Genomic DNA, 62,731 nt, shown 5'->3' on the forward strand with positions numbered 1-62,731 from the left:
ACTCAGTATTTGGGAAATTTTGGGGTCGCTGATTACGAATCTGAACGTAAAATTGTGAAATTCAAAATGGCGGATCCAATATTGCGGATGCAAATATGAGAAACGGACGAAAATTCCAGTAAATGATCTGAAAACTCTTACTGGAAGGTTTTTTGGGTCGATGATCACGAATTTGTAGCTAATTTGTTAAAAAACAACAGACAAACCGTGTTAATTGAAATTCTGCTTTTAGCGTTACCCAGAGATGACGGCGTGGACGTGGTAGAAATTCATCTCCTTTGGAGTGCTTTATTTTCGTGAGTTCCCCTTGCCTCTCACGCTTCGGGGTGCTTTATTTTCGTGAGTTCCCCTGGCCTTTCACGCTTCGGGGTGCTTTATTTTCGTGAGTTCCCCTGGAAAACAAGCCATTTGACGACTATCGAAAGGAGTGGAGAACGTTCCTTCCGCATATGTATTTCTTGCAAATCTTACCATACGTTATATTTCACGAGTTTCACGAATACGTTAAACGTTATAGCACAAGTACAGAGCGAATAATAAAGAAATATAACGCAACGCAAAATAGGTTGTCAACATGTCAAAAAAGACAGAATTCTCCATTGGAGAGAGTTCTTATTTCTGCCGCGACGGTACGTCGCCACCGTCAACGCAGAATTCTCGGCTTAGGGACCAGGAGCCTTAATAACAAGAAGTGTTATGAAAAAGAGCTTGAGGAAATGCTGGATGGACTAAAAGTAATTTGGGTAACGCTAAGAGTAGAATTTCAATTAACACGGTTTGTCTGTTGTTTTTTAACAAATTAGCTACAAATTCGTGATCAGCGACCCAAAAAACCTTCCAGTAAGAGTTTTCAGATCATTTACTGGAATTTTCGTCCGTTTCTCATATTTGCATCCGCAATATTGGATCCGCCATTTTGAATTTCACAATTTTACGTTCAGATTCGTAATCAGCGACCCCAAAATTTCCCAAATACTGAGTTTCACATGAATTTAGTTACTTTTCACCGTTTTATCTGCCCATGTTGAATCTGAAATTTTGAATTTATCCCTTTAAGCAGCCATAATTATGACGCCATGTTGAATTGCGCATATATGCCACACGCCTTTCGAAAGCTCTTTTCAAGACAAACATTTTCCGCCCTTGGTAATTAAAATCCGTCCATACCAATTTTGGACAGATGGGGGGTAAAAGTGACGTGGATCGTCCCATATATATATATGGGTGTTTCTACGTAAATAGCGTTTTTTCAGATTGCAAATCTCTCAATTTCAAACATACCTAAAAAATTTTTTTTTCCTGTTTTTGAGTGAATATAGAAGCAGAAACATACCCTGAAAGCCAGCGTACTACAACATCAAAAACCTGAAAGTAATGGCTTATTCATCAGTGATCTGGTAAAGTGCGGTAATGAGTCAACTTTGCATGTCTAGTAAAATATTGAATTACCTCAACAATGAGTGATTTTGAGAGGAAATGTCAAAAAAATTCCTAAAATTACTTTACTTTTTTACCGTATTTGATTTTATTTCACCGTATTTTACCGTATTTGATTTTATTTCGCCGTATTTTACCGTATTTGATTTTATTTCGCCGTATTTTACCGTATTTGATTTTATTTCGCCGTATTTTACCGTGTTTGATTTTATTTCAACGTTTTTTACCGTGTTTGATTTTATTTCAACGTCAAACCCATGAATGGCCAGGTGAATGACATGCCAGTAGACTGACATTTCATGGTTGAATTAATCTCACTTTCTCCTGAATTGACGTAAACCAATTTCCATTAAAAATCAAGTTCAGCCTACCGAATATCATCAGAATTTTACCACTAGAAGGAAAAATTTACTGCGATATAATAAAAAAAGATGTGCCAGGCAAATGACGCGTAATTTTATGACATACCTTTTCTCAAGTGAAATACACGATTACGATTGTATCACGCTCAAAACAACCAACCACCAACAATGTAAACAACACACCTGATGTCCAATTCTTGAAATCTCCACACCAGACTCCCATTGAATCGATGCAACATGGCGGAACCGCAGTAAAATTCAAAATGTGCAATTTTACTCCATATGTCCGGACCAAGTTTGAAGCCGGTTTTTTCGGTTCCAAAGGGAGATTTATGTTTAATAATGATGTTAAAATCTTAGTTCTATATTATGATTGAATGAACATGGGGAATTTTCAATTGAGTTTGCAATTGGAGGGAGTAAGTGTAACTGGAATAGAGAATTTTCGACAATGGACAGGCCAGGTAACTGACATTTTTAGGAGTTTCTGCATGTTTCCATTGGATAAGCCACTCCCCAATTAACAGATTATTGTGCGATACTTCAAATACGATGCAGTAGTGAACTTTCACAACGCTTGCTTACCCTCCTCTCAATCATGAACATATAACAAGCTTGGACAGTAAAAAACGCTATTTACGTAGAAACACCCATATAAGTAATATGTTACTTCTAAAAATATATGAAATCTTTAAATTACGCCAATTACAAAGAGAATATATATATTGCTTTGAAAAATAATTGTTGTGCAACTACTTTAAAAAAAATGAAACTCAAGTGGTACGTATCTTTGTATTCCCATTCAAGTGTCTTCCCATTCCAATCCAAGCTTTAATTCTTTTTAACAAAATTATAATATTACAAAGAATCATTTTAATCACAAAGAATTAAAGAGATAACAGTACGAAGTAAAAATATTTAATTAAAATAAAATAAATAAATTTTTCTTGTAAAAAAACTTGGCGCTGCTTTTTTACTCCCGCCGCATATTTCCATATGTTTGAGATCGTGATCAGTCGCGATCATTCGCATCTCGAAAACCGCGTTCGGTTGTTTGTTAGCGCATGCACGCCTGCGATAATTAATATTCGCTTAAATTATCGCATGAGATTTGTCACGGGAATATTCAGTATAACATGGATCTTTCGTGATTAACATTCTGGCAACTTTGACTTTGTCATCAATAATAAGGTCAGGCCTTGTTCGACGGCCCGAACGACTTATTTGTGCTCACGCAAAGGGAAGGATCCATGCTATAAACAAAGCAGTCGAAAACAAGTAACGATCGCTTCGGATCGATGCTTGAAAACCGTGACGTAAGCACGGTGACGTGGGCCGCCGGTGGCCAATCACCCTCGCGAAATCATCGGTAACGAGCTTGGAGGGAGCCTCATCTCGGAGGTAATAAAAGACCGCCGCTGCGCCGCGGAAGGTCTTGTCCGCCCTTCCGGCACTTCGCTCGCAGATCACCCGCCAAGCATATTCACACGCTCTTCTTTGTCGAAGTTCACCCGCTTAGAATCACCGCTCGTGCAAATCGCTTGAACGCTACTTGCAAACCGCTTAAACGCTACTCGCAATCCGCTCTCGACCCCGAATTAGCTCGTGCAGCTAAATTCTCTGCTTTTCGCTGTGATAGATTCAGTGCGCGCTATCACTCACGGCTCTGAACTCTGTAAATAATTGTACACATTAGACTTTGAATATACTTTGTTTTATTTTCGTGTACTTCTGGACTTGCTGTTTTATTTGTGGTCGTCTTCTACCTCGCGCTATCATACGCTAGCGCGTGCTCTCGAACATTTCTGGTCCTTCGAGTCGGATTCGACCGGCAACCGCTAATTCGGGAGTGCTTCCTCAACGGACGACTGCAACCATGAGCCTGGATCAGAGCGCCATGCTGAGCAGTCAGCACGAAATCCACAGGCGCATCGCCCACGCAATGACCAATCTACGGAAGCAGGATGCAGACAACATCACCCTCGACGCTGTGAGCACTCGCATCCGCATTCTCGACGACCTGTGGGCCAAATTTGAGTCAAACCACGATCTCATTCGGGCATGCTACGGAGATCGCTACACCGAGATTGAGTACAATAAAACCGACCTTTTTGACACCGTCGAGAATGCGTACGTGCATCAGCACAGCTTGCTCACCTCCGTCGCAAACTACTTGAAATCCGCGTCGCCCAGAGTGCCAGCCGGGCCGGAGCAAAGTGGCGAACACGCTCCCAAGACATCGCTGCCGCGTATTTCGTTGCCGCACTTCTCGGGCGCGTACGAGGAATGGCCGTTGTTTCGGGATCTCTTCCTGGCGGTCATCGGTGAGAACTCGTCGATCTCGAATACGGAGCGGTTCCATTATCTCCAATCGTGTCTGCGAGGGCCCGCTGAAAAGTTAGTGCGTTCGTTAACAGTGACCGGAACCAATTACGACCGCGCGTGGGCCATTCTAAGCAGACATTTCGAGAATAAAAGAGAGTTGATACGCTCCAACTTTGCCACGTTTACCGCCGTGGCGAAGATGAAGGGAGAAACCGCTGACGAGCTGAGCCGCATCTTCAACGCCGTCACAGCCGCAGTCAATGCTCAGGAGAGCATCGGGAGGCCCATCGAGTCTCATGGAATGGACCTCTTCAACCACCTGGTTGTCGAGCTCTTTGACCAGCGCACGTGACTCGAGTGGGAATCATTCATCTCCGACTCCGTCGAGCCGCCGGAGCATGAGAAGCTCACGGACTTTATTGCGAAGCGTATCCTTACGCTAAACGCCGCGAAGCCAAAAAACCGCCGCGAAAGCCTCCGACTCCACTTGGTCCGCGAAGACCCACGTTGCGAAACAAGGGTCAAAGGACAGTGCCAATCCGCAGTGCGCCCTATGCAAGGGAAAACACTCGTTGATGACGTGCAGCGAATTCAAATCCAAGTCCGCCACAGACCGAAAGACGGTTGTCGAGACCAGCCGATTGTGTTACAATTGCCTCGGCAATCACTCCGTCGCGAAGTGTCAATCCGCGAAGAATTGCTTCACGTGCAAGGCTCGGCATCACACGATGCTTCATGAAGCCTACGTCCCCGCGTCGCCATCCGCCGAGGTCAGCGTGCTGTCCGCCGTGCGTTCCGCTGACGACCGCAAGGCAATCCTCCTCGCAACCGCGTGAGTGACCGTCGCCGACCGCCATGGAGACCCTCACCCTGTGCGAGTCCTCATCGACCAAGGGTCTGAGGTCTCAATCGTCGCCGAATCTCTCGTGCAGCGCCTGCGCCTGCAACGATCTCGCTCCGCCGTGTCGATTTTCGGAATCGGGGGGTCGAAATCCGGGTCAACCCGCGGGAAGGTGACGGTGAGCCTTACGTCCGTGACAACCGGACCCACGATTACCGCCGTCGCGTTTGTGCTGCCCCGCCTCTCTCTTTACCAAGGCTCGGAAACGAAGAGCCCCGCTACATGGCCCCATCTTAAAGGGCTGCCTCTGGCCGATGCGCGGTTTTCGGCTGGAGACCCGGTCGAGCTACTTCTCGGAGCAGAAGTGTGCTCCACCATCCTCGAAGAGGGCATTCGCAAGGGCGGACCGCTCGCCCCGATCGCGCAGAAGACAGCCTTCGGGTGGATCCTGTCCGGTGGCCGCGGCGCTTCAGCCCTCCACACGCGCGGCAGCTTTCAAGCGACGGCCGACAACGAGTTGGCCGATCTCGTGCGCCGCTTCTGGGAGCAAGAGGCAGAGCCTTCCGCTCCCGCCGCCCTCACGCCAGAAGAACAGAAGTGCGAGGACTTCTACGTGCAAACGCACGCCCGCACGGAGACGGGACGGTACGTGGTCCGACTGCCATTCTCCAAGGAGCCAACGACGTTGGCTGAGACGCGCCGACCGGCCGAACGCCTGCTGACCGCAATGGAGCGGAAATGCCGGAGGGACCCCCGGTTCGGCGAGCTCTACCGCCAATTCATGCAGGAGTACGAGGAGCTGAAACACATGGAGTTAGCTTCCGTTTCTCCAGACCGCGAAGTTAAACCTGAGTGCTACCTACCTCATCACGGAGTGCTCCGAGAGTCGAGCACCTCCACCAAGCTCAGGGTAGTATTCAACGGGTCACAACTGACGCCGTCCGGCGAGTCGCTGAACCACCACCTCCTCGTAGGCGCCAATCTGCTGCCCGCTCTAGCAGACGTCTTGATGCGCTGGCGCTGGCACCGCTACGCCTTCGTTACGGACATCGAGAAGATGTACCGGCAGATCCTCATCCACCCGGACGACAGGAAGTACCAGTGCATCCTTTGGCGTTGCACCCTCCTCGCCCTCGTGTGCGTGTACTTGCTCCTCACGGTAACGTACGGTCTCGCGTGCGCGCCCTTTTTGGCCATTCGGACGTTGCGACAGTTGGCCCGCGACGAACAATCGCGATATCCACTGGGAGCGATCACGCTGCGCGAGGACACGTACGTGGACGACGTTGTTTCGGGCGCGAACACTTTGTCCGACGCGATCGCCAAACAAACCGAACTCCGCGGGCTGTGCACGGCGGGCGGGTTCCCGCTTCGGAAATGGGCCGCGAATTGCGACGAAGTGCTGTCGGGAATTCCTCCCGAGCACCGACTCCACCACGAACCGCACTCATGGGAGGACAAAAGTTTTTCCACTCTCGGGCTATTGTGGCACCCGAGCGAGGACACGTTCGCGTTCGCGATTCACCCGCGCTCGGTCACAGAGCTCACCAAACGACGCGTCCTCGCGGAAACCGCTCGACTCTTCGATCCGTTGGGATGGCTCGCTCCCGTGGTGATTCGCGCGAAGATCCTCATTCAGTCCGCGTGGCTCCAGAGACTCGATTGGGACGACCCGCTTCCCGCCGCCGACGCGCACTGTTGGAGGAGCTTCCTCGAGGAGCTGCCTCTCCTCTCCCGCTTGCGCGTGAACCGCTGGCTGGGCAGCGGAAACGAGGACGCGAACGTGGAGCTGCACGGCTTTGCCGACGCGTCCGAGCAAGGGTACGCCGCGGCCGTGTACCTCCGCATCACCCGGAACGGCACCGTGGCCGTGCATCTGCTGGTCGCGAAGAGCAAGGTGGCCCCGGTCAAGCAGGTGACTCTGCCACGGCTCGAGCTCACTGCCGCCGACTTGCTCACTTCTCTCACAGATCACTCTCGCTCCACCTTGCAATTGTTTACAGCACCCACTTTTCTTTAGACAGACTCGCAAGTAACACTGCACTGGATACGCGGGCACGCCTCCCGCTGGAAAACCTACGTGGCGAACTGCGTGGCCCGCATCCAGCAGAAGCTTCCGGACGCTCAATGGCGACATGTCCCCGGGCGAGACAACCCGGCTGACTGCGCCTCCAGAGGAATCGCTTCAGGCGACCTGATGGACCATCCCCTGTGGTGGACTGGACCCGCCTGGCTCCGCGAGGACCGAGCCCAGTGGCCGAGCGAGGGTCGGGAAATGCCCGACGGCGAGCTGCCGGAACGACGAGTCGTGGCGCACGTTGTCACCGAGGAAATCGAGGCCGAGCCCGAGATGCTTCTCCGATTTTCCTCGCTGCACCGGCTTCTACGTGTAACAGCTTGGTGCTCTCGCTGGCGACGCGCCACTTCCCGCACCACCGCACTCACGTTGCAATCGGAGGAGATCGACAACGCACTATTTCTCTGGCTCCGCGTGGTGCAAGCACTGCACTTCGCCGCCGAGATCACTTCAATTTCCGCAAACCGCACTGTTTCACCTCGAAGTCCTCTGGCGAGCCTGAGTCCATTCCTGGACGACCACGGCGTTCTGAGAGTTGGAGGCCGGCTCAAGCATGCCCTGCTCTCCACCGATGAGCGACACCCGATGATCGCACCGCCTTCCTCGTGGCTCACTCGGTTACTCATCGAGTCGTGCCACCGTCGGACTCTGCACGGAGGAGTGCAGCTCACCCTTGGCCTGCTTCGTCTCCGGTTCTGGATTCCTCGAGGCCGCTCCATTGTCAAGCAGCGGTTGCATCGCTGTGTCAGATGCACCCGCTGGCGAGCCACGACTCCTCAGCCGCCGATGGGCAATCTTCCGAAGGGACGAGTCACTCCAGCACGCCCATTCCTCCGAACCGGCCTGGACTACGCCGGCCCGATCCTCATCCGCACGAGCAAGGGCCGCGGACATCGAGCGCACAAGGCCATTATCGCCGTATTCGTGTGCCTCTGCACCAAGGCTGTGCATCTGGACGTCGTCTCGGATTACACGACGGAGGCCTTTCTCGCCGCTTTCCGGCGCTTCATCTCTCGGCGAGGCTTTTGCGAGGAACTGTTCTCGGATTGCGGCACCAATTTCGTGGGGGCCGACCGAGCTCTAAGAGAGCTTCTCCGAGCTTCTTCCGCCGACGGCCGTCGCCTTGCTCACGCCGCCGCCACGGAGGGCATTAAATGGCACTTCAACCCGCCAGCTGCACCGCACTTCGGAGGACTGTGGGAAGCCGCCGTGAAATCGACGAAGTTCCACCTTCGTCGGGTCATCGGCGAGACCACGCTCACGTTCGAGGAGATGAGCACCTTCCTCGCTCAGGTCGAAGCCTGCCTAAATTCCAGACCGCTGCGAGCTTTGTCCGACGATCCGGACGACCTATCCGCTCTCACACCAGGACACTTCCTGATCGGTGCTCCTCTCCTAGCTGTTCCCGAGCCCTCCTTGACTGACACGGCTGAGAGCTCACTTTCCCGGTGGCAACACCTCCAACGGATGCGCGATCACTTCTGGTCTCGATGGTCGCGCGAATATGTCAACGGGATGACCGCACGCCCGAAGTGGCTTAAACGCGAGGATGCGCCCGCCGTCGGATCTCTGTGCCTGGTGCGAACCGAAAGCACACCGCCGAGCCGATGGCCACTAGCCCGCATCACACGATTGCACCCCGGAGACGATGGCATCGTTCGAGTGGCGACGATTCGCACCGCCACATCAGAACTCGTTCGACCACTATGCAAACTCGTGCTTCTTCCCGGAGCTGAGGACCAGCCGACGCCGGAGGATGCGTGAGCCCATCGACACTCTCCGTCGCTTACTTAATTTTGTAGGCCTTCCGCCTGCATTTTCTCTCGTTCACTTCGCGTAATCGTCCTTGTCGGCCTTCTGCCAATGTTGAAGATCAATTCAACCACTCATTTCGGCCCTCCGCTTCAACTTTACTTTCTGTGCGACACACAAATTCACTTTCACGTATCACTTCGCTTCTCACGTGTCACCGAATTCACGTTGCGTATATCGCGAATGTTTATGTGTCTCGCTCGAGATCACCGCGCATTGTGACACTGCGCAGCCGCGCCGCGCCGCCATTGCTCGCCAGCACCACGCGCCGGAATCGCGATCACGGTGAATTGATCGAAAAATCGATATTCCACCGCGACTTCCGTCGCACGATCGAGTGCACCGTTTTGTTTCGTCACGCCTGACGAGGCGGGCGGGAATGTTTGAGATCGTGATCAGTCGCGATCATTCGCATCTCGAAAACCGCGTTCGGTTGTTTGTTAGCGCATGCACGCCTGCGATAATTAATATTCGCTTAAATTATCGCATGAGATTTGTCACGGGAATATTCAGTATAGCATGGATCTTTCGTGATTAACATTCTGGCAACTTTGACTTTGTCATCAATAATAAGGTCAGGCCTTGTTCGACGGCCCGAACGACTTATTTGTGCTCACGCAAAGGGAAGGATCCATGCTATAAACAAAGCAGTCGAAAACAAGTAACGATCGCTTCGGATCGATGCTTGAAAACCGTGACGTAAGCACGGTGACGTGGGCCGCCGGTGGCCAATCACCCTCGCGAAATCATCGGTAACGAGCTTGGAGGGAGCCTCATCTCGGAGGTAATAAAAGACCGCCGCTGCGCCGCGGAAGGTCTTGTCCGCCCTTCCGGCACTTCGCTCGCAGATCACCCGCCAAGCATATTCACACGCTCTTCTTTGTCGAAGTTCACCCGCTTAGAATCACCGCTCGTGCAAATCGCTTGAACGCTACTTGCAAACCGCTTAAACGCTACTCGCAATCCGCTCTCGACCCCGAATTAGCTCGTGCAGCTAAATTCTCTGCTTTTCGCTGTGATAGATTCAGTGCGCGCTATCACTCACGGCTCTGAACTCTGTAAATAATTGTACACATTAGACTTTGAATATACTTTGTTTTATTTTCGTGTACTTCTGGACTTGCTGTTTTATTTGTGGTCGTCTTCTACCTCGCGCTATCTCGCGCTACCGCGTGCTCTCGAACACCATAAATTATGTTTATTGCTTTTTTATTCAATCAAAAATTTGGTACTTTATTAAATTCAATCAAAATTTTAGTACTTTATTAAATTTTGAGGTATCGAGTTTTTTTACAAGAAAAATTTATTTATTTTATTTTAATTAAATATTTTTATTTTGTACTGTTATCTCTTTAATTCTTTGTGATTAAATAATTCTTTGTAATATTATAATTTTGTTAAAAAGAATTAAAGCTTGGATTGGAATGGAAAGACACTTGAATGGGAATACAAAGATACGTACCACTTGATTTTTTTTTTAAAGTAGTTGCACAACAATTATTTTTCAAAGCAATATTATATTCTCTTCGTAATTGGCGCAATTTAAAGATTTTATATATTTTTTGAAATACATATCACTTAGGTTGAGTTAGGTAACGCAATTTTGTGATATAATTTTGTTAAGGAGAAATAAAGCTACTACCACTTAGGTTGGATTTTTGGATTTTAAAATACATTGCGTGTACTTGGCGCCTTTTTTTACCTTTTTTGAAATGTAACTACCTAGCACATAACACTAAAAGATAACAAAAAAGATGTCTTTATTAAGTTATCTTTTCGACAAAGCGAAAAGATGTGTGATGTGAAAGACACCTTTTAATGTTACTGAAAAAGACATCATAAAAAAGTTGACAAAAATATATCTTTTTTGTGATGTCTTTTTCAATAACATCAAAAGATGTTATAAGACATCTTTTGATCATATCGAAAAAGATGACATAACCCTTAGGAAAATTTACTTAAAAAAACTTAAAAAAAACTAGAAAGTTTACCAAAGAAATACTATTGATAAACTATTGATAAACTATTGATAAACTAGAAGTGATTTCGAACCAAACTTTAAGTATTTCTATAATATACTTTAAAGTTTACTTTAAGTTAACTCATGCAATTCAAATAAAACTTAAAGTATTTTGGTAGTATACTTTAAAAATTACTTTAAGTAACCTAACAGTTATTCTTAGTAAACTGGACTATTTGGCTGCGGTCCACTTAACGCAACCAATGGTTTGAACCATTTTTCTTTTTCTTCATTTTAATAAAGATAGAAAGAGAAAAATGCTTTGAAGCACTTGTAGCATTAAGGGTGTGTGTTCCATTTAACGCTCGCAATTCGCTCGTGGAATCATTTCATCCTTGTTGTTCATCAAATATTAAACAAGGACCAACAATGCTCGCGAGCATTGCGAGCGTTAAGTAGAACGCGTACCCTAAAGTGGGCTGGAGCCCACTTCATTACTTGTAGACTGGACCTTGATAACCCATGAGAAACAAATTAACGTTATTTTAACGTCATTTTGACATCAAAATAAAGACAAAAACGTCAGTTTATTTCCTGGACTTTTGGTTATTCCTAAAATAATCTTTATTTTTAAGAAAATTTAAAAAATATTTATTCCTAGTTTAAATAAACTTTAAACTACGAATAAATATTTTTTATATTTTTTAATAAACTTTACAGTTTATTTAAAGATTTAAAAAACACATTTAGGAGCAATAACACACTGAGCTAAAAAAGAAATATAATCTAAGGACAAATTACCGTATATGTATAGCTGGTAGTAAAAGGACCTTAGTAATATTATTCAAAGGTAAATATCATAAAAAACTTATCAGAATAAAAATGTTTTATTGAGTACTCATTGAAAAATATTACAGTAAGAAACATTTTTGTAACTTTGAAGATTACTGTACTGTATCATTATTTATATTTTCTTCTAAAGATTTTTTATCGAGTGTAAGAGATTAATTACTTGTAGACTGACTTGGTAAGTCTATGGATAGTCCAAGGCTTATTAACTTATGTTTGTTAATAATTTTCTTGCCCTCTTCAGTTTTTGTGAAATTATTCAGTTTGAATCTTATTGATTTAATCACTTCAGAACTCACTTCTGACATTTGTTTATTAAAATGTTTAGCACAATACTCTGCAATAACAAACAAATCATAAATTTTAAAACTGAATAAATTACAATATGATATAAAATATATATTTGTTTAGCCAGATTTGCTTTTGAATGTTTTGTAACATACTTTTAAGATTATTAGGAAAGTTAAGAAATAATTTTAAAATTATTATTTAAAATATTGTATCAAACTTTTTTTTGTTTCTAAATGTTTTAAAACAAAGATGTTTTAATTAATAAATTACTAATTTTAAAAAGTAAACAATTAAATTACAACATATAAAGAAATTTGACAAACAAAACTAATATAAACTAACTTAAACTAACAACTCACCTATAATAGCTTGCACAAGACTTTGATCTAAACATTTCTTTTGAAACACACCCTTATGCGCATTTGTTTTACCACCTTTGATAGTCCCTAGTGCCATTTCTTCAGGTGTAAAAACAGCCTCTGCTAAACCATTGGCTAATAAGCCTATTTTTCCATGTCTCACTTTGTTTATAATGGAATTTGAGACAATTCTTGATCCGAAACGTACTCCCTAAAAATAAATGTAGCATCAGCTGCTAATTAAACAATAAATAAGTACAAAGATTTGAGATAACAAATAAAATATAGCACATTACCTGATCTTCGGAGATAGATGTGTTATCAGTATCACTAATAGTAATAGTAGTAGATAAAGCTGCATTACAGTTATTTATCGGCAGAATATTAAGGGGGTCCTTCAATTGTTCCGTATTTTCCTTTAAATTTATAATATTCACGTGAAAAACATTTAAAAAAAATCAAAGCTGAAAATATACCTTACAAGATTCAAATAAAGTCTGATATTAAAAAATTTATAATGTGATGGAAATACAAAATATTTACAGCTTTAATTTCATAACAGAATATCTAAAAATTTTAAGTGATTTTGAAAGCTTATAGTGATCTTTACATTCTAAATGTATCAAGTATGTTTCACAACTTTAAGCTGCTCGTGGAGAATCTTTTATTGGATGTATATGCTACAAACAACTTGCACAAACAGCAGATACATAATACTAACAATACAACGAAAATTAGTGAGAAGTTTTTAAAACGAAATTTAAAACTTACTTCTGGTATGCTGGAAATATTGATATCAGTTTTTACGGAGGATATCAACAAAGGTTTTGATCGTTTTGATATATCCATCAAATGAGAATTATCTAAATTAAAAGTTGGTTTCTTCGATTCCTATAAACAAATATCTAGAATAAGAAATCATTGAAAAACAAATATTTCAGAGGTCATACATATATTTTTTAGTTATTAAGTGGTTATTCACATTATTAAAAGAAATAAAGCCAAATAAAATCAATTTATGGAATGTAACAACTTAATATATAGAAATTAACTAATAGTAATAGCTAAGTACCATAAATTTAGAATTTATCACAACAGTTGCTAAACTTTATATAGTGCTAAATTTTTAATATAATATTTATATAATTTTTTTATATATTTTATATAATTTTATATTTTTTTATATATGTTTTATATAATATAATATTAAATTAACTTTTTATATATTATTAAATTTTTATTGTATACATATAGTGCTATTTACAATACTCACACTGATGGGTACAGAAACGATTACTTCTTTTGAACTGGATCCTGGATTGTCTTCAAGATGTTTCTGAAGCTTTTCACATATATTTTTAACCTGATGTGGCAAATGAGTAAATTCTACAAATAAGAAAAGCAAAAGTAATAGACTTTAGTTCATAACAAGAGGCTAAGCAATAGTATAAAATAATTCAGAATTTTAGAGAGAAAACCTAAATTTATTACCTTCAACCATAACTTTCATCGCTTTATATGCCCCTAGTTCAATTTTTAGAGATTTAATTTCTTTCTTTAATCGCTTATTTTGGGAGTAAACGTCTTCACTCCTTGAAGAGATACTTTCTTTGGATTCATTACTATTTAATTCCGAAGATAAACTCTGAAAAAAACAATTATAACATTTACAGTTAAAATATTTATCAAAACAATTCTGGAAAAGAATTGACTTCAGACTTAGGTTGAAAGTCCTTACATATTTCATGTCTTTTCTTTGAAAATTTGCTCTTTCTTTTCTTATTCTTGGTTCTTATTTTCAATTTTTCTTTTTCGTTTTCTTCTGATTCTGATGTATCTTTAAAGGTGGAAAACTATATAGAATATAAAACACAAATGTTACAAGTTAAACATATTGCGAAAATATATCATAATTTGTAAAATAAGAACAGCAAAGATCAAGACATCAAGAATTATTCTTACAGGGCGTTTTTTAAATGTTTTTGTTAGAGATGTTTGAATGCGTTCAGATTTCTGGCTTTCTTTAGAAGTGAAAGAGGATGAGTTTCTGCTATCTGTAGAAGTTGAGTCATCGTTCTGAAAAAAATAGCAGTGTACAGCTCTTTATTACATGCAATGATATAAATAAAAATTATGATAATCCTTACTACATTCACATTTTGCTGCTTCATTTTTGTTAAAATAGATGAAATTTGGGTACTTCCAGTCATTGCAGACTTTTGAGTTCCTTTTTTCTTTGCCTGTGGCTTCAGAAGCAAATAAATAAATATGATTAATATTCAGCAATGTGATTAGAACTGATATGTTTACAACTTGGTACAAAGACCATTCTATGTCAGCTATACCTGGAACTTTGTTGATTGATGAGTAGAAAATAAATATTGATCATCTGCCTCTTCTTTCTTTAATTTAGCAAACTCTTTCCTTTCCTTGCGCGTTGGAAAACATACACCGGTATCAATAAAATTCTTACTGCCTTGTATAGCATCTTCCCATTCTACAATTATTTAATTGCACAAAGTACAATTCAAAATTCAAGTCTTAAGAATTGAATAGTCGTATTATACGCATTATAAAAAAGCTTAATAAATCTTAGTTTAAAAATTTAAAGCAAACAAAAAATTTTATAGAAAACTCGGCTTTTCTGTATTGTATTTTCTGTAACGTACAATTAATACTGCTCAGAGAAAGTCCATAAAGAAATTTTTATACTTACTGTTTGCGTGACCTCTAACATAAGCCACAACTTCCTTCCACATCACTTCTTTCATCTTTGACATTGTTTTTCTAGGCTGAACATCGTAATTACTTGGCCATTTCGACCGAACTAACCTCTCGGAATAGATAAGATCTTCTATTGATATTTTTGGGCATTTATCATCGAAAATTAACCATTCACTAAATCCTACTTGAACGGGAATTGTTTTATCTTCCCCATCCAAGACATTTTCGTTCGCAAACTCTAATATTACATATACATTTCTTGCCATTTTCCCAGCAATCGTTTTTCACTTATACTAATGACTTATACAAACTACTTCTTTAAAACGTTTTGAACAAATGAAGAAGACAAAAGAAAATCGAATAAACCGGTGAAACACGGACACGTCGACGTTATGAGTGTGCGTTTAGTAGTGGCTGCGTTCCGTACACGCATATGCGTGCATATATCTACAGTATACGTAACGCTTACTATAGAAACATGCGCATCATGAGTGACTAACAGTTTGATGTAATTGGTTGGATCTAAAAGTAAGAACCAATCACATTCTATTGCTCAGTGAGCGATTGGATTGGGTTTTACTGTTAGATCCCTAAATCTAGACCAATTACGTTGACGAATTATTCAACTGTTGTGCAACCGTTATATGTCTCCTGAATGTGCCAAAAGTCGCGTTCAACGGAAAAAGCTTGGCTATTGCCTTCTTTTCGTTTGCGATCGAGGGCACAGTGCATGTCAGTAAACATACGTTAACTAAAAAGAAGGAAAAGAAGAAGCGGGAAAAGCTGTTCAGCAACTCAGTAAAGGTCAGTGATTCCAATTGTTTCTATCTTAAATTGAAATAAAAACTAAAGGTAAAAACCAATCATATTAAATAATTAACAACTTGTATAATGTCGGCAGATTTTTTTCGATAAGTTTAATTTAATTTAAATTTCTAAAAACTTTGCAAATATACATATTAAATTATTTTTTTGCAAAGTAATGTCTGTAATTTTTTTTGACTGAATTTGAAGAATCTAATAAGTTGCAGAGTTTAAAATGCCTCCCATCAAAAAAAGAGGACCATACAGAAAATATTTACATAATTTAAATCATTTAAATATTTTACTGCCCAAAACAACTGCATGGGAAAGGTTGAGGGAACAACAGCTCCAACAACTCCACCAGGATGAAAGAGAGGTAGGTTATGTCTATCAAGCAATTTGTTCTTTCTTTTTAAGAGATAGAATTATAATCGTTCTATTAATTAAATTTTTTTTTTAGATTTTAAACTCAAAAATAATATTCAGAACATTACTTGTTTCAGAATGTAATCAACAATGAGCCTGAACCTCTAGTAAATGAGGATGATCAATTTCAAATTATTCCATCACAGGTGATCTAATTAAAATGTTTTGTTTTCAAGACAAACAATAAATGTTTCTTAACATATCTAATCTTAGTTCCTTAATTTTACATTATAATATAAAAATGATATATAGTTTGGCTACAATATAATTTAATTTTTGCTAAGTAACTTATTGCATTTATATATCCAGTATTTGTCAAAGTTAGGGTGCTTATCCTTGATGTCATTTTGTATATTGTCTTTATATATGTTAAAGTAAAAAAGTAATTATTGTTGATAGATGGTATCTATGAATGAACCTAATAAGTCATCTACTTCAAGTTTATCTAGCAGCTCTAATTCAAATAATTCCAGCGAAGTAGATGACGAGTCACTATCTTTTTCAGACGGAAATTCTGTGAGTAATTATGTGAAGCAACTTAATGTAGCTATAAATTTTTTTAGCAACTATTTTTTATTTTCTTAATCACATTTGGATGCAGGATATTTTTGAAAACGAAGATGATGTGTTCTCACATTCAGACAGTGACGTTTTAAATCCACAGAATGAGAGAGATGAACATCTTGTTGTCAATGAGCATGATAATTTAAATTTAAATCTGCAACAACAGGTTTGTAATAAAGGAAATCAATTTTATAAACAATCAAAACAGTGTGTAAGTGTTGATTTAGTAATCAGCTCGCTTCATATATGTTTCTGAATAACTGTTTTCTTTTTTAATACAATTAAAATATATACTTTAGTACTTAATAATTACTTTAAATATTTTAGTACTTTATACTTCATTTTTTTCAAACGTTTTATTTCACATATTTCTAACTCAATGATTATTTGTTTAGACCATCAATTTTATTTTATTTGGAAAAGGTTTTGGCCTAGAAAAGAATTTTAGTTCATAGAAGATCTTTTAGCAGGAAATTTAGCTTAATTGTTTTCCATTTTGGGAGTAAAAAAATATTATTTTTCTTTCAATATGGAAAAGATTGCATGTAGAAAAGCATTTTTATGAATTACTCTGAACTTACAAAATTATTTATCAACTTACAAAATGTTGGAAAACTGACTTCTTTGTTTATTCTTTTTTAATTATTTAATTATTTAATCTTATTTAATTTTATGTTTTGACAAATAACTGTCATGATTAAAATTTTTTGTCAGTATATTTAAATCATTTATGTTTAAATCAACTTGGAATAAATCATTAAATTTATAAAAATTTATTTATACATATAATTTCTCTCTATCTCTTTCTTTCTCTCTCTTTCCAGGAGAGGCAGCTTTTATACATTGGAGCTCGATTATCTATAGATGAAAGTTTGCTGCTCATTATGGCTTTCATTATCCGATGGGGATTAGACGAGAAATGTATTGAACATCTTTTGCGCCTTATTGATATTCATCTTCCTGTTTCAATCCTAGGTTCTAAATATTTGTTTTTGAAAAACTTTGGATTTTCTCCAGCAATGAATGTGATGTACACATGTCCTAAATGTAATGATCTTTTGCCATCTAATGTTATTGAAGTTGATTGTACATGTGGACATCACTGTATTATTAACAAGATCAAGGAAGATGGTAATTTTTTCATTCAACTCTGTATAAGAGATCAGATTCAAGAAATAATGAAAAATCATCATTTAGTAAAGTTAATGAGGAAAGAATGTCGCGAGAATGATGTTGTAAATGGTAAGGTTTACAAACACCTGAAGAATATAAGTGTCATTGGCGATAATGATATTACACTACAGTGGAATACTGATGGTGTTAGCCCATTCAAATCATCTAAAGCATCCTTTTGGCCTATCCAAGCTTGCATTAATGAATTACCATTTCATGCTCGGAGAGAAAACATGTTGCTTTGTGGTCTATACTATGGAAAGCAAAAACCTCATATAAATTCTTTTCTGAAACCATTTGTAAATGAATTAAAAAATTTGCATACAGAAGGTATGGACTGTTTTGTCGCAGGTATAGATAAAGCTCAGAAAATTAAAGTTCATACATTGCTGTCATCTGTAGATTCTGTTGCAAGACCAATGCTTCAAGGAATCAATCAGTTTAATGGACGATATGGTTGCTCATTTTGTTTACGTAGAGGAAGGAGAATAGCTAGAGGTAATGGGAAAGCTCGTGTCTATGTTGGTGGAGTTGCCCAGTTAAGAACATTTCAACAGCACATACAAGCCCTGGAGAGACTAGAAGAATACAATCAATCGCATAAAAAGAAAAAAAAGCAAATCCAAGGAGTGAAATTTGCTACCGTTTTACTTCTTCCTAAATTTGATATAATAAAATCTTTTGTCCCTGATTATTTACATGCTGGCTTAGAGGGAACTGTTAAAACATTCTTAAATCACTGGATTGGCAAGTACAGCAAAGGGAAAGAATGGCATTTAAACAAAGGAAAAAGGAAGATTTTAAGTGACAGATTGTTATCTATCAAACCACCAGTAGAAATAACTAGAGCACCGCAAGGAATAGACAAATTGCGTATTTGGAAGGCTTCAGAGTTTCGAAGTTTCTTACTTTATTATTCCTTAATTTGTTTGAAAGGTCTCTTACCAAATAAACACTTGAAGCATTGGTTTCTTTTTGTTTATAGTATGACAGTGTTTCTCTGAAGGAGACAATTACTCGTGAGGAATTCTTGAAAGCAAAGGTCGCTCTCAATAAGTTTGTAGCTGAAATTTCTATTTTATATCCAAATTGCTCAATGCTCTACACTTTTAATGTCCATTTAATGCTCCATATTCCAAAAGCTGTTAAAGATTTTGGAGGACTATGGGCTTCTTCAACATTTCCTTACGAGCATTTTAATGGTGTTTTAACAAAGTTTATAAAAGGTACCAGAAGCGTTCCTCACCAGATATGTCGCTCATATTTTAGATTACGACAGTTATCCTGTATGAAAAATGAGGTTTTTTCTAGGGAAAATGCATCTGAAATCGGTAAGAAAATATTTGAGTCTTTAGTAGGAAAATGTAACACAAGTTGTCACAGTCTTCATATCTCTTAAAAACTGCGATTGTTTGGTGTGCCTGAAAATTATTCCCTTTCTCTTGTGGATAAAGTAACAATTGAGTCTATAATAGGACCTACTGTTGTGAACAATTGTAAATCATTTAGAAGATTAATATATAGTGAAACAGTTTTCCATGCAAATGCTTATAATGCTCTAACTGTTCGAGATAATAGCATTGCAGTATTACATGATGGCACAATTATAGATATCAAACGCATTCTTTTGATTGAAGACAGAGTAAAACATTGCGTGCTATTAGGGGAAATTTTTGACATTTGTTCTGAAGCGCTCTGTCAAGATAGAAACTTAAACTTAATTTCTAACAATTTTATTTTCGTTTGTCAAAATAATGGACGAACAATTGCCACAGTACCTCAGAATATTGCATCAAAATGTGTTAAGATGTCATATGATGAGAAGTTCTGTATTGTACCGCTTGCAAATAACATAGAAAGAGACTAAGGAAAATTTTGGTACCATATGAAATTAAAAAATTAATGTCTTCCTTGATCTTATGCGAAATGTCATAAATCTGTATTTTAGTTAGGTAAAAGCACTTTAATGTATTTCATTCATCTAATTGTGCTTAAATTTATACATTTAGTCCTTGTATGGAGCATTATATTATACTAAAAGAAGAATTTTAATACTTTATTTCTTTTTATTTTTTTACAAAAGAAATAAAACAATTGTTAAATAAAAGTGGTTCGTTATTTATTTTAAATTCATGATTATTTTTTTGTACCTTATGAGACAAAAAATAAGCATCAGTTACTGAAAAAAGTAAACTTAAAGTATATTTATAAGTATTACGTTTGTTAAAAGTAAATTTAAAGTATATTTGCGACTTGCTTATAAAGTTTTTATTGAGGTTAATAACTTAAAAAAAACTTTACGCTCGGCTGTCAGTATACTATTAGTCTACTATTATACTATTAGTATACTATTATTACGGCTAGTATACTTTATAATACTTTAAAATACTTTAAGTAACTTTAAAAAACTTTAAGTAAATTTTCCTAAGGGAAGAAAAGATATCTTTTTATTATCTTTTTTATAATGTCTTTCGGTAAAGACAAAAAATCTTGTTAAATATAAATAACTCAATCTATCGATTGAAAAAGTGAAAACTGTTTTATTCAGCTGTATTGTATTTGCAAAAATGATTCCGCTCGTATCCCGTTAGTATTATTTCCCGGGAAAAAAAGGATTAGATCTGACTAGATCAAATTCTATCTCAGCAGATCAAATTTAATCTAGTCAGATATGCTCAGATATGACTTCTCATGTCTGCGCAGATCTGGTCATGTATGTTCATATATAACTATATGTAACTATATATGGGGTGTATCTGGGATATCTGGTCTTCGACGGCTCAAATCGGATCATATCTGCTCAAATCGGACCATATCTGCTCAGATCGAACCATGTCTGTGATTGAATTTCATCGAAACAGTCTAGCTCTGACTGTATCTGTTTAGATATAACCATATCTATACTCGAATGCGATCCAAAATACATTACATCTGACCATATCTGTTCAGATATAAGTCACTGAGGTTGTGTTTGATCGAAAACTGTTCAGGTCTGACCATATCTGGCCATGTTTAACTATAATAAATTAAATGTTCGATGATCGATATTGGTCTAATGTAATATTTAAATATATAAATATCAATTTATTTAAAAAAAAGGATAAAGATATATACTTTATTTACCCCGAGGGGGCCTTAAAGGGCGTTTTTGAAGGGACCTACCCAACCCTATCATTTCATCCACTACCATTACCATTTCCTTTTGGACCAACGGTTTAACGTCTCTTCCGAAAGACGGAGTCCAGTTTTCCATCTAGGGATACCTCTCTCCGCTAGATGGGGGGGCAGCGTTTTTCTTGAGAAATTCTCAGTGGCCTAGCGGGATTCGAACCCGGCTATTGCAACCTGCTCCGGATTACGAATCTGGCGCTCTACCCACTAGACCAGCCGTTTCCCCAAATATGAATTTATTTATACATAGCAAATTAAAGATATATTTAATTAAATATTTTTGATATAATTATATAAAAATAAATTAAGATAAAGATATAATTTGCAGAAAACAAGTATTTTTTATAAACAAAAAATGTTAATTATTTGTTATAAAAGCATTTTCATGAATTCGCCTTATATCTAAAATAGAAAAGACAATCACAGAAATATGTTATTTCGTACATTGTAAGCTTACAGATGATGATGGATAAACAAAAATGATAAAATTCTCAATTTGATTATTATTTAATAGTTAAATTACATTAAAAATTTTGTTGAAGTTATTTGGAGACTTGCATAAATAATTACCAACTCGAATAAGAATTATTAGAGATTTTACATTTTTTACTTTAATTAATAAGAATTATTTACTGGTTATACAGGGTGTAACAAAAAGGTCAGGAATCTATTGTAAAGAAAAACAGAAAAAAATTATTTTAAAAAATTTGATTGCATTTTGTAGACGTAAATTCAATTTTGCAAAATTGCAAATATAAAGATTAATAAAAATTAATATTATTCGATTTTTTTCATTATTCTACGTATAAAAGTATGATGGTAAAGTTATCGAAAAGTGAATACTTTATGAGATATCACATATTTTTTTTATATTAAAAAAATCATGACAAAATTTAAAATATTTCAGGAAATTCTTAATGAAAGAGAGCTTTATCTTAGTGTTTTGGAAACATCTGGACAAGGGTTATAAGAATATGATATAAAAAATAGGGGTCCCCGTTGAAAAACTCAATGTGACCTTGATGTTACTTTCCCAAGATCGTTCAAGGTCAAATCAATGTCACCACATAATGGATAACTTGGTACCCTAGAACTTTTGTATAAAACATTTCTTCCGAAAACGTCATCTTTCCGAGATAATTCAGTGTCCCGACCAGCCCCCTGACAGCTCAGTAGTTCTCGTGTCTACGTAATGTCCGCGTGGCGTTGGTGACATTCATGCCGGTTGATATATATATATATATATATATATATATATATATATATATATATATATACACTAGAGTGGTCCTTATTTTTCGACTTTTAAATTTATTCTGCGGCACCTTCCAGAATGTTTCCAATTCGCAAAAAAATAATCCCTGCCAAAGCTCAGCTCGATCGGATAACGGAAACCCGTGCCCCCGGATTTTTAAACATTTGAGTTCTCTTGTATTAAACTGTTTATTCCATCAACATTGGTTTTTAAAGCGTATTTTCCACAAAAATTGGCCTAAAGCACTTTTCTTTTTTTAACATGTGTGTCTTGCTTTTCTGCATTGTTTGAGACCTTATACGTCTTATTTAAACAATTAGGTAAATTGTTAATAACTAAAAAATAAAAATAAATAGTTATTGCATTTATTACTTGATCAGCTGGAAAAAATTATGTATGGGCTACAAAAGTTATAATAGTATGTTTAAAGCCAAAAGAAGAGCCAAAAATCCTACGACCACGTTACGTTACACACCACATTATTGTTTTTTATCATCGTTACATCTAAGAAGTTCAATTTGTGACCTCCTATTTCACAAGTAAACTGTAACCTAGGGTGGTACGAATTAAATACTTTTAGTATTGTGTCAATCGAATTAGGCGGTACAGCCATAGCAATGTCATCTACGTATCTAAAGTAAAACGGTAGAGAAAATGTAAGTAATCGCAACACCCTACTCTCCAGATCCTGCATCACCATATCCACAACGATGGGAGACAACGGAGAGCCCATGGGAGAACCAAACAATAATGTGCTTGAATTCGACTGGTTTCACAAACCGACGTTTTCGGGCCGCTATCTTAATTTTTTATCGCAGCACCCTATTTCCTAAAAAAGAGGCACAGTTATGGGGATGGTTGATAGGGCATTCTTACTTTCACATCCGAAATACCATTTAAAAAATCTTAAATTCGTAATAGACACTCTCTTAGAGAACGACTACCCGTTGACATTCATTTTTAACACTGTTAATACTAGAATTAAATCTTTGTTAAACAAATGCACTCGTAAACAGAATGAACCTCCATCTACGAACGAAGAGAGGCAATGTAAATGGTTTACAGTACCATATGTCTCTAATATATCCGAGAAATTTAAAAGAGTTGTTACAGATGCTAATGTCAACTTGTCGTTCTATAGTCTGAATAAACTTCAGAAGTTTATTAAAGTGCAGAAGGATATTCTCCCTATCCAATCAAATAAAAATGTGGTGTATAAAATTTCATGTAAAAATTGCGACGCGTCATATGTTGGTCAGACGATGAGGCTGCAATTAAAAACGAGAATTTCGGAACATCGTAACCATATTCGGAGAAATACAACAACCCAGTCCGGCATTACCGACATAGAATCAATTTCGACCACGAATTTGATTGGGAGAACGTTGAAATTCTAGATAAGGAACCATTTTTAGGAAAACGACTTGTTTCAGAGATGTCACATATTATATATATATATATATATATATATATATATATATATATATATATAAGCTATACAAAAGAATAGTCTCAACTTGCAAACCGATACAGAGTTTATGCACCATGCATACGTGTCTATTCTAAACAAATTGTAAACCATGTCCATAAACATTTTGCGTCGTATCACCTGTCATTGTTTATACATAGAATATTTAGTTTTATTTCTTACTTGCTTGACCTACACGTTTATAATTTTCATTGTTTATACACGGAATATTTATTAGTTTTATTTCTTACTTGCTTGACCTACACGTTTATATTTTTGACTTAAGACATTTTTCCTGTTAATACCGTTTCGTGCGTTGTGCCGTCGGGATCTCAGAATCCCTGAGTACAGATTATTTTTCTTTGTGATGTTCACTCCGCATTTATATTCTCGCTTCGTTAAGGCTTGTTCTGATGCATTCGTTCTCCAGACTACTTGGTGAGTTGCCATGGATTTTTTAATTGAATACTTGATGTAACAGGGTAACTATCTTTACAGATATGGATTTTGTAGTCTTTTTCAATTTCGTTTCCTGAAATCTCAAAACAAGGAAACTTACCACGTTGGAATGGAGAACTTTGTAACATTTTAATTTTCGTCATTTGACATCGCTGAAGATGGCTCGAAGTGTTGAGCCGAAACGTTCGATTGTAATTTACTTGGAATAAATTAGTGATTTTGATCACTTACGCACCGATAACTGCGTCTGACTCTCATAGCCATTTTATTATCGATATTTATTTAAAAAATCGAAACAGTTAAATTATTTAGTACTTCTTGTATAAAGGTCACTTTACACAATTTATAATTCACAACAGATAAAGAATACAATTATGTTAATAATTTTTTGCATCGTATAATATAGAAAACAATTCATTTATGAATGTATGCATACATTTATAAATGTAATTTTTTCTATATACATATATACGATTTTATTCCACATTCTGTTAATTATAAATTGTGTAAAGTGATCTTAAAATTATTATAATATTCTCTATATGTTACTTTTGCTTTTCTATTCTCTATCCTTTATATTCTTTTCTATTTTATTTATTCTTTTATATCTATCTTGTGTCTATCCTTTTAACTATCCTTTATTCTATCTATTCTATCTATTTCTACCTATCTTCTATCCTATTTACGTTAAATATTCATTCATTCATTCATTCATTCATTCATTCATTCATTCATTCATTCATTGGAAATGTAGAAGTTATTTTCTTTAATATTATATTAAAGAAAATAATCTTTTACATTTCCTACCGACGGAAGAGACCACCACCTTCTCGCGGTTTCCGTTGAGCAACAATGTGTACGTCGTCTATTAAAAAAAAATTTACATAACAGAAATATTTGTTTCTTTCTTAATTATTTTTACTCGATATTTTTCTTGATTTTACCAAAAATCGAAAATTTTGTTATTTTTATTATTAATTCCAAATGATAAGACGAACCATATTCAAGTATGAAATCTTAAATAAGTACATTGTATGGAAATATCATGCGTTGGTTCAAATAAGCCTTCAGCTTTATTTAAAAAATTATTTATTTTGTTGTAAAAATAATTTCTCTCTTTTATTTTATTACATATATTTTCTATTAGTAAAATAACAAATATATTATTATAATAATTTATCCACTAGCATGTAATAAAACCTTAATATAAATTCTTTGTTTACATTTTCTTGTGCTAATTATAAATCATCTTTTTAAATTACTAACAGATGATTTTGTAAGAAAAAGACGTACACGTTGGCCAAGAGTGAATTTCATTTTCTTTTTCTATCCTTTACTTCCTTAATTTTAAGTTAATACTTTTTATATACACAAGAAATTATAATTTAATTAATTAATGATTTTAACTTCTAAATTGTAAAATCATTAAGCGATATGACAGTGTATCGCATCTGATCGCATCTAGTGTAGAAAGAGGCACGCGACAGTCAAGCCGCTAATATACGTATATACCACGAAGTAGTATAAGGAGACATGACTAGATAGTGTCGAGAAGCAAAAGATGGTCACGAAAAATGTTCCGTGTAGAGGGGAGGTTCGCTGAACGGAATAACTTGCAACATTTCGTCGCCATCTTTCCACCAATAAGTTAGAACGAGAGAAAAGTATATTGCACTTGCACTTGCTTGCACTAGTTCAAAAGTGTAAGGAAAACGAACAGGTTTTATATGTGCAATGTGTGAATCTGTTGATTTGTAAGTATTTCTCCATTAATTTTAATATTACATTTTAAAGCAAGTCTAATTAGATTTTTTATCATATGATGTATAAGATTTTTAAAAAATTGCAGAATTTGCTTTAGCTTTTACAACCCAAGTCACAAAACTGGAAGCGAATGTGTTTATCAAAGGAAATTTGTGAAGGTTACTGATGCAACCGCATTTGGTCAACTCGTCCCAAAAGGACTTAAAAATTGTGGCCGTATTGTGTCATCTTGTGTGACAGAGATCAAGTGCCAGCTTCGTTAAGAGGTAAGGAAGAAGAAGCTTTTATAACCTAAAATTATTTCCATGTAAATTAAATTAACTAATTATTAATATTTAACTTTGAGCAATATTTTTTTTGTTATTAATAATTAGATTTTGTATATTTTCCAAGTCCAAACACACATTAATATAAATAGTATATTTTTGCGGTATTAATATTTTCAACTTTTTACTCATAATAGATGTTTTACTTTAGATGTCTCAAGTTTAATGCTCTTAATTTTGATTACATTATAGATAAAGTTAATTCTGAAAAAATGGCCTGTTGCGTTAAAGGATGCAGCAGCAGAGGAGGCAGAAAAGGAGACGAAAAGAAAAGTTTGTTTACACCTCGTACAGTAAGTATTTATATTCAAAGAAGTACTTTGTTTCAAGTTTTTTCTACAGTTAGAATAAAAAACAGTGAAGCCTATAGCACACATGATGCTTTTTTGCCTGCTAAATTGCCTGCAAGCTCTTGTGCTAGCGAATTGGCAGACAAAATGATTATCAACTCTGTCTATTGATTCGCTAGCACAGGAGCCGGCAAGTAATAAAGCAGACAAAATAGCATTGTGTACCGTAAGCTTAAGAGTATATTTACTTTAAGCATATTCGTTTATTACTGACAGTTCACTGTCAGTACTGAAAATCTATAATGTGCATGACATAAACTATAGATTTACAGTACTGGCAATGAACTGTCAGTAATAAACAAACATGCCTTTTATGTTATTTATTTTATTTCAAAACAAAAATTTAATTTTTTTTTGTAGAATGATATGTTTATCTCGTGGTACAATATTATGTGTACAAAAAATGTACAAATAAAAAAAGTAGTAGAATTTGTGAGTTGCACTTCAAGTCCGAAGATATTATTAAGGAAGATGCATTTTTACAAAAAGATGGAACAGTTATATACGTGAAAAGGCAAAAACCAAAATTAAAAGAAGGAGCAATTCCTTCAATTTTTCAAATAGAAAAGATATCATGTTTTCAACAAATAGAACATAATAACAATCAAATTATGTCTTATGAAATATCTTTAACTGATTGTGAAAATATGGAAACAAATTTAAATTCAATGGAAGAGCCAATTCCTTCCACATCGCATGAGATAAATAAATCACAAATAATAAAAGATAAATCTGTTACATCATTAAAAGAAACTGTGCCTAAGTTTTCTATTGAAAATATCAATATTGGAAGAAACATGGAACTTCCTACAGCTCATTGGTTTGCAAATATTACTGATACATACATGATGTGGACATGTTGGACAATTGATTTGTCGAGTATTTTAAGACGTGTCATCGTTAAAGCAAATATGCAAATACAAGTAAGAATAATGAAAGAATAATAAAGTAACACTATTATTGGTATAAAAATATTTACATCCATACTTTATTAAAATATTATTAATGTTTAAAACAGGTATTTATTAGAGAGAAAGAAGTTTCTTTTGATATTAAAATGGTTCATAACATACAAGAAATGAAACAAATTTTACAGAAATTGGAAAATGTATTTCCTTGCGAAGAAGTTAAGAGTGAAAACAAGTTTGTATATATACATTAAATTATATTTTTCTATTTTATTAGAAATAATTAAAATGTAATTTAAGTTTTCAAAAAATATTAATATTTTTAGTTCTTCAGAAAGTTTTCTTGTTTATAGTTACAATGTGTTAAATAAAGTTAAATTAATTAAGTATTAAAATTACAGAATTACAAATTGTCAAGGTTTTGTGTTTAAAAAACAGCACAGAAAAGGAGAAAAATTGAAATGTTTCAATTGTAAAAAAACGTGGAAAATGTTACAAAGAAAAACATATTTAATACAAACTGAAAAATTAAAAAATAAAAACCAAAAGTTAAAAATATCGAATTTATATTGTAAACGTAGGGAAAAGAGACTTCGAAATAAAGTATGGAATATATTTTTTTTTTATTTATAAAGAACAAATTACAGTTTTGACACACATATACGTTAAATTCATCGTTTAACTTGATATATTTTTGTACAGGTTATAAAATTATGCAACAAAATAACACATTTAAAAAATAAATGTGCTGAAAGTAGCGAAGAAATACTCGAACAAGCTATTTTGAAATTACCTGAAAAGCAACAACTGGCAGTTAAAGCTTGTTTTGCAGCAGCAAAGTTAAAAAGTAAGAAAGGTATAAGATATTTGAACGCATGGATATATGAATGCATTTTGCTTCGAATTAAAAGTACAAAAACGTACAATCATTTGAGATCTCATAATATTCTAACACTGCCTACAATTGACACGCTAAATCGTTACATTAAAATTATTAAAGGCAGTTATGGTTTTCAAATGAGCACATTTGAAATGTTAAAAAAGAAAACAGTAAACATGGAATCAAATGATGTGCGAGGTATGCTTATATATATATAATTGATTTAAAAAATTAAATTTGTTAAACAAAAACCATTGTTTTTTTATGAAACATTACTTTTTTATTATAAAATGTCTGTAACTGAGTAATTATAGAAGAAATGCACTATTAATGTTATATATCGATAAATGTTATATATTTTAATAACCTAAACTAATTTTTGTAGGTGTTTTATTGTTAGATGAAATGAAATTATCGAAAACTTTATATTTTAACCGCATAGATTTCAAAGTTGAAGGCTTTGTTGATTTAGGGCAATATACTTCAGAAGAACAAAAGAAAAAAAAAGGAGACCATGCATTAGTTCTCATGTTTCAGCCCTTTAAAGGAACATGGGTTCAATCTTTGGCTTGTTTCTTGAGCGTTGGCAGCGCAAGTGCATCAATCTTACATAAAATTATTATTGAATGCATAATTTTAACAGAACAATCGGGGTTGAAAGTAGATGCTGTAGTATCAGATGGAGCATCATGGAACAGATCTATGTGGAACCTATTCGGAGTAACTGAAGAATGTGTTAGTATACAGCATATTGTGGACATACAAAGACGCTTATGGTTCATTTCTGATTTTCCACATTTGATAAAATGTTCTCGAAATTATTTTTCTCAATTTGATCGGTACACAGGAATTTGGGTAAGTTTAAAAATTGGTTTTGTATCAAAAGAAGTAAAAATTAAAAGGTTTAATTTTATAATACGTACAATTTTTTTAATTGTTTAATAATTAAAAATGTAAATTATAAAATAAAATTAATAATTTTATTTTATTCTTTATATTATATACAGACTCCGGATGGTGTAGTTTCATTAAAACATTGGTATGCAATACTTGCCATTGAAAATCCTTGCGGTTTTAATCTAAAATCTAGTTATCATTTGGATGAACACCATATCAAACCTAAGTATTATCAAAAAATGAACGTTGCTATGGCATTTCGAGTATGTAAATTAAATATTTATTATTTATCATATATAATTTAGTTGTGTTAGTAAACTTTATCATATTCACATTTTATAATATAATAAAGTAATATATATATATATATATTTTACATATGTATATTTATTTTATATATATATGGGTGTTTCTACGTAAATAGCGTTTTTTACTGTCCAAGCTTGTTATATGTTATATGTTCATGATTGAGAGGAGGGTAAGCAAGCGTTGTGAAAGTTCACTACTGCATCGTATTTGAAGTATCGCACAATAATCTGTTAATTGGGGAGTGGCTTATCCAATGGAAACATGCAGAAACTCCTAAAAATGTCAGTTACCTGGCCTGTCCATTGTCGAAAATTCTCTATTCCAGTTACACTTACTCCCTCCAATTGCAAACTCAATTGAAAATTCCCCATGTTCATTCAATCATAATATAGAACTAAGATTTTAACATCATTATTAAACATAAATCTCCCTTTGGAACCGAAAAAACTGGCTTCAAACTTGGTCCGGACATATGGAGTAAAATTGCACATTTTGAATTTTACCGCGGTTCCGCCATGTTGCATCGATTCAATGGGAGTCTGGTGTGGAGATTTCAAGAATTGGACATCAGGTGTGTTGTTTACATTGTTGGTGGTTGGTTGTTTTGAGCGTGATACAATCGTAATCGTGTATTTCACTTGAGAAAAGGTATGTCATAAAATTACGCGTCATTTGCCTGGCACATCTTTTTTTATTATATCGCAGTAAATTTTTCCTTCTAGTGGTAAAATTCTGATGATATTCGGTAGGCTAAACTTGATTTTTAATGGAAATTGGTTTACGTCAATTCAGGAGAAAGTGAGATTAATTCAACCATGAAATGTCAGTCTACTGGCATGTCATTCACCTGGCCATTCATGGGTTTGACGTTGAAATAAAATCAAACACGGTAAAAAACGTTGAAATAAAATCAAACACGGTAAAATACGGCGAAATAAAATCAAATACGGTAAAATACGGCGAAATAAAATCAAATACGGTAAAATACGGCGAAATAAAATCAAATACGGTAAAATACGGTGAAATAAAATCAAATACGGTAAAAAAGTAAAGTAATTTTAGGAATTTTTTTGACATTTCCTCTCAAAATCACTCATTGTTGAGGTAATTCAATATTTTACTAGACATGCAAAGTTGACTCATTACCGCACTTTACCAGATCACTGATGAATAAGCCATTACTTTCAGGTTTTTGATGTTGTAGTACGCTGGCTTTCAGGGTATGTTTCTGCTTCTATATTCACTCAAAAACAGGAAAAAAAAATTTTTTTAGGTATGTTTGAAATTGAGAGATTTGCAATCTGAAAAAACGCTATTTACGTAGAAACACCCATATATGTACCACTTCAGATTACGTTCTGACATATGTTGCTGGATATGTAGCAAGAAAAGGAAATAGATTTTGTAAAGATATAAACAATAAAAATTTTATTTGCGAAGAATGTTTAAAGACATTAGTTTTACAGCCAAATGATGAAATACCAGAGAGACATAAACTAATTGAAATAAAAACGAAAGGATATTTGATAAATCCTTCAATAGCTTTGTTTAATTTGCTTTCAAGTCTGGAAAAAGGAGTAATAGAAGGAACAAAATGTGGAGAAATTAATATTAACACATTATTTGAAATAATGGAATTGATTGACGAAGAAAAAAATCCTATAACTTTCCTGGGCTGTGAAAAACATAATTACGAATTTACTAAAAACATTATCTGTTTTTATTTAATAACACGAATGTTCTTTCTGGTCAAGCAGGCGAATAAAAATGATAATACTGAAAAAGAAAAAACAAAAGAAAAAAGAAAATGTTCAAAATTGGTTCATTCTAAAGGTGCGATTTCACGATGACGCTCGACGCTGGATTCGAGCGTCAAATCTGGTCACGTGATAGATTCAGAGGGACGCGAAATATAACCTAACCACTGGATTGGCTGAATCTATCACGTGACCAGATTTGACGCTCGAATCCAGCGTCGAGCGTCATCGTGAAATCGCACCTTTAACCATCAAAGTTGAGTGTACTTTTTCATAAGGGTTGTTAACATTAAAAAATGTTTTTTTAACATTAAATAAATGTTTTATTAACATTAAACATTTTTTTAATGTTTAAGAACGTTTATTTTAACAACTTTTTTGACAAAGAAACGTTTAAAGAACGTTCTTTTTCTTTATCTAGGTGTTAGAAAGATAGCGTGTAGAGATTGTGCGTTCGTTGATGTGAGTATAGATGCATGGAATATACAGTGGAAGACGGCTGCGTTGCCGGCACTACTTTTAAGCGTGAGATCATGTATTCCTGCGCGCGCGGCGCAGACCGCGTAGTAGCAGCGACAAAGCATCGCGGAGAGTAAACGCGCATGCGTGAAAGGGCGCGTACGTGCGTGCGACCCGGCGAGCGGCATTCGTGCAGCGACCGTGTAACGTGATGGATCTTTTTCACGCTAAATCACGTAGAAGTTTCTCGAGTTACGTTTATTATATTTTCTACTTTTCTTTATTCAGAGTATATCCGAGTGGATAGAACTCGGTCGAAATATCATTCTACTAACGAAAAAGAAATCTGCAACGACTTGCGATACGACACGAACGGAAAGTCGGCCCTTGTGTTGTAACGCAGTGAATAACGAAGGACGGCGGCCATTATCGATAGTTCGAGAAGGCCATATCATCTCGGTCATACTGACCTCGTACCAACGGAAAAGCCTTGTGAGGTTTAGTTATACTGACCTCTTACGAATTAAGACGCCTTGTAAGGCTTGGCTCAAGCTCATAGCGTAGGCGCGGTCTTAACGACCTCTTACAAATCGAGACGCCTGGCCAGGCTCGGTTTACGACTATCTGAGACGAATGGAAGCTTCCAGGTAACATTTCATTGTTTCTAATAGAAAGTGCGTGCTGTATTTCTTGCAGCGTCAGTGAGGAACGTAACGTTAACTTACTGACATTCATCTTCGATTCCAGATCTTATAAAATACGGAATTTACATTCAATTGAGAGACATTACGACTTGTTTGTATTTAATGGCTTTATAAAACTGAGCTCAGTCAAAACATTCAGTCTGTTGTTAAATCACACATTCGTTATAATATCTACTGATTTAACAAACGTTACTTAATCCGTGAGAAATCTGATAACGATACTTAAGCGAATAATGTTCACTTCCTTTGTGATTTGGATATACCTTTTGTAAATACTCGTTTTCTAATACTTTGCGTGCGTTTATCTTCATTATATTCAATTTGCGTATTAAGATTATTTCGTATTGCGTTCCGTCGTCGGTATAAGAGATATCTGATTTATGCGAAGAACTAAATGTTACTATCCTGAATTGGTGTGTCAACTCAAAAGAGAATATCTGATTCAGTCAGACTTGTATGGATAAATGACGATAAATAATTACTTGTTATTTTTACGCTTTCCGTCATTAAATGTAAATAATCAGTCTGAACTAGGATACTTATTGTTCTTAAAAGGATAATATCCTTTTCTACCATCAAACATGAGGTTGACTCATGAATTCAAAAGCGAATATGATTCCCGTATGTTGTTTGATATTAACATTATATATTTCTTGTGTTTTAGCTGGATTGATCCTTTCGGTGATATCAAACTATATTATTCATGGTAAATTACGCATTTCCTTCTAGAAAGAGACGAATTAAAATGTGCTTTTCTTAAGAAGATTATCAAAATAAATACAAGAAAATCCTTTAACTTTAAGGATTGTAAGAAATGATAAAACGATTACAAAGTTCATAGAAAGGATCACTTTCCATATATTATGTAATTATTGCTCATTCCTAACAAGGATTGTTATTTTTCTTATCAAGAGACACGGTAGTGTCTCGCGCCAAGTACACGCGGAGCGAGACCGACCGTGACTCTTTTACGCGACGCGACGAGTTGCGAGTACTCGAGATGTTGAGATCTCATATAACGAGTGAACGGATCAAGTTTTAAGTAGGCTTGATCGATAGCTTGGGTCGATTTGGGGGGGGTTTCTCTTATAATATTCCGCTACGTGCCCTACGAGCGGAAATATTGCGACGCAAAGTCCAAATGTGAAAATTTATTTTTAAGATACTACTTCTTCTACTTCTACGTCGACCGTCTCTCATGCCATGCCATCATTTCATTGGCTGGAGTCGCGTCCTTTTCACTTTTTCGACACCAGGGCGGTGCTAGTATCGCCAGCACATATGTATACGTGTGTGTACTGCGCGAGTGTAGATAGTGCGTTTAGCGCGCTGTCAGTCAGTTCATATATATCACGTGATCAGAGAAAATGTCCCTTTCACTTTTTCGACACTGGCGGCGCTTTCGCGCAGTGCAGATATAGTGCGTTCATACGTGTGTGCTGTACTGCGCGCAGTGCAGATAGTGCGTTCAGTGCGCTGTCACGTCACAGTCAGTTCACTTAACCTATATCGTTGAGAGAACGGTAGTGTCGTCGGAGCGAGACCGACCGTGATGTGATAGTAACTTACGATAATTTACTCGTTTACGCGGAGTAAATTATCGTAAGTTATCTCCCGTTTACGCGAAGGAATTATTCGTAAGTTACTACAAAAGTAACGCTCGCGTAAACGTATGATATACGTGATGATGACTCTTTACGCGACGCGACGATTAATTCAAGGTAATTGTTTTAATAATATAATTATCCTATCCTATATATAACTACGTTTACGCGAGTGTTTACACAGGTTAACCTAGATTGTTGTGCATAACATGGATCTTTCTTATTTACTCGCATGGAGGAAACGATCGTCGCTAATCAGAGACTGTTTTTTCTTCATCATTGAGGAATATAATTATATCTTGGGTGAGTTTATCTTAGATTTTAATTATTATACTTTACTGCAAATTTTCAAAACGTTTTATTTCATGTATCTTAGCACGTCTGAAAGAAACGAAGAGATATTAACGGAAATGAAATTTATATTATCACAGCTTTTGATGAATTTATTGAGAAAGTTATGCACCGGACGATCATTCGATTTGCAATTAGGGCTATCGGTTCTCTTTATGTTATCAGAACAAGAGGCGTGCAGTTGGCTTTCCACCGTTTCTACATCGTAAGAAAATAAATCTATTTTTCGATAATTAATTTTCGATAATAATGTGTAAAGATTTATATTTGTAGATTTCAGACCGATCATATTCAGCATTGTACAATCTCAACTTTGGGATATGAATATTCGCGCTTGGGGCAAAATCGATCATTGACACAAACGTTTGAGAGTTACAAGCTATTGCATATTTGGGTACAACGACTGTCACGTTATTCAATAACTTCTAAAGGTACGCTCATGCATTATCATTGAGTCTATTTTTATATTAAACGCAAATCTTGTTATACATATGTGTCAATGTATATATTTTTAATACATTTACAGAAGTTTTAACAAATAGTGCTTCGAGCAAAAGAAAAATTTTACAGCAGATCATAAACAGTACCTAATAAAGAGAACGTGATTCCTTTATTAAAAGATTATTGTTGTAGCTTCGGATTTAATTTCAATGATTGCCTTTTGAATTATTTACAAATATTACTAAAAACGTGGAATCCAACGATAACCGTTTCGAATACAAGCGTGAATAAAGGCAAATGATATAAGAAAATAATATGTATTTGTGACAATTAATTTAATATTTGGATATTTACATATTTTTATACGTAGATCATTTTCGTATGATATTGAACACCAATTTAATAATCGAGTAATATATTATAGAGTTACTTATCTGTAAAGATGAAATCGATGAATTAAGAAAGAAATGTAATGGAGTTGTTGCGCAAATGGAAGATAAATCCATGTTGAAGCGATGTATCTCTACGTTATGGGAACACGTAAGCTATAAAAATGTTGGATAGTATAGTTTCTTATAATGTGAATTTTACATTTAAATTTCCAGATTACATTTTACCACTATGAAGTGTTTATTATACTAATGGATCTCATAGGAGACAAAAATATGGAAAAGAGAAATTATCTTTGCTTCTTGCAAAATTACACTCGGAGCGGGTAAATTATAATAATTTCGCATATATTAATTTTGAATTTAATAATCATACTATCAATCATGACAGGCTTCCTACACCAATGGAACACGATGAGTGGATACAGCTTAATCCTGGACATAGTACGTTGCCGCCGATAGCCCAATGGAGACTTCCGTTCTTGCTTAAAGTCGATATTTGGAAAATCATTAGTAAATATATTTCAGAAATAAATTTATGGCCAGAACTTGGATGATTACTTAACTTAATTTCACATTTTATTAATTCTCGTTACTAGCACCTGAGTTGAATTTAAGAACATACGGCAAGTGGCTTGACATCGCACCCGTACTTAATTTGGAGGCACATCTCATATGCACATTAGCTATTAAAGGTGAAGTGACACAAGTATGGGGAAATAATTCTACTGCATCGAAAAATACTGCATGGTCGCTTTATCCGAAAAATACCACGTTGCTCAAAGATATCAAGAAATGTATACAACGGATGACAGATTCAGATGGATTCTATTATGGTACTGCAGCATTGTACTATGTCGTAAATCATACACCTCCGGGTGCTGATCGCGTTGCTGCCGCGAAAGAATGTTACGAGTATGCTCAGCTGGCGGCACAGAATTCCACTAAATTCGAAGAAGGAATGTTAGAAGTACGGTAATCTCTGTGTAAAGTACGTGTCTATGTTGTAAAAAATATATTGACTTCTATGGCTTTTACTTTCAGAAAATTAAATCCAAATATTTGAGATTTACGTCCGAGCATATTCTACGTACGTACGGATTGGAGAAAGATGAGTATCTTGCTCTAATTGAAAATCCGTGCAAGCTGGTGTATGAATTGTATAACGAAGAAAGCATACCATTACGATATCGAACTGCAACCAACTACAGACCCGATATTAACGCTGCTGTTAACGAGCTGGGTAAACTGTTCTCGTTGAATACGATAAAATTGCGTATGGATTTATTGGAAGAATGGCTACAATCTAATGCCAGGTATACCGAATTGTCTCAAAGCTTTACAGAGACGTTTCTAGCGACGAAAGAGTCTGATCAGAATACCAACTATGAAGATAATTTACTTAGGTAATATTGTTGGTACACCATTTTTTTTATATTCAATTTCTAAATCAACAATTGATTGTGAAATATACTTAATTGTAGGATATGTTATATGCTGGAATATGGAGATATGGATTTGTTTGCACAATTTCTTATAAACATAGGTTTCGGCAATCGTCATGGCGAGACTGAATATAGTTGTAACGTACGATATCGAGTATTTCGAATATTGCAGACTGTCGTTGATACTACAACGTTAGAGGAATTGACCAAGCAAGATATATGTACCTTTAGGTATAAATAATTATAATAAATTATTGTTTATTTTATCGGCAGAATATAAATTTTTCTTGCATATTAAAACGTTGATCTCACTTCAATATTTCAGAAAGTATATGAAATCGTTACAGTACACCGGCAAATTGGAATCTTTAGAATTATGTTACAGCGTTGATACATTTGACACATGTTGTAAACGAGATATTCAAAACTTGAGAATATCAATCCGTGATGTTAAGATACAGTTAAAAGGACTTTGCTTCTAAATTTTAGGATATTGATAATTATGAAGTGAGCGAAATGTAAATCTGTGAGGTAAATGAGAAATAGTCAAAAGAGAAATATGTTGATTAGTGCCAAGAAGAAAACGTAGCAATTAATTGGGCTGATTGAATTGGCAGATCAAAGTGGCATTTTTTTCGTATCAAGTAATGAAATGGTTTGATGTTTATATGACTAGCGTCTATGTATTATATTATAAATTATAATCTTACAATATCATAATATTTTATGTGTCGAAATATATTGACCAGTAGTCATTTTTTTATGGCACGTTTATAATACCAATTGTCTGTGGTAAGCAGTAAAATGACGTGCGATAGATGCAGGCGCACATTTGACTCGAATTAAAAATACAAATAAATTGTAATAATGTTATAATATGAAGTTTGTAGTTCGTGGTTAGTCTTTTGAAAGAGAGGAGATAAATATTAACTTGACATTGTTTTCTGCTGAACGCACCTGATGACATACATGATGTCCGTTGATTATACATTGTACCCATGTTCTTTAAATTACGCCAACTACAAAGAGAATATATATATTGCTTTGAAAAATAATTGTAGTGCAACTACTCTTAAAAAATAAAACAAAATTGTGTTACCTAACTCAACCCAAGTGGTATGTATCTTTGTATTCCTGAGGATCTTTCTATCAACCCAAGTGGTAGTAGTTTTAATTCTCCTTGATAAAATTATAATATTACAAAGAATTATTTAATCATTTTAATCACAAAGAATTAAAGAGGTAACATTATAAAATAAAAATATTTAATTAAAATAAAATAAATAAATTTTTCTTGTAATATGTATTTACGGTGTATTCATAGAAGATATCCATATGTATTGTAAAAATTGCAATTTTTATTTATATATATTTTTAAATATGATTTTGAAAATACGTATTATTAGCAAGCTATTTTTTATGTATTTTTACAACATGCGTTTTGTACAATGCAACATTAAACATTTGCTATTTTATTACTTGGTCAAATAATAACAAATACCTAATCATAAGTTAAAAATTTACATATCTAAAAAATATATTTAAGTGTTATTATAAAAGTATAAATTATCCTCTAGAATTATAATATTACATATCATTATTTATATTTAGTTTCAAAAGAAGAAAATCATTATACTTGTATAGTTAATCATAAAAGGCATGGTGATAATAGTTTATCGCTGCATTATTATATATCATAATTTAAATAAGACTTCATTATGTATCACATTTCTGTTACTTGAAAAAAATGCTTTTTAATTTTAATTTATGTAACATACATGTACACGCTTATAATATATTAATTGACTGTATTTTTTCATAGATTGAGAACAGTTCTACGGCGAAAGATGGAACAGGAAGTTTCGAAGAAACAATCGTATCATTAGACGAAAGATTTACTAAAGTATTGACACGACTTCTAGATCGAATTTGTGATTTGGGTTGTGATAATAACAATGAGAAATTACTTAATGTGTTATGTCGGTAAGAATTTTATTTATATAATTTTTATGCATCCTTTTTTTCTCACACAATTGATATAAAATTAGATACTAATTAATTTCTAAATTATTTATGTTTGAATTAGACTTGACTTCAACATGTTTTACACCGACATACTAATACGTCGAGGGAAAGAAAAGACCGTCCCGCAGCAAGATATATCTGGCTAGTAATATATTATTTCTCATTTATGCGTACATTGCACATGCAGACGTTGTACGCATGCATGCATGAAAGATGGAGTAGACAATAATCTGATCAATATTACATGTTTTTATTGTTTTTTTATTTTACAAAAAGAAATGATTATTTCAGGGTATATAAGAGTACATAATATAATGGAAGTATATATATAATATAATGGAAGTATATAATATAATGGGTATATGGAATCTTATCTATCTATACTGTCTGCCTCTGCCTCTGCCTCGTCTAATGCCCCAATGATAGTATGGTGATGAAAGTCTGTACAGAAAGGCCATAAATCTTTCTTCTTGCCGCCGTATCCCCGTGGCTCTGCCTCTTGGTCTTTGAACTGTAAAATAATATGTATATTGTATAAGAAATTTTATGAATTAAATACATATAATATGAATTAAATTTATATATAACGAGAAGATATTTATTAATTTCGATAAACATATTACCTTGTCTATTATCTTCGGTATAAATTACGGTACTGCACAACTTGTATCAGTTGTATTGTGGAGTCCACTCTTATAATGTGGCATACTTTTGAATTGATAGTATAATTACTGTCATTAATAACAATTCTTTCCACTGAAATATTATTTATGGTAATAGGAGAGAATAAATTATATATAAATAACCAGTACGTTATAGTGAGCTATGTTCTCTTCTAGCTATATTAATTTTTGCCATCATATTGTGACAGCAGGCCATGCACCATTTCTGCTGTGTTTCTGCTGTTATTAGCTCATATGGCTCATGTCCAATTCTTGCTACATTTTTACTATCACATTGTGACTGCATGTTGTGCACGATTTCTGCCGCGTTTCTGCGATTACATTGTGGGCAGCAGATCGTGCTGCTAGAAAATAAGCTTAATGAGGACGCAGGGGACAGGAATCTGCTCGATGGTCATGCTCGGATCTGCTGGCATACTGTCGGCATTCTGCTAGCATTTGGCTATTAGGGAATAGTGTAATAGTAATAGCATAATGTTAAAGCTAAATGGCGCGCGCGAAGCGCGCGCGTCTGTAATGTCTAGTGTCATATATTGAGAGACCGACGTATCTTACGAAGAAGTATCTTAATAAATAAAATTTTTACATTTGTTTGGACTTTACGTCGTAATATCTTCGCTTATTAATTTACCTACTAGATCGATCGATAACAATGCGAGCGCGATATCGAAACTGGCGATACTATAGTATCGCCAATGTCGAAAAAGTGAAAGTTACATTTCTCTGATATATATATATATATTGAGATATATTGAGAGACGTCGACGTTAGTAGAAATATCTTAATATAAAATTTTCGCATTTCGACTTTGCGTCGCAATATCTCCGCTCGTAGGACACGTAGCGGAAAAATAAAAACACGTTGGCCTTTGGCCAACTCGAACGTGCGTATCCCATACGTATAAAAGTAAAGTACCAGTTCAAATACAGATAGCGAATTGGTTTCAGTCATAAAATGTTCCATAATTTATGTGCTTTTAAAATATGCACAATGAGATTTCCGTGCTTATTCCCTTTCGCCGACCTGAACGTGAATACCCCATACGTACAAGAGTAAAGAACCAGTTTAAATACAGATAGCGAATTGATTTTAGTTTTAAAATGTTTCACATATTATATGCTTTTAAATTATGCATAATGAGATTTCTGTGCTCATCCCTTTCAGCCGATCCAAATGTAAGCACCCTATACATACAAGAGTAAAGTACTAATTCAAATATAGATAGCAAATTGGTTTTAGTCTTAAAATGTTCCACAATTTATATGCTTTTAAAATATGCACAATGAAATTTCTGTGCTCATCCCCTTCAGCCGACCTAAACGTAAGCACCCTATACATATAAGAGTAAAGTACCAGTTCAAATACAGATAGCGAATTGGTTTTAGTCTTAAAATGTTCCATAATTTATATGCTTTTAAAATATGCACAATGAGATTTCTGTGCTCATCCCCTTCAGCCGACTCAAACGTAAGCACCCTATACATACAAGAGTAAAGTATCAATTCAAATACAAATAGCAAATTGGTTTTAGTTTTAAAATGTTTCACAATTTATATGCTTTTAAAATATGCACAATGAGATTTCCGTGCTTATTCCCTTTTGTCGACCTGAACGTGAATACCCCATACGTACAAGAGTAAAGTACCAGTTCAAATATAGATAGCGAATTGATTTTAGTCTTAAAATGTTCCACAATTTATATGCTTTTAAAATATGTACAATGAGATTTCTGTGCTCATCCCCTTCAGCCGACTCAAACGTAAGCACCCTATACATACAAGAGTAAAGTATCAATTCAAATACAAATAGCAAATTGGTTTTAGTTTTAAAATGTTTCACAATTTATATGCTTTTAAAATATGCACAATGAGATTTCCGTGCTTATTCCCTTTTGTCGACCTGAACGTGAATACCCTATACGTACAAGAGTAAAGTACCAGTTCAAATATAGATAGCGAATTGATTTTAGTCTTAAAATGTTCCACAATTTATATGCTTTTAAAATATGCACAATGAGATTTCTGTGCTCATCCCCTTCAGCCGACCCAAACGTAAGCACCCTATACATACAAGAGTAAAGTAGGGGAGACCGGGGCTAAGCCGACAACGGGGCAAACTTGACACTAGGCTTTTTGCCAATTTAAATCTATCGTAGAAACTTGCCTTTCCTACTGTAAATGCGTCTTTATGTGCCAGTATTATCAACGGAATTTGGTAACATTCTGAGTTATAGTGTAATTTTTAACGCGACATAAGCATTTTTGATAGTGAAAAGTAATTTTTCTGATCTCTCGAAAATGTCTACTCTTTCATCGAGCTTTACTCTTGCGAATCTACCGGTAAGTGATTTTGATGGGAAATTTGATGCTCTATATGAATCCGATAATCGTTTTTGGATATTTTCAAAATTTTCATGTTTTTGAAGTGACAAAAGTGAAAAACAACGTCCGGGGCAAAGTCAACACCACGCCGTTTCGTCGGCTCCCAGTAACAAACGATGCTTGTCATGCAGCCGTATGGCTCATGACAAATGTATGCGCACGTCCGATCGCGAGTTTACCTGCATTAATTGTTTTTCAGACATGAGTTTAGATGAAGATAATTGAAAGTTCAACAATTTTTGTTCTCATTATTTCAAATGATTGTTCTAGCTACTTTATTCCGAATTTTTGTACTTTTTAAATACACAATAAACAATGTATTTTATTTTCAGACAGTAAAAAATAAGTTCCAGATCAAATTGTGTCGATCAGACAAAGTGTTGAGTTTGCCCCGGCGGGGTGTCGAGTTTGCCCCGGCATTTTTCAATTCGAAAATTTGTCTTCGCGTCACTTTTTCTTTCCTGGCGGCAAAACAAAGCGACGTACAGCAAAACTTCCTGAATCAATTTTGTACCTGAAGAAACACTCTTTAAATATGTACCATTGAATTTGCCTAAAAATTTTAATTAAATATTAAAAATTGCCTTTGAAAAAATAGTGTCGGCTTAGCCCCGGTCTCCCCTACCAATTCAAATACAGATAGCAAATTGGTTTTAGTCTTAAAATGTTCCACAATTTATATGCTTTTAAAATATGCACAATGAGATTTCCATGCTTATTCTCTTTCGCCGAGCTGAACGTGAGTACTCCATACGTACAAGAGTAAAGTACCAGTTCAAATACAGACAGCGAATTGGTTTTTGTCTTATAATGTTCCATAATTTATGTGTTTTTAAAAACACTACAAAAAAGCGTGATATTCGTACAAAATTACCTTTTTCAAAAAAATGCGCCAAGTACACGCATAGTAGTATATATGTATTATGTTGTTACCTCGAAAAAAACAAAGTGGTAGTATTATACCTCGAAATAACATCCTGTACATACTGTTTATAAAATGCGTAATACTACAAAAAGGCGTGATATCTATACAAAATTACCTTTTTTAAAAATGCATATTTACCCTATTATATATAAATAAAGCAAATTATAATTTTGAAAGAAAAAATTTAATAAATATTTTTAACTGTAGAAACGTAAAAAATACGTTTCTTAAATCATGATTTAAATCATATTTTAAACACATTTTTGTTCAAACGTTTCTTAATGGTTCTTTACGGTTATGAAACTAACTATATATACGTTCAAAAAACGTATAACTAATATTATGTGCTACCTGGGTTTTTTACGAGCAGAATCAATCACTATTTGTACTTGCGTTTGGGAATAATTTGTACTGTAAAAATATAAAGTTTTGTTAGTAGAATCAATCACTACTTGTACACTCGGGATAATTTGTGAAAATATAAAGTTTTAGATTTTGTATCCTTACCGTTCGTTCGGAAACTACCTTCGATTTTCTCTACTTTAAAGTATTTAAAAAAATTTGAAGATTTTAAAAGTAGGGGAGACCGGGGTTAACTCGACACTATTTTTTCAAAGGTAATTTTTAATATTTAATTAAAATTTTTAGGCAAATTTAATGGTATATATTTAAAGAGTGTTCCTTCAGGTACAAAATTGATTCAGAAAGTTTTGCTGTACGTCGCTCTGTTTTGCCGCCAGGAAAGGAAAAATGACGCAAAGACAAATTTTCGAATTGAAAAATGCCGGGGCAAACTCGACACCCCGCCGGGGCAAACTCAACACTTTGTCTGATCGACACAATTTGATTTGGAACTTATTTTTTACTGTCTGAAAATAAAAATACATTGTTTATTGTGTATTTAAAAAGTACAAAAATTCGGAATAAAGTAGCTAGAACAATCATTTGAAATCATGAGAACAAAAATTGTTGAACTTTCAATTATCTTCATCTAAACTCATGTCTGAAAAACAATTAATGCAGGTAAACTCACGATCGGACGTACGCATACATTTGTCATGATGAGCCATACGGCTGCATGACAAGCATCGTTTGTTACTGGGAGCCGATGAAACGGCGTGGTATTGACTTTGCCTCGGACGTCGTTTTTTACTTTTGTCACTTCAAAAATATGAAAATTTTGAAAATATCTAAAAACGATTATCGGATTCATATAGAGCATCAAATTTTCCATGAAAATCACTTACATATAGGTTTGCAAGATTAAAGCTTGATGAAAGAGTAGAAATTTTCGAGAGATCAGAAAAATTACTTTTCACCATCAAAAATGCTTATGTCGCGCTAAAAATTACACCATAACTCAGAATGTCATCAAATCCTGTTGATAATACTAGCACATAAAGACGCATTTACAGTAGGAAAGGCAAGTTTTTACAATAGATTTAAATTAGCAAAAAGTCTAGTGTCAAGTTTGCCTCAATGTCGACTTAGCCCCGGTCTTCCCTACATAATTTTAGAGTTATTTTAACCGACCCAGCAACTAATTCCTTTAATATATTTTACTTCTGTCATGATGCTAATACCCCCATTCTTTATTCATTTGGTTGATATTCGTAGTCGGATCTCATTTTTATGATCGTCTTAAGTACAATCTTAAGATAAGTCAATCACAAAGCATTTTAAGACATTACTTAAGATGGTCTTGAAATAAGATTTGACTATAAATAACGGGCTATTAAATTAAATTGTATTATGTAAATATATATTTTCTTTTACAGGTCTTCTGGGAAAAAAAAAAAATATATATATATATATAATCCGGCTGCTCTTTGGCGCTATATAACGGCTGCCACAAGCGCTGGCAAACATTGGCTGCTATTAGCGCTAAATTTTGGCTGTTTACGGCTATAGTTTTAAAAAAGCTGCATTAACAGTCATAGAAAAACATCTTATTTTTAACAACTAACATGTCTGTACACACAAAAAAATACATTACTTTAATGCCTACAGACAGAAATATAATTGTCCAGGGCCAATGGCTGATGGACATACATGTGGATCATTTCCATCGACTTTTACAAAATTGTTCCGATTATAGACCGGTAGAAACACGGCAATTGCCTGATACGATTCAATCTGTATCACAAGATAAAAAACACATTCAAATATTGTATAGTAGTTCGTCACATTGGGTGTGTAGTTATTATGATTGGAAAAAGTTGGTAAGAAATAATTTATACAAGCAACATAATATAGATGCATATTTTACATAAAAGCAATGTCTGACAATGTTTATATATATATTAACAACTTCAGACACATTTCTTTATAAGGTGTAATTTTTTTCTGTTAAGATTAAGATGCGTAATACTACAAAAAGGCGTGATATCCGTACAAAATTACCTTTTTCAAAAAAAGGTAAAAAAAAGGCGCCAAGTACACGCATAGTAGTATATATGTATTATGTTGTTACCTCGAAAAAAACAAAGTGGTAGTATTATACCTCGAAATAACACCCTGTACATACTGTTTATAAAATGCGTAATACTACAAAAAGGCGTGATATCCGTACAAAATTACCTTTTTTAAAAAAAAGGTAAAAAAAGGCGCCAAGTACACGCATAGTAGTGTATATGTTGTTACCTCGAAAAAAAAAACAGTGGTAATATTATACCTCAAAAAAATCTAAGTAACAAGTGGTAGACCTAATCTTTGTATCTCGAAAAATCTCGAAAAAACCTAAGCAGTAGTATCTTTACCTAAAAAAAACCGAAGTAACAAGTGGTAGACGTAATCTTTGTATCTCGAAAAATCTTGAAAAAACCTAAGCAGTAGTATTTTTATTTAAAAAAAATTATAACTCAAGTGATACACACCTTATTAAAGATGAGTCGCGCTTCAAGTGATCTATTACAATTACAAAAAAGAAATGATATCTCTTTTTAAATTACAGCGCCAATTACAGAGAGAATATACATTGAGAATCTTTGTATTTCGAAAAATCTCGAAAAAAACCTAAGCAGTAGTATTTTTATTTCCAAACATGTTGTTACCTAGAAAAAAACAGTGGTAATATTATACCTCAAAAAAATTTAATTATATATATACCTTAACAAAATTATTATTATATCACGAAATTGCGTTACCAAACTCAATCCAAGTGATATATATTTCAAAAAATTATCTCACAAAATTGTCTCACAAAAATTGTCTCACAAAATTGTCTGATAAAAATTGTCTCACAAAATTGTCTCACAAAAATTGTCTCACAAAATTGTCTCACAAAAATTGTCTCACAAAATTATTAAATTACAAAATTGTTACTTTATTCAATCCAAGTGATATCTACCTCGAAAAAACCTAAATAACAAGTGGTATCTATTTAAAAAAAAAATATGTGAAATCTTTTAATACTGCGCCAATTACAAAGAGAGAATATATATATTATATATATACCTTAACAAAATTATTATTATATCACGAAATTGCGTTACCAAACTCAATCCAAGTGATATATATATTTCAAAAAAATATATGAAATCTTTCTTTAAATTACGCCAACTACAAAGAGAATATATATATTGCTTTGAAAAATAATTGTAGTGCAACTACTCTTAAAAAATAAAACAAAATTGTGTTACCTAACTCAACCCAAGTGGTATGTATCTTTGTATTCCTGAGGATCTTTCTATCAACCCAAGTGGTAGTAGTTTTAATTCTCCTTGATAAAATTATAATATTACAAAGAATCATTTAATCATTTTAATCACAAAGAATTAAAGAGGTAACATTATAAAATAAAAATATTTAATTAAAATAAAATAAATAAATTTTTCTTGTAAAAAACTTGGCGCTGCTTTTTTAATAAAGTCTATCCAGACAAACTTGCATAGGTGCATAAGCATATGCATAAAGAGATGGATTGGTCTATTTCCTTTTGCACATATATCTGAACCAATCAATTTCTTACGCTTATGTTTATGCGCGATGCAAATTTGTCTGGATAGACTTTAAAAAAGCAGCGCCAAGTTTTTTACAAGAAAAATTTATTTATTTTATTTTAATTAAATATTTTTATTTTATAATGTTACCTCTTTAATTCTTTGTGATTAAAATGATTAAATGATTCTTTGTAATATTATAATTTTATCAAGGAGAATTAAAACTACTACCACTTGGGTTGATAGAAAGATCCTCAGGAATACAAAGATACATACCACTTGGGTTGAGTTAGGTAACACAATTTTGTTTTATTTTTTAAGAGTAGTTGCACTACAATTATTTTTCAAAGCAATATATATATTCTCTTTGTAGTTGGCGTAATTTAAAGAAAGATTTCATATATTTTTTTGAAATATATATATCACTTGGATTGAGTTTGGTAACGCAATTTCGTGATATAATAACCTCGAAAAAACCTAAATAACAAGTGGTATCTATTTAAAAAAAAATATGTGAAATCTTTTAATACTGCGCCAATTACAAAGAGAGAATATATATATATATATATACCTTAACAAAATTATTATTATATCACAAAATTGCGTTACCAAACTCAATCCAAGTGATACGTACCAACCTAAGTGGTAGTAGCCTTATTTCTCCTTAACAAAATTATATCACAAAATTACGTTACCTAACTCAACCTAAGTAATGTTATTTCAAAAAAATATATGAAATCTTTAAATTACGCCAACTACAAAAAGAATATATATATTGCTTTGAAAAATAATTGTAGCGCAACTACTCTTAAAAAATAAAACAAAATTGTGTTACCTAACTCAACCCACGTGGTATGTATCTTTGTATTCCTGAGGGTCTTTCTATCAATCTAAGTGGTAGTAGTTTTAATTCTCCTTGATAAAATTATAATATTACAAAGAATCATTTTAATCACAAAGAATTAAAAAGGTAACATTATAAAATAAAAATATTTAATTAAAATAAAATAAATAAATTTTTCTTGTAAAAAACTTGGCGCTGCTTTTTTAAGGTCAATCCAGACAAACTTGCATAGGTGCATAAGCATATGCATAAAGAGATGAATTGGTCTTTATTTCCTTTTGCACATATATATGAACCAATCAATTTCTTACGCTTATGTTTATGCGCGATGTAAATTTGTCTGGATAGACCTTAAAAAAGCAGCGCCAAGTTTTTTACAAGAAAAATTTATTTATTTTATTTTAATTAAATATTTTTATTTTATAATGTTACCTTTTTAATTCTTTGTGATTAAAATGATTCTTTGTAATATTATAATTTTATCAAGGAGAATTAAAACTACTACCACTTAGATTGATAGAAAGACCCTCAGGAATACAAAGATACATACCACGTGGGTTGAGTTAGGTAACACAATTTTGTTTTATTTTTTAAGAGTAGTTGCGCTACAATTATTTTTCAAAGCAATATATATATTCTTTTTGTAGTTGGCGTAATTTAAAGATTTCATATATTTTTTTGAAATAACATTACTTAGGTTGAGTTAGGTAACGCAATTTTGTGATATAATTTTGTTAAGGAGAAATAAGGCTACTACCACTTAGGTTGGTACGTATCACTTGGATTGAGTTTGGTAACGCAATTTTGTGATATAATAATAATTTTGTTAAGGTATATATATATATATATTCTCTCTTTGTAATTGGCGCAGTATTAAAAGATTTCACATATTTTTTTTTAAATAGATACCACTTGTTATTTAGGTTTTTTCGAGGTAGATATCACTTGGATTGAATAAAGTAACAATTTTGTAATTTAATAATTTTGTTAAGAAAAATGAAAGCTACTATCACCTAGGTTAGAATAGATTTTATTTATTTTTGAATTTAAAATTAATGATACTACCACTTGGTTTTTTTTTCGATTAAATAGATACCACTTGTTATTTAGGTTTTTTCGAGGTAGATATCACTTGGATTGAATAAAGTAACAATTTTGTAATTTAATAATTTTGTTAAGAAAAATTAAAGCTACTACCACCTAGGTTAGAATAGATTTTATTTATTTTTGAATTTAAAATTAATGATACTACCACTTGGTTTTTTTTCGAGTATGTGTAACCAGAACGATCTTTACTTATCAATATTAGAGTTGAAACGATTTCAACTAAGATTAATGACTGCAAACGATACAAACAAGTGCACTGGCTTCTCTCTTAAGAGAAGAAACTTCTAAAGATTACAAAACACGGTAGGAAAGATCGTTCTAAACTAATCAACATTTTACTTCTTACTGTATTTTGAACAGCAAATACTATTGTGAACTCGATTATTTGTATTGATTGGTTGTGATACTAATAGACAATGAACAGAGTATCTGAGTAAACGCACAATTTCTGCACCGTCTTCTTCATTCGTTAAGTGTAGATTCATTTTCATTCGATCACCCAAATAGCACCGTACATCTTATGGACGTCCGTTTTACGTCTATTTTACTACCATACGTCCATGGGCATAATAAGATCGTCCAATGTACATCCATATAAGGATGTACATTGGACTAATAAAGAGGGACGTCCAGTGGACATCCATTTGAGATTCCCTTTATATAACTAATTTATGGATATATACTGTACATCCAATGGACATTTGTACATGGACTTATTTTGGATTTATTATATCCATATCTTTTGTCACAAAAATGAGTTTTGTAAGGCATAGCGTTACTTTCCCGTCACGTAAGGCATTTTAACTTTTCCGTCGTCATGTCTATAATAAGTTTATAATAGTATGCGTAGCAGTCTTTTTTTATGGCGTGATCATGTGCGTGCAGATACCATAACGAGTCTTGCGCGGATTGGTCGAGCGCGATCACGTGACTTGATTTGGCGGGCTCGTGCAGGGATGAGCGCGCACGTGCCTTACTCGTGTTACTCGTGTATCGTACCGGCTCACCCTTGGTCTATTGTCCATTTCTGGGCTACTCAGTGGTTTTACCTGCATCACGTTGCTCTCTCGCAGAGAGGCATGCAGGTATACGTACGTACGTAGTGTCAATTGTCACAGTGTAGAATACCAAGTGCGGTGTTTCGAAGAATTACGAACGACTCGTCGGAGATTGATCCGGTTAGCGGTGTCGCGGGTTGTCAAACGGATCGGGACAGACCTAGGTTGTGAGGGTACACGAATACGAAAAAATGTAAGTATATGTATATATGTGTATATATGTATTTAGTAAATAATTTTAGCAGATTTTTATTGTCATAACCTAAAAAGTTAATATTTTATTTTATATGACAATATTACATATTTTTCGGTATCAAAAGAATAGAAGCAGCGTGTAATATTTATTTACTTAATTATCGCAATAATAATTCGCAATTATAATTTTAAAAATAGTGTAGAATACCAAGTGTGGTATACGCGGTGTTTCGAAGAATTACGAAGGACTCGTCGGAGATTGATCCGGTTAGCGGCGTCGCGGGTTGTCGAACGGATCGGGACAGACCTAAAGGTTTTGAGGATACACGGATACGAAAAAATGTAAGTATATGTATATGTATATATTTAGTAAATAATTTTAGCAGATTTTTACTGTCATAACATAAAAAGTTAATATTTTATTTTATATGACAATATTACATATTTTTTGTTATCAAGAAAATAGAAGCAGCGTATAATATTTATTTACTTACTTATCGCAATAATAATTTGCAATTATAATTTAAAAAATAAGACGTATAAATATATTTTATTATGGAAATGTGGTTCGATATTGAGAATCAGCTCGAAAATAACTGTAAGTTCACAAAAAACACATTACTACATTTTTGAAATTAATAATTAATATTTTTAGATGATGTTTTTAATAAGCTAACGAATTTAACAATATCCTAGGCATTTATAATACGTATTTCAGATTTTTATACTATTCATGTATTTGACTTAGTGCATTGACTCAAAATGAGTTCATGATGAATATCTAAAATATGCATCGTAAACTCATTCTTATTTTTCACATTTTTTAGAATAAATGCTCTTAAAAATCTATAAATTAAAATATTTTTTATTTTATATAGTTCTGGAAGACCACACTACTGCGGTAAAGGTTTGCGCAAGGCTAGTACGTGCAGGTTATGCAAGACCACTGGTACGTTGTTCAAGGAAATTTTGAAAATAAGTGAGTATGCCTAAAATTGCCACTAAATATTACAGGCGAGCAAAAGCTAGTACAGATTCTTCGATAAATTTAGTTGAATCTGCTCAAGCTTTTGCTCAATCTTTAAATAATAATGATTTTATAAGAAACGATATGAGTATTAACGAACAATTAAATTGCACTGATTTAGATTATAATAATATTGAATTAGATAATAATGTATTAGAAAGTTTAGAGTCAGATAGTAATACATCTAATAACAATAATTTTATTAATGAAGATTATAATAATATTGAATTAGATAATAATGTATTAGAAAGTTTAGAGTCAGATAGTAATACATCTAATAACAATAATTTTATTAATGAAAAAACTTTGAATAACGAATCAATTCAACCACAGCTTGTTACTTGGGCTTTGAAAAATAAAATTACTCATGTCGCAATCAACGAATTACTAGCTATTTTAAAACCCAAACATGATGAATTACCTTTAGATGCTCGCGTATTAATGAAAACTCCTAGAAAAAATACATTGAAAATTGTTGAACCAGGACACTATTATCATTTTGGTTTGAATAATTGCATTCAGAAATTATCTTCATTTGTAACGTTAAAAAATTTACAACAAATAGAAGTTTACATAAATATTGATGGTTTACCACTTTTTAAAAGTTCGAATCAGCAGTTGTGGCCAATATTATGTAGTTTGGTTGAAAATCATAATAAAGTAGGTGTTGTAGGTATATATTGCGGGGAAAGAAAGCCGGACGATGCAAACGTATTTTTGAAAGATTTTATCGCCGAAGTTATAGATTTATTAACGCATGGTATCATAATAAATAGAGAACACGAAAGATTTAATTATCCATTTAAAATTAAAGGTTTTATTTGCGATACACCTGCTAAGGCGTTTATTAAATTTACGAAGGGTCATACGGGTTATTATTCATGTAGAAAATGTGTTATAGAATGAGATTATATTAACGGTAGAGTTTGTTTCTCGAATTTAAATAAATTCCGTGATAGGACCGATTTTGATTTTAGATCTAAATCTCAAGAAGAACACCACATAAATTCAAAAACTTCAGATCTCGAATTAATCAAACATTTAAATATGATTGATGATTTTCCTGTGGAGCCGATGCATTTAATTGATATAGGTGTTACAAAAAATGTAGTAGTGAATATGTGGTGTTTTGGTAAACCATCAACAAAATTATCTTTTTCAAAAATTTCTCATTTATTAATAAATCAAATTAAAAATATTCCATTAGAATTTAATCGTCATCCGAGGTCATTAGTAGAAAGTAGGAGGTGGAAGGCTACAGAATTTAGACAATTTTTATTATACACAGGTCCTGTTGTTTTAAAATCTGTAATTAATCGTGACAAATATCTCAATTTTATGTCTTTAAATGTAGCCATCACTATTTTATCATCTCCTCATCATGTTAGATATTTAGAGTATGCTAATTCTCTTCTTAATTATTTTATAAAAACTTATATAATCTTGTATGGCAAAGACAATTGTTCAATTAATATTCATAATTTATTACATTTATGCGGTGATGTAAAAAAATTTGGAATTTTACAAGAATACAGTGCCTATCCCTACGAAAATTATATGCAAAAGATAAAAGGATATATTCGTAAAAAAAATAAACCATTACAACAAATAATAAATCGTATATATGAAGAAAATTTTGCGGAATTAAATAAAGAAAATAAATTAAATTCGAAACCCAAATTATTAAATAAACATGATAACGGACCTTTAGATCAATTTCGGTATACTAGTCAGTGGAAAAAAATAGTGTTTTCTAATTTTACTTTGAAAATAAAAGAACCAGATAATTGTTGTACTTTAAATAACGGTGACATTATTTTAATTAAAAATATTGCTAGTAACAATGAAAATACAGTAATAATTGGGAATAAATTTGAATCAAAAAAAGATTTTTATAATGAGCCATGCAAGTCTTCTGATTTAGGCATATATTTAGTAGAAAATGTTGTCAATGATCTTCAAAGTTGGAACATAAATGAAATATCGCATAAATGTATAAGATTACATTTTAAAGATAAATTTGTTATTTTTCCCTTGCTTCATTCCGTCTGATCAAATTTAGATAGATTTTAGAATTTTAATAATTTTATTTTTACATATTAAAAATTTTCAATTTAAGATTATTTAAATTATGTCGATTATATTTTACAATTAAAATTAATAAAATAATAGATAAATCATTCTTGTCTTAAATCAGGTTTAACTTTTCAATATTAAAAAGAAATGATGAATAATGTTCTAAAGAATATTATTATAATATAAAAAGTATTATTCTGAAACTATATATCTGATTGTGAGAATTAAATAAATTTTACGATAAGACAAAAAATCGAGTTTCCCCTCTGTTCGTTAACGGCTTGATTCCGAATACTTGTTGTATAACTGAAATTATTGATTTAAAGTTATGTATTTGAAGTTGCGTACACAATTTGTTAATAATTTGCAGGAAAAAATGGCGAAGACATGGACAGTTGTCATTTTCACGGAAGAAGATAATGTAGAAGCAGTTCCAAGTAATTGGATACACGATAACAAGTGTTACTGGCCATCACTCACATCTGAAAAGTTAAAGGCCGCAATCAAAAATCATAATGAACCCAATGTTTCTTGGCCTTCAAATCCTATTAGGATTTTGCGGAATGGAACTTTCTGTAAATATACTACTTATTGCGTTTTAATGTGTCAATTGACGAAAAATCTATTTATTGCATTGTCGTAACGTTATACTTATTTTGTTGTAGCCAATTATTCCACAGCACAAGAAAAATGTAGCAAGGCAGAATATACATCCGACATAAATTCTGATAGGTCATTTGGAAATAAAAGGAAAGTGACGAAAAAAACTTATGGCTCTTCGTTTGAAGAGAACAATTGTGGTGGCAATCACTGTCAGCCACCAGCCTCCAGGGTAACCTCTGCTCCGTTGACACGTGGTGACAGTAAGCAGGTTAATATTTACGATGTACAAAAAGCATGTTCAAGACATTAAACGCAGCGAGATTCAAGCCATCGGAAAGCAAGAAATTCAGATCGCTTGCGAGTTTCACGAGACGCAAATATCCTAGCAACCACCGTTGTTGATACTCGTCGTCGATTTTCTCGGGTATAAAAGGAGAGCCCAACGCAGAGAAAATTTTGGTAGACTGTGAGCAACTGGCCGTTGCAGTAGAGCTAGCCTCACCACGCCACGCTCCAGTAAAACCCAACACCCTTCTCGGCTCGCCGAGGAAGCGGTGGTCAAGAGCTCGACAGAGCGACGCAGGACTAAGCCTCTCCCTTTGAGCCTCTATGTCAAGAGGAGAAAGGTGATCCTGAGCGACTGTCCTGCAAACGACGCTCGGTCGACTTCCGGTGCTGGACACACGGATCTCTTTCCGAATCCTCCAAGGAAGATTCAGCAACCACCTCCCAGCGCTAGTCGTGCGGAGGAAAAGTCTGCGAGGAAGGTTATCGTGATCGATCCACCCTCTGGTGCCAGTCACCGAAAAGGAAGCTCTCATAGCTCCAAGTTGAGATCACTTCCTCTTCTCGACGATACTCTAACCTCCGGTGCCCAGACACCGACGACCGAAGGTAAAATAGACCTAAGCGCAAAGTCGCTATTCGGCGCAGGACGCTTGGTCAAGCATTCGCCGATTCTTGGCGCCAGTCGATCAACTATCTTAGTTACTCCTAAATCAAAAACCTGTTTCCTTCCAGTAACCTCAAAGCCGAAGGTTGAATTGAAGTCTCTTTTAAAAGAGTTCGAAGTTCCCCGATTTATCTCTCCTCTTCCATCCTCTCCTCGAAGCATCAATGCTAATCCATTAAAGGAACTTGCGGAACGAGCTACACAGACCGAAGAACAACTTCGACCGAAGGTGACACATCGGAGTGTAGCAACACAAACAAAAACTCGAGGAAGAGAAAGAAGAAGGAATAATCGAGGAAAATTCAATCAAATTAAAAATAAAGAAAATGTTTGTTTGAGTTGTAATAAATGTTTGAACTGTGGAAAATATTAAATATGTTCAAATAAAAAGTTCAATGTAAACTGAGTCAAAAATATCTTAGCGTATCCCACATTAAAATAGGAAAGCGATACAATTAACCTAGCGAGCGGCTTAGAATAATAACAAGCAACGTCATAGATTAATATTCCTAAACAATTCATCGACATCAGACGATAATAACAATGTGTCTCCAACTAAATTACCGACTCCACCACGTTTAACAAATGGTTCGTATACATTTATTTATTTGATACATTATAGAAATTTTGTATAACCTGCATCTTATTAATCAAGAAACATGGTAGTATCTGGTCATATTTTTTTAATTTTTAAAATTTTTTTAAAATAAAAGTATAAAATTGAGCTCGTATTATAAATAATTAATAATAGTTAGTTAAATATAGGCCTTTTTTACGAGCATAAAATATAAAAATATTAAATATAAACAATCAACTTTATTTATTTATGTAAATTACATTCTTCGGAGGCGGGACGTTTTGACATTCACTTCTTTTTCTTCAGCCGCATTTCAATTACTGTACGTTGTGATTGCTTGTGACACAAATAATGTTTTTGTCCTACGTACAATTCTTACTATTTTTCAATGAACCAAATTATTTATAAAGATACATGTATTATTTTGTACGTACGAGTTATTGTGCATATGCAGTAATTATTTAAGAACATATGTACTGTAATTATTTATTTATTAAATTAGATTAATAATTTTGAATTCTATCTGTATTAGTATATATGCTCTTAAATTATTAGTGTATATGCAAAATAACTCGTATAATATAATAACACATGCATTTACGCCTATAACTTGGTTTGTTGGACAATTGTGTTGAAAAAATGTGAAATAGTTACCTGAGAAATAAAAGTGGGCTATATTATTTATTTAAAGTTTAAACAATAATATATTACAAAAAGGAATATGTTACAATCCTTAAAAATCTTAAAACCTTTATAACGACGACGACGATGTCCTCACGGTCTCGCCGGCCGTGGAGGAGCGCGCCGTCGCTTGCTCCAAAATATATATATTATTTCCCGAAAGTCAGCAAGATGGTAGCTCGACCAGACAATTCTCTCTATTACGGTAATGGGCGCCAGGTGCGAATACGCGCACCACGTTACTCGAATTCCGACTCTAATAAACGCGAAATATCTCAGGCGTGTGGTCCATACGCGAGACCGCGAGTGGGTCTCGGGTGAAGGGAGGAGAGGGAGCGCAGCGCAATCGACACACAAAAAAATAAACCAATTAATTAACAAATATATTTAATAGGCAAAGAAGTATGGTCTTCCGCAGGATTTCTTATGCGGGACGGTACATTAACGCGACCTTACGCGACGATACCCTCACGCGACACACTACTCTGCAATATTCTAACGCGACACGATACTTTGCGCGAGACGGCACATTGACGCGAGAAGGATACGCTCCTACGGGCGATACAGTTTACTCAAACAATACATTAACACGCGGACGATACTCTACACGGAACGATACGTGAACAACGCAACGACACACGACACGATAACGCGAGCGATACTTTACACAGAACGATACGTGAACAACGCAACGACACACGACACGATAACGCGAGCGATACTTTATACAAAATGACCGCGAATCCCTTCGGATTACGCGAGTCCCCGATTGACCCCGCGATTGACCTCGGCCTTCACGCACGAAGCCTCGCGAGGTCCGCAATACGACAAACACGGTGCCCCGCACGCCGCGACGCGATCACGCGGAGGCCACGCTCCGGCCCCGCGATGATACGGTGCCCGGTCGCGCGATGAGCACCCCGCCTAGAACGGCTCGATTACGCCCGGCGCATCTTCCCGTTCGCGAAACTCCCCCGAATCCTCACAACTATCTCACGAAAATCTCACGACATCTTAAACGCTCCCGGTCTCACAACGATATCACGAAACTAAACGCGTCACAAATCACACGAAACGAGACGACTCAAATTACACGGAAATTACGAAACGCTGACTGTCGGCGGCCGCACTTCCGAATCCCCGAGACGGGCTGTACACTCTCGTCCTCTCGGCCGGGCCCTCCCGCGGTATTTCTCTCGATACGCTAATACGGATACATTCTCGCGGCACAACGCGACTCCCGGGAGGGCCTCGGTATCGCAGCGATCTTACTTGGATGCGTGAGCAGTGGCCTTACAATCTTTTTCGCCGGCAGCCTTCTTCCGGATCGCTCGTAGGGGCTGGGTGGCACCGTTCTCCAGCTCGGTCCGCACGACAGTAATTTCTCTCGATTCTCCTCGTTCCGGCGGGACCACGCTGGGCCCGCGCCTGCGCGCCGGGGGTGCACCACCGCCGATCGCGCGATCGCCGCGCCCGACTTCCGGCGCCTTGCCCAATCGCCGCCTCGCGCGCCTGCCGCGCCCGACTCCTGCTGCGCCCTCCCGGGCGCCTCTCGCAGGCGCCTCCACCTACCGGCGGGTGTTTTAAATCCGCATCGAGTCCGGCTGTCCAGGCCGCGACTCGAGGACCGGTCCGTCGACGACCAGGCTGGACGGGCCATGGCCTGTCGACCGGTGGCGGAATTCCGGTAGTGGTTTCATCGTGGGACGGGGACCTTCGTCGGGGCGTCCCCCTCCTCGGTCCCTCCGTGTCCCGGGCCGTCATCTGTTGTTGCGGGCTACGCGCCCCTCGTGCTAGGCGCTCGCTACCCCGGCTATGGGCCCCAGCGCGGCCCGACCGTCGGCCGACCTTCCTGGGTGAGTTTCTGGCTGGCCACCTGCATAATCCCGCGGTGCGGCTTCACGCCGTTACATTGCTCCTCCTGGCCATCTGCTCCGCACCCTCGCTCCTAACCTGCAATTCTTACAAAAACTTAGCCTATCGAGAGCTCTACGCCTCGCCCGCTCGGGTGGAGGCACCACCCTTGACGCCCACCTCGGCCGAGCTACCATCCGGGCCGGGGACGTGACTAATGTCACGTCACACCTTTTAAAAAATGGTAAGATTTTAGGGATAAAATAAAACAGTAGCGAACAATTAATGAATTCAAAAAACACATTTAAATAGTCGTTTGGTCTTTAATCGTTTTTTCTTCCAGAAAGTACCAGTACTTTTATAAAAACAAAGAAAAGAAAAATAAGCGATGAAGCTACTAATGACAGTGACAGATTACGAAATACTGACAAATTTCGAAAGAACTTATCAAAATCTAATGGTAAATTGTTTTTCGTAATATAGAATTATTAATCACAACTTTTTACAAAATGTAAAAACTTATAACGTATTTTTTTGTACACTTTGTAGATAATAACAAAAATTTAAATAGCAACAAAGATTTTAATAATCAACCATTTATGACAGAGTGTAAATGTTGTCCAGTACATTTGAAAAACAATTGTGGTATGTATATGTTACTCGCAATCGCTGAATTTTCCCATTGCCCGAATTTTTCAACCAACGCGATGTGAGTAAGCTTAAATGTCCACAACGTGTTCTGGGTATTTATTTCGATCTTGGACTAAGCGTTGGAAAACACTCACAACGCGTTGGTTAAAAAATTCGGGCAATGAGCAAATTCGACGATTGCGAGTAACATAGATATTTAATATACAGTTTATTTTCGATAAACTTATTATCAATCTTATTATAAAATAATGAATTTATTTTCGAAATTACTATATGTTTGACAGTTGATTGATAAATATATTAAACTATTTTTCCAGAAAATTACTTTCAAGAAATAATCCACCAACAAAACTTGCTAAAAGCAAGTATGTGGCAGTATGAAGATGCTCAGAAAGAATTAACCACATCTATTAATCGTCTTCTTACGAATAATAGGGAGAATCAAGTGCAGGACCAAGCAACTTCATTTTTCACACTTTTTGATTTTCCTTTACAAAATGAAGAAAATCTAATCCGCGTCGATGAACATCTTAATGACGAAACAAATTTTAACGTTGCGGTAATTTTTTATAATGTCTGTTATTCTCAAATATATGTTACATTTTTATTGCAATGTTACAACATGTACTTTATTAAATAATGAAATTTCAGTTAATATAATTATTTTTATTTTGAATGTTACAGATGAATGAACTTTCAAGAATAGGTGGAAGCTCTGTATATAATTTTACACAAAGAGCTTTGCAGATGTTAATCACAAATGACCTTGCAGCAACCTATAGCTGGCTAGGAAGGCGGACCAAGAAAACGTTTAACAAATTAAAATTAGCGGATTTGATAATTGGTAAATAGCTTTTTAGATTATCTTTTACTTAACGCTTTTTTTTAAAACCATTCTTTCTTTGAAAATTATTATCAAATCACTTGTAATTAATTTTTTCATCAGTCAATTTGGTTTTTAATATCAGGCTTCTTATTGTTATGTAACTTATTTCATATTTTTTATTTAACTTATTTAATAATTAAATTTGAATTAATTATAATTAATTATCAAAAAAGCAAAAATTATACCAAGGAATGATCAAAACGTTGATATAATTATATATAAAATAAAGAATTGAGGAATAAATATAACAAAAAATATAACAAAAAATAAAAAATAAAAAATATAATAAATAAATATAAAAAATAAATTTCTGTAACAATGTGTATTTTATTTCAAATAAATATTCTGAATATTTTTTATCATGTGTTTATATATTACAGGTTCTGTCAAAAGAAGCATTCCAAATTGTACTAACAAAGAGTGCGAAGAAGCTATTAAAAAATGGATACGACGAGCAAAGGAACGTAGCAATAATGAAAAAAAAATTACTGAAGAAAATACTGAAGAAAATACTGAAAAATAAGAATTATGAAAAATAAATTATAGAAAATCGACGACGGGAAGTACTAGACGACTTGCATAAAATAATAGGTGAAGTCGATCCGTTTATTAACAATATACCAAAGAATATAGTTTATAAGAAATATATATATATATACCTTGATAAAATAACAAAATAATATATTGTGTTATACTTTTAAAGTAAAAATAATATATATATGAAGTACATTAAAAATGATATATATTTGTACACAAACACACACAATAAATAAAAAATTAAAATATTTCAGTTCTACAAAATTGTTGTTAACGATTAATTACCTAATTAATTATGAATTATGCATGTATATAATAAGCCAAAATATGTCCAGTAAAGGTTTGAATTTTGTCCATTTAAGATCCATAATTCGTCCATTTAAGATCCATTCATGTCCAATAATGGACGTCTTATGGATGTCCACCAGAGTTGCAAACGGACGTACAGTGGACGTCCCGTGTATGTCCGCTGTACTCGGTATGGACGTCCGTGGACGTACACAACGTCCGGCATGGACGTCCGTTGTATGTACATAGGACGTATTTGTGTTTATTGGGACCGCGCGTCAATCTGAAAAAAAACTGCTCTCTCAAGCCGGTCACCCATCCGAGTATAGTACCGCGCCCACGTTGCTTGACTTTGATGATCAAATGGACAAGTGACGATCCTCTGACGCTTCCTTCTTACCTGTAAGTACTTGTCTACAACATATCTTTAAAGTGTTAAAAAATCTTATGGGTCTTATGACGCGGAAATTTTTTACGGAACGGCACATAATTTATAAAGCAAAACAATAGAAAAATTTAATTGACATCTCTTACAATTAAAAAATTAATATAAAATAATATTTGAAGTAAATATTAAATCAATATTAAATAAATGTTAAATAAATATTTTTTTCATATTATTATTGCAAATAAATAATTAATGTAAAATAAATATTAAATTAATGTCGAATAAATGTTAAATAAATGTTTTTTTTAATCATTATTGCAAATAAAATATTAATGTAAAAAAATATTAAATAAACGTCAAATAAATATTTTCTCTAAATCACTATTTTAAATAAATAATCAATGTAAAATAAATATTTAATAAACATTAAATAAATATTATTTTTACAATAAATTGTACAATGTATAATTAATGCAAAATAAATATTAAAAAAACATTTAAAAAACATTGTCTGCTGCTTGGGGCGGAGCGGAGGGCAGGAAGGGAGCAAGCAAAGTGAGGAAAGGGTGAACACAATGACAGTAGGTTTTTGGAATATAGCTGGATTAATGAGGAAATACGAAGAATTCTAAAAAGAGATAGAAAACTGGGATATAATAGCTATGTTAGAAACATGGGTAGAGCAAAAATAATGGTGTAAAGTTAAAAGAAGGTTATCGGATAAATATGTGTGGAAATGCCAGTCAGCGACGAAAGAAAGAAAGAAGGGAAGAGCAAAAGGAGGGATAATAACAGGCGTTAGGAAAGAACTAGCCGCAGATGGAATAGAGGAGAGAGAGGAGGAAGGAATTGTGGAAAGAATAGTAAAAACAAGAGAGTTACGTGGAGAATTATAGCAGTATATGTGAGCAATGATATTGAAAAGAAGATAAAGAAGATAAAGGAATATACAAATGATGGTGGTTTAGGGGAGCAAATAATAATAGGAGGCCATTTTAATACAAGAACAGGAGAAGAAGGAGGATTAACAGAGATAATGGGAGAAAGAAGAAAATCGAAAGATAAAGAAATTAATTCAGAGGGAAGGAAGCTATTGGAGTTTGTAGAGGAAGAAGGATTAGGAATAATAAACGGAACAAAGGGGGACAAAGACGGAGAGTTCACTTTTATAGGAGGGAGAGGTGGATCGGTAATAGATTATATAATTGGAAACCAGGAAATTTGGGAGAAAACTGAGGAAATAAAGATTGGATGCTATTGATTCTGATCACCAGTCCGTAATATTGAAGGTAAAAGGAACTGGTGAGAGAAGAGAAGGGGAGAAAAGAGTAAAGAGAATAATAAATTGGTCAAAAGAAGGAACGGAAAATTACAAGGAGAGAATGAAAGAGGCAAGAATAGAGGGTGCGAACATAGAAGAAATATTGGAGGGAATAAAAGACGCAGTAAAATAGGCTGCTGTTTGGAAAGAAATAAGAGAAGACCAGAGATCGAAGAAAAAAAGCAGATGGTGGGATAGTAAATGTGTAAGACTAAGGAGAGAAGCACGAGAGAAACTAGTTAAATGGAGAAAGGGAGAAGTAGATAAAAAGAGGTACATTCTAAAGAAAAAAGAATATGAGGAGAAAATAAAGGAGAAGAAAGAGATAGAAAGGGAGAGAGTTATAAAAGAGGCGAGAGAAGCAACTAGCGAGAAGGAAGTATGGAGATTTATAAACAGAGAAAGGAAGGGTAGAAAAGAGGTTTGCGAAGAAATAACGGAGGAGCAATGGAATAAACACTTCATGGAGCTATTGGAAGGAGTAACTGTGAAACTGCGTGAAAAAGACAGGAAGGGAGAGGAAAGAATGGATAGCAAAGAGGAGCAGGAAGGAATAAGAAGAGAGGAAGTGGAAGAAGTAATTAAAGAAATTAAAGAAATAAAAGAAACAAAAGCAGCAGGTACGGATGGATTGCCAAATGAGGTATGGATATATGGAGGAGAGAGATTGAAGGAAAAAATATGGGAGATATGTGATACAGCGTGGAGGACAGGAGAAATAGCAGAAGACTGGAAAGAAGGTATAATAGTACCAATAGTAAAGAAAGGAGAAGGAAAAGAAGCACAAGAT

At 34.8% G+C, this 62,731-nt stretch overlaps 5 protein-coding genes, 1 long non-coding RNA gene and 1 pseudogene across 16 annotated transcripts; 6 read left to right on the plus strand and 1 right to left on the minus strand.

Moving 5' to 3' along the window:
• Positions 1–7,162: 7,162 nt before the first annotated feature.
• Positions 7,163–8,806, plus strand: LOC139776168 (uncharacterized). The gene has a single exon (XM_071712686.1). It carries the CDS (start codon positions 7,163–7,165, stop codon positions 8,804–8,806), a length of 1,644 nt encoding a protein of 547 aa, XP_071568787.1.
• A 4,214-nt stretch (positions 8,807–13,020) lies between these two features.
• LOC139776165 (uncharacterized) lies at positions 13,021–14,012 on the minus strand. Its single transcript, XR_011719020.1, has 3 exons — positions 13,805–14,012; positions 13,587–13,699; positions 13,021–13,204 (listed from the first exon to the last, which is right to left on the minus strand). It is a non-coding gene; the product is annotated as an uncharacterized lncRNA (long non-coding RNA).
• A 1,594-nt stretch (positions 14,013–15,606) lies between these two features.
• Positions 15,607–20,111, plus strand: LOC139776149 (uncharacterized). Of its 3 annotated transcripts, none has more exons than XM_071712659.1 (6): positions 15,607–15,889; positions 16,069–16,217; positions 16,345–16,413; positions 16,667–16,783; positions 16,869–16,997; positions 17,656–20,111. In XM_071712659.1, the coding sequence occupies exons 2-6, from the start codon at positions 16,077–16,079 to the stop codon at positions 19,006–19,008; spliced, it is 1,809 nt and encodes a 602-aa protein (XP_071568760.1). In that variant the 5' UTR covers positions 15,607–15,889; positions 16,069–16,076; the 3' UTR covers positions 19,009–20,111. The 3 variants fall into 3 exon arrangements, with proteins under 3 accessions (XP_071568760.1, XP_071568759.1, XP_071568758.1); XM_071712658.1 differs by having other exon boundaries at positions 15,607–15,841; positions 16,063–16,217; XM_071712657.1 differs by having other exon boundaries at positions 15,607–15,841.
• Positions 20,112–26,058: 5,947 nt separating this feature from the next.
• Positions 26,059–33,242, plus strand: LOC139776154 (uncharacterized; annotated as a pseudogene).
• A 248-nt stretch (positions 33,243–33,490) lies between these two features.
• LOC139776155 (kinetochore-associated protein 1-like) lies at positions 33,491–39,546 on the plus strand. 9 transcript variants are annotated; one of them, XM_071712663.1, is made up of 14 exons: positions 33,491–34,432; positions 34,500–34,618; positions 34,692–34,871; positions 34,940–35,097; positions 35,532–35,647; positions 35,713–35,822; positions 35,888–36,009; positions 36,096–36,466; positions 36,541–36,902; positions 36,981–37,172; positions 37,267–37,472; positions 38,764–38,924; positions 39,028–39,107; positions 39,258–39,546. In XM_071712663.1, the coding sequence occupies exons 3-11, from the start codon at positions 34,726–34,728 to the stop codon at positions 37,421–37,423; spliced, it is 1,734 nt and encodes a 577-aa protein (XP_071568764.1). In that variant the 5' UTR covers positions 33,491–34,432; positions 34,500–34,618; positions 34,692–34,725; the 3' UTR covers positions 37,424–37,472; positions 38,764–38,924; positions 39,028–39,107; positions 39,258–39,546. The 9 variants fall into 9 exon arrangements, with proteins under 9 accessions (XP_071568764.1, XP_071568768.1, XP_071568766.1 ...); XM_071712667.1 differs by having other exon boundaries at positions 34,747–34,871; XM_071712665.1 differs by having other exon boundaries at positions 34,554–34,618.
• An 8,045-nt stretch (positions 39,547–47,591) lies between these two features.
• LOC139776156 (uncharacterized) lies at positions 47,592–55,160 on the plus strand. The gene is made up of 4 exons (XM_071712673.1): positions 47,592–50,098; positions 50,299–50,442; positions 50,979–53,778; positions 53,869–55,160. The coding sequence occupies exon 3, from the start codon at positions 51,086–51,088 to the stop codon at positions 52,031–52,033; it is 948 nt and encodes a 315-aa protein (XP_071568774.1). The 5' UTR covers positions 47,592–50,098; positions 50,299–50,442; positions 50,979–51,085; the 3' UTR covers positions 52,034–53,778; positions 53,869–55,160.
• A 2,740-nt stretch (positions 55,161–57,900) lies between these two features.
• On the plus strand, positions 57,901–60,202 carry LOC139776157 (uncharacterized). Its single transcript, XM_071712674.1, has 6 exons — positions 57,901–58,114; positions 58,214–58,330; positions 58,420–58,515; positions 58,839–59,080; positions 59,206–59,365; positions 59,788–60,202. The coding sequence occupies exons 3-6, from the start codon at positions 58,470–58,472 to the stop codon at positions 59,928–59,930; spliced, it is 591 nt and encodes a 196-aa protein (XP_071568775.1). The 5' UTR covers positions 57,901–58,114; positions 58,214–58,330; positions 58,420–58,469; the 3' UTR covers positions 59,931–60,202.
• The last annotated feature ends 2,529 nt before the right edge of the window (positions 60,203–62,731 follow it).

This window comes from Temnothorax nylanderi, unplaced genomic scaffold (genome assembly GCF_030848795.1).
Source record: "Temnothorax nylanderi isolate EJ_2023f unplaced genomic scaffold, tnyl_v1.0 TNYL_tig0113_pilon, whole genome shotgun sequence".
NCBI classification, from domain to species: domain Eukaryota; kingdom Metazoa; phylum Arthropoda; class Insecta; order Hymenoptera; family Formicidae; genus Temnothorax; species Temnothorax nylanderi.

Bases quoted from the DNA above. Each gene is read 5' to 3' on its own strand.
- LOC139776168 (XM_071712686.1), top strand. From the start codon at position 7,163: ATGGACCATCCCCTGTGGTGGACTGGACCCGCCTGGCTCCGCGAGGAC.
- LOC139776155 (XM_071712663.1), top strand. From the start codon at position 34,726: ATGAAATTTATATTATCACAGCTTTTGATGAATTTATTGAGAAAGTTA. The intron at 35,648-35,712 runs GTAAGCTATAAA...TTAAATTTCCAG, and splicing joins TCTCTACGTTATGGGAACAC to ATTACATTTTACCACTATGA. The intron at 37,173-37,266 runs GTATAAATAATT...TCAATATTTCAG, and splicing joins CAAGATATATGTACCTTTAG to AAAGTATATGAAATCGTTAC.
- LOC139776149 (XM_071712659.1), top strand. From the start codon at position 16,077: ATGCCTCCCATCAAAAAAAGAGGACCATACAGAAAATATTTACATAAT. The intron at 16,218-16,344 runs GTAGGTTATGTC...TACTTGTTTCAG, and splicing joins TCCACCAGGATGAAAGAGAG to AATGTAATCAACAATGAGCC. The intron at 16,998-17,655 runs GTTTGTAATAAA...CTCTCTTTCCAG, and splicing joins ATTTAAATCTGCAACAACAG to GAGAGGCAGCTTTTATACAT.
- LOC139776156 (XM_071712673.1), top strand. From the start codon at position 51,086: ATGCCTAAAATTGCCACTAAATATTACAGGCGAGCAAAAGCTAGTACA.
- LOC139776157 (XM_071712674.1), top strand. From the start codon at position 58,470: ATGACAGAGTGTAAATGTTGTCCAGTACATTTGAAAAACAATTGTG. The intron at 58,516-58,838 runs GTATGTATATGT...CTATTTTTCCAG, and splicing joins ACATTTGAAAAACAATTGTG to AAAATTACTTTCAAGAAATA. The intron at 59,366-59,787 runs GTAAATAGCTTT...TATATATTACAG, and splicing joins ATTAGCGGATTTGATAATTG to GTTCTGTCAAAAGAAGCATT.